Below are 72,089 nucleotides of genomic sequence, written 5' to 3' on the forward strand. Positions count from 1 at the left end.
AAGCCATGCAATCAATTGCATTAGCAAGGCTAGAGATTATTATTGAGGAAACATTCAAACAGTCAGCTGAAGCAAAATTTGATGGTATTGCCTAATGGTTTGGAGATCTGATGCTCACAGGTACAAATCCTGTCTCCATAAACTGATGGTCTGATAACATGGTCTGCTATCCTCTGCTCGGAGAAATCTACTACTCGGAGAAATCTACATTTAGCAGTACAGATAATAAAGAACGAATATTCAAACAATAGCTGTATTTGGATCAACATAGTATAAAAATAGCTGAAAGTAGTTCACTTTCAGCTATTTTTATACTATGTTGATCCAAATACAGCTATGTTGATCCGAATACAGCTATGAGTTACACACAAAACTATTAACTATGGTCAACTTTATTTTGAATTTTAATGCTATTTTTAAAGTTAGGCTTCAACTTTGCTCCAATTACATCTCATTGGTATCAATGGGACACATGCATTTTTGAGGACTCATTATTATGTCAGTGTTTGGGACCTGCAACCGAAGTGTGTAGTTAGTAGATAAGACTTTTGGAGATCCACCTCCTATACTATATAAGAGCCTCTGTCAGCTCACACTATGTTTTTATTTGATGTTCAATGTTGATCTGAACCAAATGCTACTCTTGTATGATGTTAGAAAGAAAAAAAAAGGACATGGTGAGCTTAGGTAAGAGTTCCGCATATCATATAGTGGGTCTTTCCAGCAGATTAAAAAGAGCAAAGAAGTAAATGATACTGCATTTGCCTTTGCTGTATGTGAAAGCACAGGGCAGAAGGCAGGATGACAAATTTTTAATATCTGGAAACAAGATAGGGGGTTTGTTGCAGGGGTGAACCTCCCAACACATATATACACTAAAGACAGCAGCATGATTGTGATGATCGCATGAGGCAATTAATACTTAAGCTGGATGTTAATGTTTACATCCAAGTGTATGAATTTTGTTAATTACATTTTTCCGGAGACTATGGGCTGGATGGATTCCATGAAAGATTTCCACCAGTGCAACCATCTTTGTTGAAGAGCAAAAATTACCCTTCACGGTCTGATTGCATTAAAGTAATGTGATGGCATCTCCACTATCTTTCCATGTGCACAAACATATAGCAAATTAAATAAAATAATGCAAACCCACTATTTTCCCACCCATTGCTCTTGATGCACATTGTGTTGCTGTGTTGTTGGTCATGGGCACAAGCAGAAACACATTTTCCTTTCCATTCAGGCATCCTAGATCCAACCCTGGAACAATCCCAGCCCCAGTACAATCCTACAAAGAGTTATTCTAATGTACGCCCGTTGAAATCAACTGGCGTTACTCTTCACAAACTTGCACCGCTTGTTATATAGCCGAAGGGGGAAAGGTTTGCGCTGACGGCTGTTTCTTGCTTTGGCTTTTTCGTCCCACTTTCTGGCTTCGCCGTTAGCAATGCGGGGCCCTCAAGATAGTCTCTAGTGCCGACACTTCGTGTCAGACCTTGGTCCATTTTTCTACCAGCGATAAGAAGCCACTGACATGCTGCCAGCGGAGAAAGCCCTTTCCCTCACCACTAACAACATTTGGCAATGGGGAGAAAGGGGGCAGAAGCCGTGACTAGCATTGCCCAGACGGCGCTCGGTTTAAATTTTATTATTATTTTAAAAACGGTCTCTTTGTGCCGCTTTTCCACTCAGTTCCAAGAGGCGGACTGTTACTGTGGCCGCCTCAAGAAGCAACGGTTTTCAGGATGCGGAAACGACGGGGAGGAGGAAAGCGAGGAGAGAGCAAAAGACCCGAATTTAGGGCCGGGCCGGGCGACTTGAGTGGAAGTTGGAGGGAGTTTCCCGCGCGGGGAGGCTCGGCCTGGGCCAGGGCAAGCGGCTCCTTGGGGGTAGGCGGGCTGCTGCAGCTGCAAACAGCAGGAGGGGAAGGCGAAGCGGCAGGACCGGGGCGGGGGTGATGCTGGGGAACTAGCGGGGCTGCTAGGCGCTTCTCGGGAAGTTTCCCCCCTCCGTGGAAGAGGCGAGGCTTTGCAGCCTGCAAGGACATGCCGAGGTAGAGACGCCGAAGTTTTGCTTCTCGGGAAAAAAGGCTTTTGCAACGCCTCGCCTGCTCCTTCTTGCCCCAGGCGGAGCAGGCTTTGGGGCAGGGGGCTCTCGCGTTACGCGCGCTCTTTGTTTTCCCCCACTGCGAGTTTGCTTGTTTGGGTTTTTTTTTTTTAAAATCAGGACGGGAAGAGAAAACGGCGCTGGCTGCAGAGTTGCAGAGAAGTTGGGTTGCTTTTCGGTGGCGCGTCTCCTTTCGCAAGCCTCCCTTTTCTATTGCGTAAAAACCCCTTTGAAAGACTTTCTCTCCGCCCCCCTGCCCCCCCCCCCCGGTTTGTTTGCTCCTTTCAGGGTCTTGCGTTAAAGCTTGTCCAAAGGGAGGGAGTCAGCGCCGCGTTGCTCGGAGGAGAGAGCTGGCAGATGTCCCGAGCGAGAGAAACTCTTCCTCCAGGGCCTGAAGGGCCAGCGCGCGCAGCTCCGGCTGAACGCAGCCTTTTGATCGCACTCCCTCGAGGTAAGTTGCCTGGAAGTTTCTCTGCAGTTTGGCTTGGGCTCTTGAACAAAAACGCACAAGACTTTGCACTGGCGCGCCCCCTCCCCGCTTTTCTCTTCAGTATTTCACAGGCTTTGGGAAAGAGAGAGCGGTGGCTTGTGCCTGCTTTCCTGGCCTTCTGTTTATTGTTCTTGTATGTGCTCGCAACACCTCCCAAATTCCTAAGCAAGGCTGAGGCATGCAAGAGCGAAAACGGCCTGCGTAGGTCAGCTGTGGTACTTTTCAGCTCTCAGAAGGGCTAGAGGCTCTTGGGCCTTCCTTCTGCCTCCAGTATGTATAAGTGTTCTCAGAGTATATAGTGTATATTTAACGCCTACTAACTTGTGCTGTTTCTTTAATTTCTGCCATGTTAACTAGCCAATAAGGTTTCCAACAAGTTCTGAAGGGTAGGTCACGTGATGAAGCCTGTGCTTATGTCAAAGGCTGTGTGTTCTCTAGACTCAAAGAAGTTAGATACGTTTCCGGTACCCTTTCCTGTGAACACATTGAGGGAAGTGAAGACCCCTCTCACGTATTTGAAGAGAGCTTGGAGGATTCTGGTTGCTTCTTGATTTTATGCTTGGAACATGGCAATTGGATATTACTGAGTAATATCTAAAGACTAGAGGAATCTTTATACAGATGCAATAACATAGTTCCACTCGTAGTCTTGTTTGGGGTTTCAGGTGGGTAACTGTTTTGGTTTGTAGTAGGAGAACAAAACTTGGGCTCAGCACCTTGAAGGCCAACTGGATTTCCAGGGTACGAGCTTTCAAGAGTCAGAGCCCCATTCATTCCAAAAGTTAGAGATTCAGACATGCTTCCACATCCTAGAAGATTGTTAAATGGATTGCTGTTGGTGTATTGTTCTGATTAAAATTTTTGAATTGCATGGGGAGAAAGTAACAGCCAAATTCTGTACTTGCTTGTTCAGCTGTAAATCCCATAGAGTTCAGTGGGACATCCTGTACCGTCCTGTGCATCTTGACTTGGAAGTAAGACCCACTGTGTGTGTGTAAATGTATATGGGACTGCAGCATGGTGTAGCAGTTACTGCAATTGGCATATGCATATGAGTACTTTCATGAGTGGTCTGCTTGCATGACTTGTGATGGGGGAGTAGGAAACTCACATAAAGCAAGCTGCAGAATCAGTGCCCTGTAGGGTGTCACTGAGAAATGGCAATAGGAATTGTCTGCACTTGTAGGGGAGGGATCGGTACCCCTCGTCTGAACCATTTTCTTTAAAATACCCTGGCAGGAAACTACAAAAAAGAGAAGCATTGTAAGTTGTGAAGCAAATTCATTAAAATACAGAATCCCTGGCAATTAGGAAGATGATTGAAGCCCTCTGGCTGGCAATTGGGATCTGGTTGCTCATATAAGGCAGGGGAGTAGGTTTGACATACTGGTCAAGCAGGAAAAAAACTCTTAATTTGTAGTTCTTAGTTGGTCAGAGAAGAGGAGAGTCACACGATAGCAGAGGTTGCCTCACTAGGATCTGGGAGACCCGAGTTCAATTCCCCACTGCTCCATAGAAGCTTGCTTGGGCTAGTCACACAGTATAGCCTAACCTCCTTCATAAGGTTGTTGTGAAGTTAAAATGGAGGAGGGGAGAAAAACATCAGCTTTGGATCCCATTGTGGAGAAAGGTGGAGTATAAACGCAGTAACTGACTATCTTGGGGTGGAGCCAGTTACATCCTCTTCCATAGGTTATTGGATGTCACAATCAAGTGACTGAAATTGTTTGCCTGTACATTAGAACAAGAAAGGATTGACACAGTCCTGTAGCCAGAAATGGTAAGGGCACACAGGTGCAGGGAGAGAGAGAAGGGTCTGAGAGACTGGAAGTCAACTTGAAACTGTAAAAATCTATGTACGTCTGGTTTGTGCTATATGCTGTAAAGTCACTTCTGGCTTATGATGACCCCTATGAATTAACAACCTCGAAAACGGCCTATCATTAATTGCCTTGCGCAGGTCTTGCAAACTGAAGGCCTTGTCTTCATGTCTGATTTATATAATGCTACTTTATTAGTTTAAATAGCGTTTAATTTTTAAAGGCCAGTTACCAAAGTGATCAGATAGGCCATAGAGGTTCTGACTGATGTTTCATTCAAAGAAGAAAGTTTACGTAACATTAATTGACCAAACAAATTTGGGGCCTTTCAGACAAAAAGAAACAGAACCTCAATAGTGGCGCTCTGTGGTAGGTAGACATAATCCTAAGCATATATTTAGTCAGAAGTGAGGCCTACTGATGACTGAGAGTTACTCCCTGGAAAACGTGCATAGGGTTGGCTGCCCAAGAAGCCTCAGAACAGTTGGAAGAATGACAGTAATGGAGAAGTGAGGATGTCATTCTAAATTCATTCTCAAAAGGAGCATCTGAGAAGAGCTCAAGTTAATGGAAAGGAAAAGAAGAGGATGGCAATACCAGCGATTAAAAGGATGCTAGTATTTGATACAAAGGCCAAGATATTGTCACCTGTACATTCCTAAACAGTATCCTCAAAGTACAGCCATTTACAGTTTTTTTTCTGTAAATAGAAAAAGTACCTGCAGCATTAAAACAAATTCCAGAAATTAATTGATTTCACCATTGGGGTGCTTTTTTACCCCAAACAGTATAACGTATTGGGATTTTTAAAAAGCCCCATGATATTTTTTATGAAGAGTAACTGATCCAAAGAATTGGTGAAGGGAAGTGTTATAGTTGTAGGTTGGCACAAACAATGGTCTTATATTGGAGAACATTTACCTCACTGAAGTAAGATATGTTCTGAGGGTAGAATAATAAGCCCCAGATAAGTCGTTAATGCTTAATAATTATAGATGTTTTACTTTACAGGTTGTTGGTTTTCTAACTTCTTATGTGCAAAGTTTGGCTATTATGAAGCAGTCACCTCAGCTGCTACAAATTTGAATTTGCTTGGTCACTGTTGCAATTTGAAATTTGATTAAATGAATATTTTTTTTTTTACATTTTGCACAGATTGTCCAAAGGACTTGGGCATATAATTTGACTATACTTCATTCAGTCTATAAACACTATATACGTTTCTTGGGAACATTATATCATGTTTTGCTAGTGATTTTCTTAAGTTTTAACATTTGTCTATAGGACTCCAGTTCTAGGAAACAACAAAGGGTACAAACTAAGACATCTAAAATGTGAAATTTTTAGAGGTTTTGAAGTTACTATATATTTTTTTTAACCTGAACCTCCCATGTTTACAACATTATTCTGAACCCTTTGTCAATTTAACTTGTCTGTCCATAGTCTCCTCATGAGGAGATGCTGGGTGTAATCCTGAGGAAGTATGTGGGTAGATCCAGAGGAGTTAGCCGTGTTAGTCTGTAGTAGCAAAATCGAAAAGAGTCCAGTAGCACCTTTAAGACTAACCAACTTTATTGTAGCATAAGCTTTCGAGAATCACAGTGCTCTTCGTCAGATGGCATCTGGCGAAGAGAACTGTGATTCTCAAAAGCTTATGCTACAGTAAAGTTGGTTAGTCTTAAAGGTGCTACTGGATTCTTTTTGATTATGTGGGTAGGAGTCATAGTTGTACTGGGGAAGGGGGAGAGTGGAGAGGATGGCTGGTAAGCAGTGCTTTAGTTAGTAACATGGGAGTTACCAGAGTTCGAATGGTCTGCAAATTACTCAATTCAACCTAGAAACACCCCCCTTAATACCAAGGAATTCTCTGTGTTGATTGTTACAGTGTCATTATGGAAAAGCACTCTCTCCAGGCTGCTAGCTGCAGACAGAGATGGACAACTTATAAATCGTGTAGACCTCACATTTTTTGCCCCTTGGTCTCACTTGTAGTTACTGACATCAAGGAGAGAAAAAGCAAATAGTAAAGAGTCAGTGGAGAGGAGGTTAAAGGATGAGTTCAATCTGTCTGGGGATAGGAACCAGTTCCAGGGCCATCTTTTGTTTTCCTTCGTTCATCCTTTAGAGGCTGTTGGGTGGAATTGGCCATTTCCCCTTGTATCGCCACAAGGAAGAAGGTTATACTTTAAAATAATCAAATCTAGCCATTCAGAGTGCAGGTTGGTGTACTTTTTAAAGAAGGTCTAAGCTAACAGGAATGGGAAATAGTTGCTGTTTGGGGGATGAGATCCATCACGCACTGTGGAGCTGACATTGTAGGAAGGGAAGTCTAGTCACCTTCCAAAGAGAGAGGCTGACAGATAATCTGACAGATAATAATTTAATATTTATTTTTAAATCTCCTTTCTTCATTCCTGTTGGATCTGAAGCTGGGTTTGGAAAACAAAGCCAAATAACCAGGGTGATGCAGTTGTTTTTTTAAAACTTGAATTGTATTAATGCAGTTGTCTTTAATTGCATGTCTGACTCCTCTCCCAGATTAGGGAAAGGCCATTAGTTCAGTATCTGTGCTTGTGAGCATAGCAGTCCTCTAAGGTAGTTTTATGGCATAGCAACTTTTAAGTGTGAATTATATTGTAACTACTCACATTTAATAGGCAGAAACTTTGATGAGATAAGAGATGAAATTCATATATAACCCTGGTTTACATAATTTTTGTGTTAGAACCTTTGGACAGAGGTTGTTGAGTTTGCTGATCTATTTGGCTGTCCTGTGGTAGCATTTTTATTTTATTTATTTACATGCCATCCTTCAGCAAGTTCTCCTTAAGTGCAAGGCCTCTGTTAAGTGGCCATCCCCATGCAAATATCTGTGACCAAGAAAGGGAAGTCATCTCTCAGTGGGAGAGGCATGGAGATTGCACCTGCCGACACTGGAACCAGACCAAAGACAACAATCCATGCTGCCACCCCTCCATCTCAGCACTGAGATAGATTATTGAAACCTGAAGTTTTGCAAGCTTTCTCATTTTCCCAGTGTATGCAGCTCACTTTACTGGCAACGATTTAATGTTATGAGTAATAGGGTCATTTTTTTCTGCTTTTCAGTAAGTTGCTAATGTTTCTCAGTCTTATTAATACTCCTGTTTTGAGTGATGAGTAATATCTTGTGATTTGGTTGTCTCTTTTTTAATTGTCTTAGTATTATGTGGTTCACTTTGACTTTAATGCGGCTGTGAATTTAATATAACAAAATGCAAGGTTTTTGGCAGAGCTTCAGAACTGATGTTGCAAGGGCACACTTCAGTGTTCAGTTTCATGTGCATAATTCTAGCTAAGATGATTAATACATATGTAGAAATAATATACACGTAGTCCTTCTGAAGAAAAACATGAACCATCTTGGAATGGCTATCTTGAGAGCCATTGAGTTGAAATTTCTGATCTTGGATTCTTTTCCAGCCAGATTATACTGACTGGAGTAAGTGGGGGCAGACTCAATGGTTCCTTTAGTGTTCCTCCTATAGTCACTCAGCGCTGAAAAGGTAAGCAGTTTTTTTCAGTATAAAAGTGCAACTTGCCACTTCAGCAGTGTGACTGTTTGCAGCAGACACTTCAAAGAAATTTCTGTCTGAACTCACCTTTCTTGTTTGCCCTCATAGGGCTTCAGTGAGTTGCAGCCAAACCACTTAAAAGATTAAACTGCTAAAATTTGTGAAGTATCTAGATAGACCACCAAAAATTGGTGTTCATGCAAATAATGCCTTTTCTCATTTAGACTTGCCAACTTTAGATTTTGACACTTGAGATTTGTAGCATTTTTATAGCAACTCATGTATATGATCTGGAGGCTCCTTTGAAAGTTGGAATGTAAAGCTACCTGAAATTTTAAATTAAATACCATTGTGTTTTTGACTTTGAGGGGGAATATAGATACAGGAATGTAATAAGGCATGTGTATCTATGTAATATTTCGTATAACTATTTCGTAAAACTCTTTAATTAATTTGAGTCAAAATGTTCTGAGTATCAGATGGATGAACTGATTATCTCTGGCACACTCCAATAATGTTGGGGCCAGCTGTGTTACATGTGCCTTAGAAACATGCTTGTGTGAATATGGCTCACTTTCCAGTTGTAGTCCAGATTTGTATTAAGACATTCCCAGGCCTAAGAAAGAAACTTTATTTCCTCTGCCATTCAGGCTGTTCCTGAGGATCTGCTGGCTTAGGTTCTACCTCTGGCCTCAGAAACCTTTAAATCTCTATAGTGAATCACATGCTAGTAATCTCAGTTAATAATGTGCTCTCCCAAGTTTTGAAGGAAACCTGAATCTGCTGTAGAATGAGATCAAGAAAGATAGGTGGGAGACTGGGAAATTAGCAATTCTCAAGCCACCTAAATTACATACATTACTCGTTGTTAATAACAAGTAATGAAAGGTACCAGAAAGCCTGTTACTCCAGGCATCAAAGTGGTATACAACTTACATAAGAAGCGAAGAAGGCAAGATAACTGACAAGGAAAATTACAGCTACTGAAGATCCATGCTGGGATCCAAGCACCAATGTGGTTTGAAAGCATCTAGATGCTAAATGCCCCCCAAAGCAGGTATTCTTAATGAGTATCAACAGGAGCTCTACAGCTACACAAATATGGAGTTGGAGGCAATCAGAAGCACACACTTGAGAGCAGATTCCAGCCCAATTATAGAGTCTTGGAGCAAGGGTTGGATTGTAAGTGCACTCTGGCCTGTAATTAGGGAAGAAGGGGTGATCCAGGATTTTGGGAATAATTCCACATAAAGTAAAAAGAGGGGGTAGTTCCAGGAGAGGAAGGGGTAAGTTAGGAAGAGGGTTCAGTTTGAATTGCCCATACCTTTTTTTTTTTACAGGAGGACCCACGGCATTTTTTTACAGAAATATATATAGTATCCTTATCTCTGTGCTCCTGAAGCTAATACTCTGTGGGGACTATTCTTGCTTACAGCAACTTGCATCACTGCTTGGATGGATCTTCTAAATTATGTGGAAAGTTCTACACAGTAACAATTGGAACATCTAGTGCCAATAAGGAAATTTTTCATGTCCTCCCATTCTCCTGGAAAGCTTTGCTAGATTTTGGGATGAGAGTAGAGGAAAGTTACCATATGGAAGCCATTTGATGTTGGGACAAAAAAGTACTGTTTTGTTGGTTTCAGTAGTAAAAAGGTAAAGGTTCCCTGTGCAAGCACCGAGTCATTACTGACCCATGGGGGGTGGTTTGCCACTGTCTTCCCCAGTCATTTTCTTATAAAGGGAAGCATTTAGGTTCAATGCCTGAGAAATCCCTCGACATGGCTATGCTCTTTTTGGAATAATTGATTAGTATAAAAAAGAGGGAGAGCATTTTTGCAAATTGTAGCATTACCTTTTTTAAAAAAACACACACAATTTGCTGCTGTGGTATTTTAGGTGTCCTTGCCTGTGGCCCATTTAGTACCTTAGGTTTGCACTGAACCACAAACAAATCTATACAAGTATGCTTTGGGAAATGCCCATTGATAAAGTAGTTTGTAAAGGAGGAGTAATTTGAACTGATGCCTACAGTTTTATCTTTTGTTCTTGTTTAGAAAAATCTGAAGACAGAATGGCTGTAGAGGAGCGAGAGATAACAGAACCTTCAAATAACCAAAACATACAAGCAAATACACAAGCCCAGTCAGTGTGGGAAAATAATGCTCATGATGACCTCGTCAGAAGTAAGTATTACCAGAACAAATTGTTGCTGTTTAGACTTTTTGTAGTGTAATTTGTGTACTGGGTTTGTCAGTTAAATCTTTATCGAATACAGTTTGTGTGAACTGCAATGTGTGTTTGTGGAATTTCTATCCAGGGATTATTTTCACATCTGTCAAACTAAAATGTAAACATGAAGTTTGGTTACTTGTATGCTATACCACGTGAGGAAGGCCTTCTATGTAATTTGTTTTAAATTTATATTTTAAATTAATGCACTGTTTCATAGTTTCAGTCAGGGCTTTTTTTCTGGGAAAACAGGTGGCGGAACTCAGTGGGTTGCCCTCAGAGAAAATGGTCATGTGGCTGGTGGCCCTGCCCCCTGATCTGCAGACAGAGGGGAGTTTAGATTGCCCTCCACGCCGCTGGAGCAGCGCGGAGGGCAATCTAAATTCCCCTCTGTCTGGAGATCAGGGGGTGGGGCCACCAGCCATGTGACCATTTTCAAGAGGTTCCGGAACTCCGTTCCCCCGCTTTCCCCCTGAAAAAAAGCCCTGGTTTCAGTGTTGAGCTACCTTAATAAATATCACCCTCATTTTGTGTATTTTTGTATCTTACGTCTCTCACAAGCCATCTCAGGTGTATTGTGGGGGGAAAAGTTTCAAGTACAGCTCCCCCTCCTCTCCATCCTAGCGAGATCATGTGGAGCAACTGTAGAATTTGTTTTAAAAAAACAATTGTAAATCGAAAGGATAAAAGCTAGTTGATTAAACTGTTGTCTACAGTCCTACACCTGTTTATCCAGAAGTCAGTTCCTAGTTATTTTTGTTCCAGGAAATCTTGACTAGATTGTCCCAGAAGAGTATTGCAGATGCAGAGCTGTAAAGGATTATTTCAGAATTGTTGGGTCATATGAAAGCTCTGCGCCCCCCCCCCCCAATTCTCCCCTTTTTAGCTGTTCGAATGTAAATTGGTACATTAAATAGGTTGGAGATACCTCAGTGTTATTCAGGATTCCTCAGGAACCTGTATGTGTATGAAGGTCTTAATCCAGCCATTCTTTTGCTGTGACGTGCATAAAACCACTGTTTCTCAGTTTGCCTAAATGTATGCTGCATCCCTTCCTCCTTTCTTTAATTCTGAAATAGGTATATTTGCATATGTTGTTAAATGGTTTTGCTAGAATTATTCATTTCTCCATCTTCCCAAAAATTGTACCATGCTTAAACCCCTGATACATAGATGTGATCAATATTCTTGCCAGAAGTCATGTCATAAAAGAGCATAAATGTTTTTATTAAAGTGTGTATTTACAAGTGGAATATAAAAATATATAAAAAGTATTGTATTCGCTGAACTCAATAACGTAACTTTCCATAAAATAGATTTGAAGTTTCACCAACATGAGGGTTGGCGTCAGACTGTTCCTGTGCGTACAAGAACTTTGCAGAGTTTGATTTTCCTCCTCTTGTTACTGGAACTGCTCTTTATTTGAATGGGGAATTAGCTTAGCAGTCCAGAACTAAATTTAGCGCGGATCTAACCAATGTATACCAAGGTCCTGTTTTTCGGAAATTCACGTGATAAAGAGGCAGACTACAATTATTCAATCAATAAGGTGTATTTTCTAATAGTGTGGCGTATGCCTGAACTTACACACACATACAAGATTACATACAAGAGCTAGGAAATACAGAGTAGGAAAATTAGAGATGGCTGCATGAGCTGGATACCATGATGACAAGGGCATACTTATAATCAGTAGGCAGGTCAGAGATATAGCAATGGTGTGGTCCAGCGCCAGCACCGGAACCATGGAAAGACAGCAAGAGGGCTGGGATAGGAATGGCACGCGCGCCCTCGGATTCGAGGGGCTAGCTTATATACTTTCAAATTACCCAGGGGCTGACGCTCCTTTCAGTGGTTCTCACGACTTAAATCAAAGGATTTGGAGCCATCGGAACAGCCTTGATTGGACAATGTTTGAAGTCTGATTGATATATCATGACACCTTTTGGGAGAGGGGACGGGGGAAGGAAAGGGATCCGGGCAGTTTGCATGTTCCCAGCGCTCATCCTGGTGCCTTCAAGTCCGGAGTGCAAAGGTTGCTTTGATGTGTGCTTGTTGATTGCCCTGGCTGACCGACGATCAATCTCCATTCTGGATAGGTGTTAAGATATGTAGAGGAGAGCGGAATTCTCTCGCTGTGTACGTGGTCAGCTCGCTTCTTCGAAATGGCTTCCCAAAGCAGGCTGTTCCCCTCGGTTTCCTGGCTGCCTGAGAACATGGCTTTCGTCTGGGCATGGCTAGGGCTTACCAGCAGACTGCCTGGCAGTGAGGGCACGCTTGGTAACCAGCCCGCGGGAGGCTCCCGGCAGGAGTTGGCCAGGGGTCGCCTGGTCAGCTCGCTGAAGGTCTTCCTGGCTGGCATCTGTCTGCTGGCAGCGTGGCTGGGGCCCAGGGTGAGGCAAGCTGTCATGGCAGGCGAGGGAGCAGCGTTTAAGACACAGTCCGTGGTTGGTAACAGGGCAACATCACACAGGAGAGTCCAGATATAAGCTTGAGCAAGGCAGTGCCACGCAAGGGTCCTGACAGCAATTGTCTAGGAAACTGACAGTCTGTTGCAGCATCAGATATGAAACTGACATGTGTATTAGAGGCACAGGTGCAAGGCAGTCTTTTAGTGTAGAACTCAGACAGAGTACATGGCTGGCTTCAGGCAGGAGGGGGGGGCTGCTCGGTAGCACTCTGCCCCCTTGTGAGAGTCCCGAATGTGACCCAAAACATAAGAAGGGAGAAGTGGGAAAATTTGAGAGAGAGCGTGTATTGTTTCAGGATCACTCTCAGTTAAAGCACTGCTTTATATATCACTGAAGTCTGTTGAAGTCATGCGAAGTCAGTGAGCATTTCCTCTAAGAACTCTATTACTTTCTCCCCTACTGAATTCTCTCCCTCCCTCTCCTCGTTAGCAGCATGAGTATTGTAGTTCTTTAGCATTCCTGGACCAGGCTGAACAAGGCTACTCCTGTTAGATGCTGGGGGAAAATAACGCAACATTTTGTTGCAGGTATGATGTTCCCTCATCCTTAAGCAACAGAAATGGCACCTGAGGCGTTTTTAAAATTCCAAAAATAACTAACTCGTTTATTTGATTTAGAAGGGAAATGCCAGATGAAATCAGGGGTTGGAAATTTCTAAGGTTCTTCAATATTCTCTCTCTGAGGTAATATCAGAACATTTACAGTTCTTATCTCCTTCACAGATACTTAAAGGCTTCTGTTTTGAGGCTTTGGTTCCTTTGTTTTTCCTCAAGCACTCTAGTATATTTCTTTTAGTATCCTTTTTCTCTTCTGCAGTTAGGAATGTTGGTACCCACTTTCTAGTACCCCGATCGCCTTCTCTCCAAACACCAGTGCTTTCCTTCAGTTGTTAACTGAATTTGAAGGTCTCCACAGGCAGTTTTCAACCACACCGACCAGGGATCTGCCTGTTTGACTAAGTAGGGAAAATATCCTCTCCTTAGAACATCTACCCCTTTCTTTGGCGTGTTTGAGAGTCTGCACCTGCTTCCCAAACCTCCTTGCCAACTTTCCTCAGCTTTCCTGCCCGTGTTAAAACAGTTCTTCCTAGGACTCTGTCTCCCAGCTCTTCACATTCCATTCCTCTCTGTTGGGACTGACAAAAAACCCTCCTCTTTCCAGCTCATGCTACTCAATCAGATCCTTTGGGGTAGCCTGTCACTCAAAGCTCTCTGATTTTGTGAGGGATTAACTCTTTACAGTCCTGCAGCTGTGTGCGTGTACAGCCCTTCCAGGCTTTTTAAAACATGCAATCTGTCACACAGGCCCTCAGATATATTGTTTCACACAGTGTGAAATACTTTAATAAATACAAATATTATGAAATGTTTGCATATTATATGAGACTGACTCATTAAAGAATCTGTTTTTCTGTGCTAAATGTAACAAATAAGATGAACTATGCATTTGTCAAGAACTGTGCTCCCTGTTTACCACTGTTTTAATGACTCAGAATTTCTCTTTCTCCAATTTGCCTACCTACACACTTACAGTATTGCTCCTTTTGTTATAAGGCTTTTAAGCTTCCATGCATAAATGTTTCCAGATGCTTGTTTTTAACCAATAAGTATTCCAGGAAGATATATTTGGTTAATTTTACTTCAGCTATTCAGTGTTAGAAATATTTTTGCTGTATATTCACTGTAGCTTTCAGGAGTTAAATATCACAATCACCTACTTATTTTGCCATCTAGAAAAGGATACTCTTGGCTGTGTTGTAGTGTGACTAAGGTTGGGATTCAAGATTTGGAGGAAATAAAGTTTCAGCAACAGTTAGTGTTATAGTGGTGCACAAAATGTGAGCATCTTGAAAAGTTGATTAAGATTAACATAACATTGCAGATCTTTAGAGTTGCCAGTAAGCCTAAACAAAAATGTTCTGTCTCTTTGACAGAGACTTAATGGGAGATTATTTACCTTCATGCCGTGAAAGGTATTATTTACCTTCATGCCGTGAAAAGCATTTGCTTGCCATTTTAACACCTTAAGTTTATGTTAAAGGGTGGACCATTCTTCAAAGCCCTGTTGGCAACCATAGAAATAGTTCTGTCAAAGTCATTAGTCTACAAACATAAACATTAGCCCGATTGACCATATGGCCTGTGTTGGTCATTTTTGGCTTGAGAATAAAAGAACCAATAATTCCCTTTCAATTTACTAAAGCTTTTCTGATTTGTTGCCTTGAGTAGACTTATATTTGCTACAGTCAACCAGAGGAGTAGCTGTTTATAAGTTTGATTTAATAAGAACAACACTCTCTCTTTGTAGTGCCTTCTATGGATTGTGCTTCGGAAGAAACAACTAGATCAATTCATGGATGATAGTAATATTAATGGCTGTTACTTAGAATAGACTAGGATTGACAAAAATGGCTTGAGCCATACACACAACCATAAAGGTAGTACTGCTTCTCATGCTTCTTTGCTCTAAGGGACAGTCTGTACTCTTTCCTCCCTAGTGAGCTACACGCTTGCTGCTTCTTTCTTGCCCAGGCCAGCATTATTTTGTGATAGCTCAGTTTCCCGATACCTTTCCAGTTGGGACATTGCTGTAGTAGTAGATTCTAATGCCTCCTCGATGTTCTTAACCTCTCTTGTTCCATTCTATGGTTGAGAAAGGTGGGGAGAGAGACTCAAGGACAGTGTGTTTACTTGAACTTGTTAACTGTATGGGATCAACATGCAGTGTTTAGATTGCACTTCAGTAGTAAAGTTAGAAATTGGAAGTGTCTGACAGGTATGCTTCCTACTGTTCTGTTACTGTTTTCAAATGAATAACACGTTTGCGCTTGGAAAGGGTTAATGCATTGATTTGGCTCAGTTGTTACAGTAGATTTTAGAAATGTTTTAAAATGTTATTGCACAGTTATCATTTCATGGTACAGTATTTGTTAATCTTTGTTCAAGAAACCTTTATTGTAACTAGTTGTTATTGAAAACCAATATTTAATTTGGATTAATTTGGATTATTTATTTTTAATCTGATTAGCTTTCTTAAATGTTTATTGCTGAATTTTGGTACCAGTAGGATCTTATGTTGAAGAAATGTTCTTGACATTAGTGGTTTTCTGCTTCTATTGTCATTGCTCATGTTTTAACATTTATTGTAGTCACAGAGGGTTTTTTGCCAAATTTCAGTAAGGTATATATTTTTGTAATTGATAGTTGTACTTGTATCAATGAAACAATACCTACAGAACTTGAATACACACATGTTGGATATAAAAGTTCAGGAACAGTAGGCATAGGAAATTCCAATGTCTTGTAAACTTGTTCAGATTTAATCTTCCTGTTGCTCAAACAGGACTTCAGCTTTGTGATATTTAAGAAAACAAGAAGCATCTCCCATATATTCAAACTGTCATGAATAATTGATTAATAATAATCCAGTTCTCAAGATTAAATAGCCTATTATATGCTGAAGTTTTACAGATAGAAAGGTCACTGCCATCCATCATTTCAGCTTCAAATTTATCCTCTTCTTCACTAAACATCCACATGGTAATTTCTGGAAAGGAATATTTTCATCCCGATGGAGAGAATAAACTTATGTTGGATATGCTGTACTTACCTTATAAACCTTTGGTAGGAATAGGACTTCCTTAACTGTGTAAGTTTTTAAATGATTATGCATTTTAAGGTTACATATGGTGTGCTATTAAAAATTCCTCCATAGTTTTTGAGCAACTGACAAGGCTGTGTTTGTAATACTGCCAGTTTGCACATTTTAGAAATAACATTCTGGTGATTTATTGTTCAGGGAGATCAAGATCCACTCATATGGCTATCTCAATTGCACAGGGATTGCAAATACAAGGATAGGTTGCTTGTGTGAAATCTCTGTTGGACAATAGCCCTTGATAATACTACGTACCAACATAGTTTTTGTTCCCTCAGCGTCACAGGAAGTCACTGTCACATCAAAGCTATTCATATGATCATATATTAATATGGTCATATATTAGATATCAAATGGGACATTCTCTAAGGGGCCAGTGCTATGATGCCTTTACTTGTATTCTGCTCTCAAATGGAGACCCCGCCCCTAAAAGCTGGCTTTAATGATAATTCTGGCAAGGGCAGTCAGCGTAGCTCACTGATGTGCTTTGTATCATCTGTTTTATCTAGATAAAGTATTGATAATACACATTGATCTTAAATCTGAGAAGGACTTTCATTCTCCAACCGTTCAAAAGTATTAGTACTATTAACATATGTGATTCTGAGGTAGATTGGACTTGCAGATGGTGTAAGTATGGGCCAGAGTGATCAGTGTATTGTTGAGAAGGGATAATTCTGCTTTCCTGGATAAGATTACTGTTTACTACTTTTATTATTTTTGTGTCCTAGTGCATTAATCAATTTTAAAAGTTTTGGATAATGACAATCCCCACCCCAACTTTTAAGTTTTCACTCTTGTGATAGGCCTCATTGTTTAATAGCCCTCTTTCTGCTTTTGTTCATAACTCAGAGCTTTTTCATCTAAATAGATATAGGAGATTCTTTAGGCATGACCAAGTATCTGATTTTGATGCTTTCTAAAATAAAATACAGAATGCAATAATTGTGTGAAGCAAATGCTTCCTAAATCTGTCTTATTTTCCTGCTATAATGCCTCCTTATGCATCCTGGTAGAAATAATACTTCAATTTATGCTAAGATGTATGTTGCAGTAGTTTTGCTGCTAATTTAAAATAGTTTTGCTTGCATTAGTTGTGCACAGAGTACAAGAAATAAAAACCTGCTTATGATATTCTTCATATAATATTATGGTTCAAGATAACGAGATGTGGTAATCTGCAATATTTTACAGTAATAATATATTCAGTTGTCAAAATAGCTATTTTGCCAAAATTGTAAGGCATGGAATGCATCCTTACTATTTTCTGGTTGAAAATGTTAACCATCTTTTCTAAAAGAAAATACTTAAAATAAAAATTGTGTGGCAATTTAGTTGCATGTGCACAACTCTGTTCTCTCTCTCTAGGTGTACATGTGATAAGTTTATCTCTCTGAAATAAATGCAGTGGAAATTTGTATTTGAGTAGTCTGTAAAATGTGTTCAGTATTTTATGGCAGGCGGAGAAAATTACCTGTCTATGTATATTTGTGTTTCAAAGTCCAGTTAAAGCGGACATTCTGACAAACTGCTTGCCTCAGGTCAGCAGCTGTATGGCTGACTTCTGTCCGTCTTTGGTTCTAAAACTGAATGTTTGATCAATCTGGCAGAGTTCAGGCATGGATCTGGAGGTGTCAAACCCAAAGTAGGCCAGTGGACTTCAAATGTTCTTGACCTGGGAAGCAGCTTAGGACTCACTCAGTAGCAGGCGTGTGGTAGGAACCATGGGACATCACAACTATCAATTAATAGCCTTCTGAGGCCAACTGGGTGGCAACCTGAGAAAGGGCCTTTTCTGTTGTGGCTCTAAAACTTTGGTATTCCCTCACCAGGGAATACACCTGTCTCTATTGTTATCCTCTGCTAGCAGGTGACTATTTTTTTTTGTTTGGTTTGTGTTCCTTCACTAACTCTTATTAGGCCTCCTCCCTATTTGTGTTATTTGGTTTAAATACTTTATATAAATCTTTGTATTTTTAATTCTGTTTTCAATATTTGAAGCTTTGGGAATCACTTTTGGGATCTTGAGTTAGGTGGAAAGGTACATAGAAATGTTTAAAGAAAATACAAAATAAGAAGATGAAGAACCAGAATGCTGACTTTACCATTGTCAAGGCCAGGGTTGTGGGCTGCTGGAGAAGTGATCTGGGGGCAGAAAACATAAGCTGAACCCCAGGAGACGCATAGCAGCGTGGAACTAGTTAGCAAGCACGGGTTCAAGCAGCCCTCTTCCTGAAGGCTGTGCCTTCTCTTCTGCTGCTTCCACTCAGCTGCTTTCCTCCCTACCAGTTGTAATGTGGTTGTTGCCTGTTGCTTGCAGTGTGGAGGAGCCTTCCTTGCCCCTGTAAGATTAAATTTCTTTTTCTGGCACTTTCTCAACCCCTCAAAGCTGGACCAGATTTTCAGGCGTTTTAGCAGAATCATGAAGAAATGATTTAGGTTTTAAATGAAAATGTTAGGCAGGCATCTTATATGATTATTACTGTTGGCTTTTAGGGGCATGAGGAGGAGGACAGCCAATCTGGTTACTTTCTGTTTTGTTGTGAGCTCAAGTTTTGTTTAATGCATAAGAGTTGGAACAGTTTCTGCTTGTAATTTGGTTCAGGAAATTCAGGCATGAATTACATATTCTGCGTGACTTGAAATCTTTCCCCTTTGAAGAAGACAGAATTTTGTATTAGTGGCTTCTACACTGTTCTGAATATATATAACACAAAGAACAGTCTACTGTCACACCTTGACCTGTGTCCTTATGTTGTAAATATGCTACAGTTAGGGTCAAAATCCCTGAAAATAAAGGATTAAGTATTTCCCTGGGTATGTATGCCCTGCCATTCCCCCTACCCCCATCTCTCTCCTCACTGCTTTTATATGAATGCATGTGCATGTACAGCTTTTATGTGGACTAGAGGCTTGTTATTGAGTAAAGGTGAACACGGGGATATGGGAGGCATTCCCATACCTCCCGTTCCCATAATGGTCTGTTATGGTGCCTAGTGATATGCTTTGTTTAAGTGTGGGAAATCAGGATTTTATGGAGGACCTCTAGTCCCTCCCCAAGTTTGAACATTGCATCCCTGCAGGGGACAAATTGAGTCCATTGATTTTGTTTTTAATAATTGAAATGCCTGTCATTGGTTATTTCATTGTTTTTTATTCTGAAATATGAAAGGGGAAAGCAAAGTTATTTAAGAAAAATGGGAAGACATCCCACAGTTTAAAGAACTGTTTTCTAAATGATTTTCATTTACAGTATTTTAGGAAAAAATAAATCTCAAAGAGTCTTGAAGTCTGTTCAGAAGAGTTCTTGAATACTTGTAAATGCCAAGTACATTAAATAAGGTGCAACAAAGAAATTTTAAGTTTTACACATTTTAAAAAAGGGAGCTTCAACTTTTAATTGAAATAAACTGCCATCTCATTTTTATTGCTGCATGCATTTTATTATGACATAACAAGAATGCTGCAGTTCTTCAATATTTTGAAGGTAATGTTCTGCTGATATTCAGTGCCCACTCAGTTAATTCCACAAGATAAGGACTTCTGAGTACCCCTGGCCTCTGCTATATTGAAACTATGCGAGCATAATGATTTCATAGAGATTTATATCTTCCTCTGTGAACTGAGAGGAGGATCAGAATTTTAACTTGCTTGAGAAAAAAATACAGCATGGATAATTTCATCCTGTTATGGAAGTCTTACCATCTCCTCCAATGAATGTTCTGTTACAAATTTACAAGAGCAAGATGTTTTTTTTTTTTTTGCATTCTCAATTTGGTACCTTGCAAGTGACTTGACACGCCATATTCTAGTAGCAAGAATGTTATAGCCATTGCTGCCAGCATTGTGTCTGAATTGTTTGGCACTGGTGTCAAACAGCTTCCATTTTGGAAAATGAGATACTTTTCTAGGAAGATCTGACCCTGCAATCCATGTCAATAATTCATGCTACTTCGTTGTAGTACTATATTCATATGATAGGTGGGAACTGCTGTAGCAATGTAGATAAAATACTTTGCCATGCCATAAATATTGTGTGCTGGGCTTTTTGATATTGAATAAGACTTTCTTAAATCTTAGCTATAATTATGTTAAATTTGAAGCACATCTTTTATAAGAGGTATGTAATGTTTTGCATTTTAAAAGTTTACATTTGATTTCTGCTTGCTGATGTGGGATTTTAAAAGTTGTTGCTGTTAGTTAAAATGCAGGCCTCTGAGGAAAGGAGGAGGAGGGGCTGGATGGGTGAGTGGACAGTAATCGGTTTGGGTGATTGCTGTGTCCTAGGGGGCAGACTGAACTGCAGTATTAGTCAGAGAGCTGAGAGAAAAGTGTTCATTTTGGTCAAAAAAAACAAGCTGTGTGCAGCCGGAGAGATTCAGTGTTTCTGAGAGAAAATATTCATTATTGGCAAAGCAGGTATCCTGGGTGGAAGCCTGAAAGGGTTCTCATTTTGCCAAGTTCAGTGAATCTGTGTCGTGTTCTGAGAAATTCTGTCTTAATCAGGCTTCATCTGAATGAGAGATTATCTAAATCTGGCAAGCTGTGTGGAAAGGCCTGACTGGATTTGTGTCTGTGTGGATGTGAAAGCAGTTTCTGTTAGTAAAGAATTGTTTGGAAAATAGTATTGTGTGACTTGGTCTGTGAAAAGTTTTTAAGAAGATATAATTAATATTTGAAACTGATACAATTATATTTGAAACTGCCAGGTTTAAGAACTACTCTGAAACTAATACACATCAAAACTCAGCAGCCACCATGCTTATGTACCTATAAATAAATTCTATTTTTTTTAAAGATACTTTTTTCCCTCACAACCACTGTCATGCTGACTGTTCTGTCAAACTACCATCTCTAACAAAGCCTTCCTATATTATAAGTCACAACAAGGAGGTCTAAGGAGAAGGAGTCATAGAGGCAACATTATGTAGGTCACACAAACACAAAAGGGATGATATTCTCGAGGTGTAAGCCTGGATAAAGTAGAGAACACCTAAGCTCTGTGTGAGTGGAATTAGAAAGTGGGTTGGCTGTGACCAGAACCCTCTGGAGGTATAAATGTAAGGAGGAACTGAATTTAAGGTCCAAAGCCAAAGATTTTACAAACAGGGCAAATCATTACAGGATGGGTTAAAAAATAAGCGAACTGTTACAAGGTAGATTAAAATTAGTCTTTCAGTTAAGCCTGTAGATAAATAAATAGTGCATATTTATTGCCATATACTACCAAATAATTTTTACTTATTGTTAAATCGTTTTAGTATAATCAGGGCTCATTTCGCGGGGGAACGCCCAGGAATGCAGTTCTGGCAGTTCCCCAAAGAGGTCACATGTCAGGTGGCCCCGCCCACTTGACTCAGCCATTTTGGGCTCATTTCAGCCTGGATTGGGGCCAAAACAGCCTGGATCGGGCTTCTGACAGGTGGTGGATCACTCTCCCACTCAGCAGCGGCCTGATCCTGACCATTTTGGGCCCCTTTTTGGCCATTTTCAGCCCCCTTTTGCCATTTTGGGCCCAATTTCCGCCCTGAATGGCCAGGATTGGGTCCAAAACAGCCAGGATAAGTGATGTCAGGGGGTGTGGCATATCCCAATCAGTTATGCTAATGTACCACTTCCGGTGATGGCAAGGCTGTGGCACATGCTAATGAGTTATGCTAATGAATTATGCTAATGAGTTCCTCCAGCTCTTTTTCTACGAAATGACCCCTGAGTATAATAATATACCATACTTCTTATACCTGCTGGTTTTTTTTTCCCTAGGTAAATTTAGAACATCTTCCGAAATGGTTTGAGCATTTCTGAGTCAGTCCTGGAATGATTCAGGCAGTCTGCAGTGCAATCCTTAACATAGTTAGATCCTTCAAGTTCAGTGAAGTCAATGGGCATAGAATGGTGTTGGTGTAACTTCTGTTTAGGGTTGCACTTCTAGTTAGCTTCTGGAAGGAAAGTTGCAGGGTCCTGGGTATTTCTGTGTCTGGGAAAATGAGAAAATGGTGTGTTAATGTGGACATCTACCCTATCAGTTATTATTTAGACAATACGTAGCTTCGGCTCTTCAGTTTATGGTTTAAAAAGGAAGCAACTGATGTGCTTTAAGCCTTTATATAGAATTGTTTGACTAGTATTACTGGCAAGGAAACATGAAAGATTTTTGGGTTTGCTCGTGTCACTCTAATGTTTTTATAAATCTTTGTGTATGTATTGTTCAGCCTTCGTCAATTTTCAGAGAACTGAATCTGAAAACTTTGGAATTTTTTTCTGGAAAAAGGGCTTTGGCTTTCACTTGTCGATTCAAACTTACTTAAAGCCATTTGCCAATAACAATGACAAATCAAGCAACACAACTATCAACGGCAAACTTGTGATCAAAGTTCTGAGTAGAACTCAAACTGGCATGTATGTCTCTTGTCTCACAATAACAGTTTGTAATTGTTTTCTGGTATATTCACTGCACCCCTATCTCAAATTCTAATAGGCCATTTATCTTTTCTAACCACACTTTCCTGTAATGCTCCCCTCCTGAAATGTCTTTCCTCATCTAACACGCCCCCCCCAGCTCTCTTTCCTTCTTTTGTTAATTGGAAGAGGTAGCAGGAAGAAGGTGCTAGGAAAGATATTTTGTTAAGACTCTGTTTGATGCGGTCACCATATTGATACCCCCTCTGATCATCTCTCAACGATAAATCTAGAATACTGTTGTAAAACAAATTAATCAAGAAAACAAAAACAAAATAATTTGTCCTGTTATGTAAAAAGGAATTGCACCCCCTTAGAGGAATAGCCACATGCTTTGCCCTGAGACCTCATAAATTTTTATGTGACAGAAAACAAAACACTCTTGATAATGTGATTAATGAAGGTGTAAGATGCTGATCAAGAATATTAATGTGTAAAATGTTAGGGAGACTATAAATTAGTGATGTAAAATGTTGATCACTGTTGTAATTGGTCATAAAATTAGTGCCTCCAGTTAAGTACAGTGAACATACATGAGACTGTAAGTGCAAATGCAGTGATTTGGCCTGCTTCTCTTTCCTGATAAACTACTAGGATTGCATAGCTAGCTGTGAACAGGAGCCTTGACTGGTGAGTGGCCAGAATCATTTGAAACTACAAGAGACTGAGTGATCATCCCTACCACTAATGTGATAACTGTACCCTTAGCTCTCATTCTGAGACATAAAGTTAATATATTTCTTGCAAAGTGGTTGCATGTTGAGGATTTTTTTTTTATTCAACTGTGGTCAGATAGTCTAGAGACTGCCTGGATCTCTGTCAACATATCTCTGTTTAATGAGATTGTTTTGAATCTCTTTTCCCCCTGGAGAGTACTGTAGGGATTTATGGGCCAGATCCAGTGGAAAAGGCAGAAGAAGGGACATATTTGTTGATTTCTCCCTTTCTTCTGTAGACCTTTGATAGCCCCTCATGCTGTTCCTGGAGGAATGATGTTTCCATGGGGCGGCATTTTAGGCTGCAGTGGGAATTGAAGCCTCACTTCAGTGACAGAAATCCTTTCTTGTCCATGGAGATTTTCTGCAATATCCAACCCTTTATGCCAGATTTTTCTCACTTATGAAAATTGACTGAATGTTGTCAAAATGCCTGTTCTCCCTCTGAGGTGGAGGACATCTTGATGAGTGACTCCCACCCTCTGTTGAGGGAGGCAGAAACAAATCTTCATACTTCTTGTCTTCCTGGTGGGTGTCACCCTGTTTCTCAGTTCCTTTCCTGCCTCGATAGGGAGAGCAGCTGCATTGCTTTCAAACTTTTACCTTCACTTTTGCCTTTCAATCCTTCTTCTAATCTGCATCTGAATACTTCCTATTTATCTCTTTTTCTCCAGTTCCCCGCTGTGCCTCTTCTCAGCAACTACAGGGAACACTTTCCTTTTTATTTCTTGCCTTTTTTCTTCTTGGCTACTGCGGCAGATTCAAAGCTTTTGGAGCCTCGCAGTGCGCTCATTTTTGCGCCAAATGGAAGATCGTGAGGGAAGTGACGGCTTCCTCTTTGCAGGAAAGTTAGAAGCCTCCATCACCGCCACCCCCGATCAAGACATTGGAGGCATCGGCATTCGCTCAGAGGGAACAACAAATGTTGTGCCGAGAAAGTGGCTCTCAACAAAGTGCGCCAAAAAGAGGCTCCATCCCTCCCTGGCTTCACAAACTGTGGCGGCCATTTCTGGCCCTGCTGATAACGTGGTTGCCAACAGAAAGGAGGTGGCTGTGGAGTGTTTTTCACCACATCCATAAGCCAGTCAACAGCCCTAAGACCTAGTGAAGACCACTTGAATCTTGCTGAAGGGCATCCAGGACCCAGCACGCCAGAATCCAGAGGGGAAGGAACAGGTCTACTTGTGAGTAATGTGACTTACTCGGGGAAACCCAGTTGTACCTCAGGACTTGTTATCAGACAGACCGTGAGGGAAGAGATTGCCCATTTCTATCAATATGGGTGGAAGAGACAAAGATCCTTCTGACTCATCCTCCTGTACTTCCCCTCCTAGGCAGAAAAATGCTAAGGGTATGCCTCCACTCACAGAGAGACCTAGCTGGCCCACTAAGGCTGCTAGAAAAGAATCCTCAGAGAAAAAGAAAGAGGGCTTCCTCAATGGGATTCCATTGGATATGAGGGCAGTGAGAATTCAGAGGGGGGAGAGGGGGAATTCCTCTCAGATGAGGATGTAGAAATACCTGAACAGTCTGCATGATTTTTCAAATCAGAGGATTATCAATACCTTCTTTCCAAGACCGTGGCAGCCTTGGAGTTACAGGAAACCCCATCAGGCGAAGATATAGGTTCTACCCTATCTCAGTCTAAAAGCAGACCCAAGGGAAATAAAGAATTCTTCCCCAGGTCTGACACAACTGAGAGGGTCTTTCCATTCCCTGAGTTTTTTGTAAAACAACTAAAGGCTCAATGGGCTAAACCTATGACCAATAGAAATTTTCCAGCATCTGTTAAGAAATTGTATGCCTTACCATCTTTCACTGACCAGTTTTTTCAGGTGCCTTTAGTGGATGCTCCTGTGGCAGCAGTGCAGTCCTCTGGCCTACTATCTGCAGACAGTCTTGACAAGGAAGCTGACTTTGCCTCAACAGTGTCCAGAGCTACCATCGTATGGATCAGGAAAATCTTACAGCTCATTCCTTCAAGTAACCGCTGCTTAGTGGAGGGGGCTAACAGAGTCCTTAAGGCTAGCTCCTTCATAGCAGATGCAACTTTGAACTCCCTGATCTTTTCCTCCAGGGCCATGTTGTCTGCAGCAGCTGCCAGAAGATCTGTGTGGCTGAGAACCTGGCAAGCCGACTCTCACTCTAAATCAATAGTCATGGCCTTCCCCTTCCAAGGAGGCAGACTGTTTGGAGATGCCCCTGACAAGATACTCATAGAGACCAGGGACAAGAAAAAGGTGATGCTAAAAACATTGAATTGCAGTGACAGGGGACCCTCCAGCAATTGCTCCTTTCACTCCCACAGAGTGCTACCAAAATTTAATAAGGACAGCAGAGGATCATCCTGGGCCCCTTCCAACAAGGCTTCAGAAAAGAACATCCATACCAGCGATTCAGCAAGCAATTCCCAAACAGAAGCGACAAACCAATGCGTGACAACAAGCAGAACAAAGCATGACTACGAACAGCTACTGGTATGGGGACGCCTCTGGCACTTCCAGGAGAAGTGGATCAACTCTCAAGTGGACACTCGGTCACCAGAGGATACTCCCTAGAGTTTATGCGACCTCCACCAGACTGTTTCATCTCTTCTCCTCTTCACAAGAACCCAGACAAACTTCACAGGACATACATCGCCATCCAATACCTTCTCAGCATCCGGGCCTTAGAACCTGTTCCCATCCCAGAGAAGGGGCAGGGCGTGTACTCCATTTTTTTCACAGTACCAAAAAGGAATGGAGACTGGAGACCGATTCTGGGTCTGAAGTTCGTCTACAATTTTATCAGGCTGAGATACTTCAGAATGAAGTCACTGAGATCAATCACAGAATCCCTAGCACTGGGAGAGTTTCTCACCTCCCTGGACCTGCAGGAAGCTTATCTACACATCCCAATCTTCCTCGGACACAGAAGGTTTCTCCGCTTCTGTTTCGGAGACCTACACCTGCAGTTCAGAGCCCTTCCATTCAGCTTCTCCACAGCACCCAGGGTCTTCACCAAGATTCTGATTCACCCGATTGTACAATTAAGAAAACAAGTAATTCACATCCATATCTGGACGACCTGCTAATCAGATCAAACTCCATGCCCAAAGCACGGATAGATACAGGAAAAGCTATACAATGCCTACAGAAGTTTGGCTTTCTACTCAACCTTCAGAAAAGTTCTCTTCACCCCAGTCAAAAATTGGAACACCTGGGGGTCCTGATAAACACAACAAGCAATTGCACCCTCCTATTGGAAACAAGAGCAAAAAAGATAAAAGAAATGTCTCTTTCTGTCCTCAAAGCCAGGTTCTCTTCCTTGATGATCCTTGCCAAACTGATGGGACTCTTAATCTCAAGTATCGACACCATTCAGTGGGGTCAGCTCCATACCAGACCTCTTCAGCAACGAGACCCTTCCAGTTGAAAATTATGAACAAGGTAGACCTCATTCAGGTAGGTTCCTCCAAAGGTAAAGTCCAGCCTCATATGGTGGACCAAAATCTCCAATCTCCTCCAAGGGAAGCAATACCTCAGTTTGAGCCTAAAGCAGATTTTCATGAACGCCAGCCTGTCTGGATGGGGAGCAATATTGGAAGACTCCCCAGTGCAGGGTCGATGGTCCAACAGAGAGAGGTTGCTACCTATCAGTCTTCTGGAACTAAGGGCAATACATCTGGCCCTACTATACTTTAGCCCACAGATATCACATCACGTCTTAATCAGAACAGACAATGTGCCAGCAAAATCATACCTCAACAAACAAGGGGGATCCAGATCTACAGCCCTGCACAAGGAGGCATCCAAGATCCTAGTGTGGGCAGTTGAACCTGGCATCCATCACAGCGGAGCACATCAAGGGATCATTAAACACACAGGCAGATTGGCTGAGCAGACAAGCCATCCAGGAAGGCGAATGGTCTCTGAAGAAAGATCTGTTCCGATTCATCACGTCTCACCTAGAACTTCCCCAGGTTGATCTGTTCGCATCCTTGACCTACCACCAAGCGAACAGATTCTTCACCAGATTCCATTATCCAGAGGCCGAAGTGACTGACACGCTGACAACACAAGGGCCAGACAATCTCCTATTCGCCTACGCCCCCTTACTGGTTCTTTCCAAATTAATCAGGAAGATCAAAGAACAAAAAGCAGATATAATAGTAGTTGCTCCTTACTGGCCCCGGCAACTGTGGTTCTCTGTCCTGCAACAACTAGCAACACATCCACCACTATCACTACCAATATCTCCAGACATCCTTCAGCAAGGCTCAGTCTGGCACCCACACCCAGAGTGGCTACATTTAACCGCCTGGAGATTGAGCAGGAATGCTTCTTAAGATTGGGATACTCGGAGGAAGTGACCAACACACTGTTAGCCTCCAGGAGACAGTCCACCACAAGATTATACAATATGACATGGAAAGCTTTCTCTAGATGATGTAGAAAAAAGGGAGTTAATGTTCTGAACCCCAAGATTGGGTCCATCTTATCATTTCTGCAAGATGGTCATGCAAGACGTCTCAAATCTGCAACTCTGAGACTATAGGTTGCAGCTCTGGCAACAGTGCTACTATGTTTCCAGGGAGTAAATATATCCAGACACCCACACATTCATTGGTTTCTTAAGGGCGCAACCCTAAAGGGCCCACCACATTCGCACAGGTTCCCAACCTGGAAACGACACATGGTTCTATCTGCCCTAACCAGGGCTCCCTTTGAACCTGTCAGAGAGGTTCCGCTCAAATGGCTGAGGATGAAGGCCTTATTCTTGACTGCAGTCACATCAGCAAGAAGGATTTCTGAAATTGGGGTCCTCTCGGTCAGCCCTGAGTTGTGTGAGTTTCATAAGGATAAAGTGATCCTGAGGACGGATCCAACATTCATTCCAAAAGTGAACTGCCTGTTCCACAGTTCTCAGGAAATCTATTTGCCATCCTTCTGTCCAAATCCCTCCTACCCTAAGGAAAGGATGCGGCACACTTTGGATGTAAGATGTGCACTAAAGATGTTTATATGCAGAACTGAACATATCAGGAAAACCAACTCCTTGTTTATTTCCATCTCTGCACCGAGCAAGGGATTGAAGATGTCGAAACCAGCCATCAGTAATACACTCAAGGCATGTATTTATAGAGGCAGGCAAAGCTCAGAAGCTAAACATACCAACTGGGATTACAGCCCATTCAATTCGGAGCTCCGCAACTAATGCAGCCTTCACCAGACACGCCACAGTCGAAGAAGTCTGCAGGGCAGCCACCTGGTCATCCATTTCAACCTTTATTCTCTACTCCTCTCCCTATGAGGGTGGGTCCTTCTCCTCTGAGGAACGGAAGACATCTTGTCCCTCCCAAAGACATCACCTCCTTTCCACCTTCTGCCATATTCTTAGATTCACTTCCTGTCCTGTTGTTATTCTTGTCTTGATATCACTTATCATGCTCTTGTTATCACGTATTAGAGCATTATGTGTTATAGTTTATGGAATGTTGTCTGCTTGGGGAGTTGCCAGAACTGAGAAACAGGGTGATATCCAACAGGAAGACAGGAAATATGAAGATTTGTTCCTGCCTCCCTGAACAGAGGGTGGGAATCGCCTATCAAGATGTCCTCCATTCCTTAGAGGAGAAGGACCCTTCACGGTGAGTATCCAGTGGTCCGTTTTCAGGCAGGCATAATCTTTCATTTTAGCCTTTGAACCACAATTTGTTTATCTTTTGGCTAGTGAACATGGAGAAAACAAGTAAATATCCTTATTTTATATGTTAATCTGTTTACCTTTCTCATTGAGACTCAAGGCGGATTACGCAGTGTGAGTCAGTATAGTCAGTTTCAAAGACATTTCAATAAACAATGTAATAGGGTATATGAATGCATATTTACAAAGATTTAAAACCAGCAGAATATAGAGTTGAAGAAATGCTGAAACAGCGCGTAAGCAATTCTAAGCCTGGCATATTAAACAACATAGAAACTATCCAGTAAGATCATACTTCGAGAAATAGACGGTACATATTAGTAAAGTCTATAATCCCACTTCTTTGTGGTAGAGCCTTCCTGTTTTGCTTAGTTTGCGGAAAGCCAGGAGAGTCGGAGCTTTCTTGACTTCTTAAGGTAGACCATTCCATAAGGTAGGGGCCGCTACAGAGAACGCACGTATATGGGCAATTGTTGATTTTGCCCCTGTGCAAAGTGGCACATGCAAAAAGCCTGTTCAGATGAGCAAAACTGTTGTGGTGGAACATAGGGAAAGAGACGGTCCCATACATATGATGGACCAAGGCTGTGAAGAATTTTGATGTGATAGCCATTGCCCTGTTCCTGTAGTGTATCTGCCTTTTCCTGTAGTGCATCTGCTCACTTGCAGTATGGTTTTTCTTTTTTAAAAAAAATTAAAACACACCAGAAATCTGTTGTTTAATCTGGCAATAATTTCTTGCTTTGCCGCTCTCTATGGAACTCAAGGAATGTTGGAGCATTATTGTACCAAGCACCCTTTATATGTGCTTTAATAAAGATTTCTTTAATTTCCTATAACTAGAACTGAAAGAATTTTCAAATTTCAGTCTTGAACGAATACTTGAATTCTGATTTGTACAAAGAAAACATTTAAGTTTGTCTGTTTTTAATATAATATTTATTTGGTCCTACCTGTAGTTCTGCCATGGATGACTCGAATTTTTTCAATTTAAAGACTGCAGTATAAATCCATGTAAGTTGATGCTTTGGGGAAATATTTAATGATGTAGCTACAGTACAGATACAGATTCACCCCACACTTATTTCTTTGATAATTTCTCCCTCCTTCGTATTTAGTGATGATATAAAATACATGCCTTCTATGTTCTACAGAATGTTCTGTTGTCTTCTAAAACTGTGTTCAGACTTGTCTGAGCAAACCATTCTCAGTATGAGCCATCTTAAAAAAACTTCTACCTGCAGTTTTGCTGGAATATTTCTTTGCAAAGGCAACCCTGTTTCTTAATAATGGATTTCTTGTAAAACGTCACTTCCAAAGAAATAATGGATGCTCTTGGTTAGTAATTTGCTTTCCTTGTAAAGTCAGCATGGTATAAAAAAATTCAGTAAGAAAAATTGATTTTAAAAGGATAGATTGTACCTTTCTTATTTAGTTAATGTATGTTTTCTGCGATGCAAAAGGTGCAGTATATGCTATTTATTTCCTAAGAAATATTCAAAAATAATTGCTGACAAAAGCCCCTTTACATGTTGACTCAGAGGTATATCTTTGTAATGTGAATGTTAATATTCCATATGGCTGTTCAGCAGTACTTACTGATGTAGTCTGAAGATTTGAATGACGGCTAGTCAGAGGGTTTTAAAAAAATTTACATTGTTACTGACATTATATATTCATGAAATATACAGATATTTTGAAAGAAGTAGGGAATGTTGTCATCCACCAAAATGGATCACACTTTTCAAGATGAATTCATACCATTTAACTTTTAGAAAACTGGCAACAGTAGTAGTAAATTTAAATAGTGCAGCTCCACCCCCAAGCTAGTAGTTGGATAATGTAGGTTTGACAGGCTATTTTCATACAAAGAATATATTTCATACAATAGAGACCTTACATTACAAGAGCTCAAGGAGTCAAACAGTACTGTACAGGTAAGAAGGAGATGGCTTCCCATTAAAGCATACGTTTTTTTAAAAAAAATTCTACCACATAAGAATAGATGTGTGAAATCCAGCATGGCATAGTATTTCATATGAATTCCTCTACAGTTGTTCCTTAGTGGAAAATGTTGGTTTCTGATTTAAGTTTTAAATGATAAAATGGAAATAAAGTAAAAGAGAGACCATCTAGTACTATCTCATTGCGCTAATGGGTAGTATGATCTTGAGGGCTACTGAGGCAGAAGTGACTGCTGACTCAAGAGCAGTAGTGCTGGTCCATTCCTTATTCAGCGGGCGGGAAACAACAGCGCGTGCCTGTCTGCTCCGGCACACTGCTCGGGGTGCAGGCTGAGGCTGGGCAAGGTTGCTCACCTAGGTGAGGGCTACTTATTACAATGTCCATTCAGGCAAATTCCAAAGTCAACAGTCCAGGTCAAATCCAGTCAAGGCAGTCTAAGCAAGGGTCAGGCAGGTGCAGGGTCTAAAGCAAGCTGAGGTTGAGGTCCGGGAATCAGTCCAAGGGGGGAACGAAGTTTTTCAGGCATGAGGCTGAAGTTGTTTCCGCACTGCTCTGAGTTCAGCGTCTGTTCTTATACTCAGCCTTGTTTAAGAGGCGGACGGGCCAGGTGTTTCCTTGTCCATTGATTTCCCTACCTCGTCATCCTGAATCAGCTCCAGTCGCCTCTGTGCATGTAGTCGGGCGCTGCAGCGCCGTTGCCAAACCGCCTCCTTTGCCCAGCCCTTTCTCTGGGCTGCTGGCTCTGATGGCTCCCCTTGACTAGCGGCCGGGGTTGTTTGTGCTTTGCTCACTCCCTCGGCCCCGGCATCTTGCCTGGGAGGCATGGGTTATACCACTGGCTGCTGCATGGCCGGCTCCGCTGGTGCCTTTTCATCTCCCGCTGCTGATTCCACCAATTCTGGGGCTGGATTTGCCTGCCTAACACAGTCTTCCTCCGACGAGGACTCGCTGGCAGGTGGCAAGATCCGGGGCTGGGTCACGACACTGCCAGTCTGAAAGGCACAGATGGCATAGCAAATACTAGGGATGTACAATTTGGGTTTTGTAATCAGTTTAAAATACTGAATTCCACCTGATTTTGTGAAATTCAGGATCACCAAGCAAAAAGAATATTGAATCAGATTTGGTATTCCCGAGTCCCGACCTGAAGTTTGCCAGATTAATTTAGTTTAATTCAGTGAACTTTGGCTGGGCTATCCCTTTGCTAAGAAACAACAAAGAAACACTGTTTGCCACCATTTTTTTCTAGATGGGAGGGGGAGAAGGTAAGGGGAGTGAGGCAGAAGCAGAAGGGAGGAGGAAGAGGGAATGAGTGCCCAATCCTTGCAGGAGCTTTCTTTCTCTGGCCAATGGGATTCTTTAGAAGGAGAGTGCCTTTTTTAGAAAGAGAGTTGTGTGTTTATTGATCTGGCTTTGGAAATTTGAGACACTGTCTGCCTGCTGCTGGCTGTTGGCTTTCTCTCATCTGACTTTGCCCTGCTAATACAGTGGATTCCTGCTGCCCAGTGGTTTCTTGCTTGCTACAACCTAGACTGCTGCTGCACCTGGAGGACTTCTGCAGCTGCACCTAAAGGACTTTGTATCTGCCCAGTTTGAGAGTCATAGACTCACTGGTTTTTTTGTCTTTGGTGGGAGAGGGATGGCCTAGTGTTTGGGAGGGATAGGGTTGGGGGAGAAGGGCATTTTTAGTTTGGTTTTTAAACGCTGGGGGGTTGCTGTGTGTGTGGGTGCTTTGGTTTAGCATTTGTGTGTGTGGGGGGGGCACTTCGGTTTGGCTTTTTCTTATTATAGTTAGTGTCTATTTTGCTGTATGTTCTTTGGCGGGAGTCTTCTGTTTTATCATGTTGGGTGCTTTGTTTAGTGTTACATTCCTGTTAATTAAATTCACTTATTCTTCTGGGGGGGTGTCTATGTCTGCCCCCCACAATTACTGATCTTCTCTGCCTTACTTTGAGACCTTGTTACCTCGAGAACACCCAGACTGAGGTTAGTATCCCACTTTTTATGACCCTGAGTCCCGGTGCCACCCACTTTAAACTTACATTTTCAGGTTTGGGGCTTCACAGGCAGTTCAGGACAGTCATAATATGCCACCTGTTTAGTTCTTAATTATCAGGCAGAATGTCCTGATTCAAATCCAAAAGGTCCCCTTCTCTCTTTTTCCCATGGACTTCACCAAACAGGCAGCCAGTTCCCTCAATGCACTACCCCTCACCTAGCTGAATGCCCAGGGCTGTTGGAGTTAGGAAACATGGTATTTCTTTGCCTTATGCACTGCCACCATTTTGTCACCAGAAAGGTTGGTGTGTGTTTGTGTTTTATTTTCTCTGAGACACTGGACATCTAGTCACCAGGGTGTACTCAGAAACAAGGAGTTAAACTTTATTTACAACTTCCTAGTTCATTCCAGCAGTAAATAATCACAAAGTATCAGTTCTCAGAAGTCAACTCCATTCAGGCTGCTCCCTTCATAAGCTCAACTGATTCTCTCTTCAGACTGTCTCCTCTCTCCCCTTTAACTGCTTAAAGAATCTGAGATGTTTTCGACTGCTCCCAACCCCAGTATTCCACAAGCTCTCATTGTTTACTTGTGGCAGAGCCTCTCTTTCACAGCAGTCCAGATACCTGATTGATGGTATCAAGCAGTCCAGGAGAATTAATAAAATAGAGTTTTGTTGTCTCCCATTTTACAGATGTTTTGGTTTCAATTTTTTAAAATGTTATACCATGAAGTGTTGTGTAAATATCTCCTAAAACACAAATATTTTTTATTTTTATTTATTTAAAGCATTTATACACCATCTTTCCTCCCAAATAGGTTCCCCAAGGCAGCAAGCAGATACTAAAACATTTTAAACATTAAATGAATATATAAATTCATGGAATTCAATTAATTCATATAAATTCAATGAAAACATATAGATATAAAAATACACACACCATCAGAGAGGAGGGCCAATAAGAGTTTACTGGGGGTACTCCAAACAAGAAAAAAAAATTCACCTGCTGATGGAAAACAATAATAGGGAGACAGGCGAATCTCCCTGGAGTGGGAGTTCCAATGCTTCAGCGTCACAACTGAGATGACCCTTTCCCAGGTTGAAAGAAAAGAAGATGATTTTGAACATTGCTAAAGGTGAAACTTGAAATACTCCACAGAAGATCCCCTGATGAAGCCTAAAGTGAAATGCGTAGGGATCTAAAAAATATCTTCAATAAATCCTTTCACCTTGCACCTGGTTCTTCCTTTTTTCTGCCTACTACCATTGTTTCTCCAGCATTGTTTGCCTCTCCCAGGTTGCCACCCATGTCGCTTCAAAAGGTGGGGCACCTGAAGCAAGGTCTCCGAAGATGACCAGAGTGGACAGGCAGTTTCATATGGGAGTAGGTGGTCTTTAAGGTAATGCTGGTCCCAAGCCATATAGGGCTTTAAAGGCTAATACCAGTGCCTTGAATTGGGCCTGGAAACAAATTGGGAGCCACCATATGAGACCCTTCTATACACAGCAGGCACAAGTGAACTGTCCCTGCCTCCACACAATTGCTGGCTTGTGATTATGGATGGTGCTTTCCAAATGTTGCTGATCATGGGGATGGAGTGTGTATGTGGACTGTTCTCTTCTGCATATGTGCTGTACTCACAAACCAGTGATTACATAGAGGCAGGTCTAGCACGCCCGTGCCTTCTTTCTCTTTCTGCTCACATAGAGGTTGTATGTACAGAGCTACAGTTTTCCCTTATTGAGAACTCAAACAGGTAGTCAACAGATAGAATGTTGTAGGGTGCTGATAGCTCGTTATCAGAGTGTCTAGGGTTCTAAGCCTGGAAGTATATAGTTCTAATTTTCTCTCACTTATAATATAATAGGTAGTGTTAGGTAAACTACTTATCTCTCAGGCTGAGCTGCCCCACCTCCCTCCTTCTGCAGTGTAACACTAATAATATTAATGTATCATGTAGCACTTGGATTGATTACTGAGAAAGTGTAATTGAAGTGCTTTCAATACTCAAACACTATATATATGCTGAATAATCTTGCCTTGACTATACAGGAGTTGATAAACTCTTGTTTGTATATATAGTAAATTGTGTAGTTAACCGTGAGTGAAAGTAACATGGTTTAGCCCAATCTCATCAGATCTCGGAAACTAAGGAGGGTAAGTACTTGAATGGGAGACCATCAAGGAAGACTCTATAGAGAAAGGCAGTGGCAAACCTGCTTCTCACTTGCTTTGGTGTAGTGGTTAAGAGCATGGGACTCTAATCTGGAGAGCAGGGTTTGATTCCCCACTCCTCCACTTGAAGCTAGCTGGGTGACCTTGGATCAGTCACAACTTTCTGGAGCTCTCTCAGCCCCACCCCCCTCACAGGGTGTCTTGTTGTGGGGATAATAATGACATACTTTGTAAACCACTCTGAGTGGGCATTAAGTTGTCCTGAAGGGCGGTATTTAAATTGAATGTTGTAGTTCATTTTGCAGTTCATTTTTTAAAAATTACATGTATAAGAAATGAAAGTTAGTCTGCATACATGCATATCTGCTTCTACAACATATATAAAAGAAAGCCTTTTTTGCTATCTGGAAATGTCAGTGAGTTTGAAATCTGAATGGGAGATACACATAATCACTTAGTTTCAAGTCTTCAAAATCCTAGTAATAAATACATGTTAAAATACTGAAGTATTTTATGCTATCTCCTAACCTCACAATTAAATTACTGTGTAAAGTTGGTTAAGTAACACAAAAGTTATTACATTGAGGTGTGCTTTATGAAGAGACCAATGACAGTGCTGCAATGAAACATGCTAATAGATTATATGCTGTAGCAATATATTGCCTTTTTATTGCTTTTCCACAGGCAGCAGATTCATGTATAGTTATTACTGGCTACATTATCTGCTAGTTTTCTATCAAAAGTGATTCATTCTGGTAAAAATTCACTAGTATTAACACTGTATAAAACATTTACTTAAATCCACTGTATTTTCCTACTTCTGTACACTGAGGACATTTTAACAATGAGAACAGAGAATTTTTAAAGAAATTATCCATTGTCAATTTTTTAACATGGTAGCATTTCTGTGTTTAGGTTTATTTTAAAATACATATAATTTCTACTAAAACCATCCTAGATTTAAGATGTGGAATATTCATAAATATAGCATTTGAAATATTGATGTGTATTACATTAATTACTGAATAACAAGAATAAAATTTTGCTCATACATATTGTAAAATGGGATCTTTTGTAGTAGCACATGGCCTGTTTGGAATGATATAAGACACTGAATGTTCACATATCAAACAAAATGCCATCTTTCTGTAGAAAAGAGGTGTCAAAAAGTTTCTTTGTACCTTTAACGCTTGTGATTATGTAGTACAAAATGCAGAGTTTGTAAAAAATTTTGAATATACAGGCAAGAAATGAATAATTCAAAACAACTCATAAAGTTCTACATTCTATTGTATCTTTTATAACACAGGCAGAAGATAGCATTGTGTTCCCAGTAGAGCTGAATTTGCACAAGTTACACCTCTGAAAATGCCAGATGGTCTATGGTCTACTTTTGAGAGCTGTCACATATGTAAAGATTTGAAAAAAAAAGAAAAGAAAGACAGCTGAATGAGAGCAGTGGATCATTAAAGGGAGAGTGAGAGTCCCTGGGTATCACTGTGTTTTAAGAAAGCATTGTGTCGTTTCCCATATTACTTCCTCCTTTTTTCTTTTTAAAAATAAAGACACATACAACCTTTAAAAATAAGGTAAAAACATTTCTGTTTTAAACTAAATGGTTGTGGCTTAATCCTAAAACTGTCATTTTTTACAAATTTCTTTGTACTAGGATGCAGTCGTATGGTTCCTAATTGGTTTCAAGTGTGTTTTAACCATAAGATTCAAGTCTCCCTAGTGAAAAATTATCAATAAAGTTAAAATAAATTTAAATTGGTATAACTAATACATTTGGGGGTTGTATTCACTTTTGATTTGACCTACATATCATGTGTGAATACTCTAAAGCCAGTCTGCTAAAAAGTTGTATGTTAATGTTAAAAGAGTGAAATAAGTGTACTTGGGGAACAGAATTTATCTTCGATCTTAGTAAATAAATGAAACTAAAACAAATAACTATGGTTTGCTCAGTTTCTTCAAGACATTGGCCGTTAATTGATAGATTAGACATGATATTTAAGGCATAAAATTTGTTCATGTGCCATGATTATAATATTGAAATGTAAACAGCTGCAAACAACCATTTCCCATTTTAATAATAATAATATTTGATTTATATGCCGCCCTTCAGGACAACTTAACACCCACTCAGAGCGGTTTACAAACTGTCATTATTATCCCCACAACAAACACCCTGTGAGGTGGGTGGGGCTGAGAGAGATCCTAGAAGCTGTGACTGACCCAAGGTCACCCAGCTGGCTTCGAGTGGAGGAGTGGGGAATCAAACCTGGTTCTCCAGATTAGAGTCCCGCACTCTTAACCACTACGCCAAACCAGCTCTCTTTTGCTATCTCCAAAGTGCCAATTCCAGGAACATTGTCATTTAGATTTACAGAATTCTTCCTATGTTCTCTCTGCTTATTTATTGACAAATGATAACAGTTCTTTCCAACGAGATGCTGATGAAATCTCATATTTTATAACTGTGAATTGAACAATATCCTTTGACATTCCTGAAATGCTTGCCTCTTTATCCGTACCAGTGCAAGATGAAAACAGAGCAATGAAGCCAAAATCCTTTATATAGGAATGGAGAATGTTGTGTTGTGTTCTCTGTCAACTGTTGAATTGTCTCTACTCATATGTAAATAGAGCACTGTCATATTTGGAGTTTCAAGTGAAACTTTTTTGGATTTCCCTTTCTGGGAGGAGGATGGTAGTATATTTGTGATCACTGGAGATTATTGAAAGTAATTTATACTTATGTGACTGTGTAGATTGTGGTGTTTCTTTAACAAGCTGGGGCCCTTTGAGTAGTCATGGGAAAGTGATGTTGCCTTCAACATTCCACTTGAGTATATATTTCTTATTCATCCATTTTGTTGCCATTTGTCTTTGCTATTGCCTCGATTGGGTCATTCTCTTAAACCAAGTATGAAACCTAAGCTGACTGGCTTATCCGTGAGAAGTAGCAGAAAGGTGATATTTTCTCTTACTGACAGGCTTACTGTGTTTTATGTAGAATTGGGACACATTCATGCTGACCTGTATCAACGGTATATATGTTACCTAACTATAGAGCAAATGGGAAATCTCCTCTGCCTCCCCAAATCTACCCTGTAATGTTTTTGCATGTAGTTAAGTTTGAGGGGTTTTTTATTTCTCTTAGTTAATGTTTTTGATATTTGTTACTGTGGGGTTAAATGCATTGGAGACAGATGGGGGATTCTGTCTGACTGAATATATTGAGGTGTTCTTAAGCAGAGTAGTGGAGATTCTCAGACTATTGGTCTTAAGGAACTAGAACCTCAAACTCAGTTGTGGCACAGAACTTCATGGTGATAATATCTGCCGGACTATCCCAGTGTATATTAAATCTAGTACAGTTTGCATGTGTTACCATCAATTTTATATTCTGAATAGGATGCAAAGAGAGAAATCTATGTATGTTATTTGTATGTTGTAGCCACTACTTGATGAATTTTGGAATTGCAGGAGTTTGCAGCATTGGTAGAAGTGGGAAATCCATGAAAATATCCTGCCTACCATAGGTGCAGGATCAATTTTGTACTATCCTTGGGGGAGGCTTCAGCTGACGTGGAAAGTCTTGTTGATGCTCTGGTTTATCTCTGAAATATTAGTAAGGTCTACTAATTCTGTGTTTACCCATAAGTTCTTTTTCATTGTTTTGAGTAAAGTCATCACTGGATTTTCTAAAGAACTGCTAAAAGTTGTAGTTGGGACTTTGGCTTGAGTGCAAGTAGTGGGATACTTGTGATGAAGTCTGTGTAGCATAATGAATGGCTAGAGAGTTGGATTAAGACTAGGAAACCTAAATTCCTATTCATTCTTTTAAGCTTTGTATGGAGCATTGGGCTACTCAGTTATCTCTCAGCCTAATGCACCAAGCAGGATTGTTTTGAGGATGGAATGGGGGAGGGGGAACCATGCGTGCTGTCCTGAGATCTTTGGAGGAAAAATGTGATAAAAACATAGTGAACTTAACTGGTAAAGGCTATTCACAGGAGCCATTTGGGCTATAAAGTAATTATGTACTACCTTTCAATCATATTGACGTCCAAAATATCTATGGAAAAAGTTTGTACAAAAATAAAATCTGTCTAAAACAATCTCATATGCAATAGTATAAAAACCAGTATGGTATAGAATACACAATTAAGCAACTAGAGTACACTAAAGATCCTAATACAGTTTTTACCTGGCCCTAAGGGATATTAAAAGTTATCACCAACTAAATATGTTTGGGCAGGGGCATTCCAGAGGCTACTCCACGCACAGCCTTTGGTCGGCTCCCATGGATAATTCGTCTGTAGGTCAGGGGTAACACTGAAGCTGGAGACTGTTGGCTGATAAAGTTGGAACCAAGGGGTCAGATTTAATGGGAATTAGATGGACGTTGAGTTTATTGCGGTATGAAAATTTTTATTTTTTTGTTAAGTATTAGTTTGTCATCGTATCTAACTGTGCGGTCACACATTGGGACTGTGCAGGTGCAGGCTGGCCATGGAGAGGTATTTCAAGCTTTGAATCATGAGGCAAGGCATCCCCTTTTCCTTCAGGTCTTCTTTGCCATCAGGAGAGGTTCTTCCCTTCCTTCCCTGTGTGAGTTAATTGCCACCTTTTCTTTCGATCCCTTTCAAGAACCGTGTTTATCATGTCTCAAGTCACTCTGTAAAAAGTGCATCAAGTGTGAGACAGAAATACTGCATGCGTGAGCATGAGCTGTGTCTGTTCTGCCTGAGAGAGGCCCATACGATAGCCTGGTGTCAACACTGCCTGTGATTCATACCCATGGCTAGGAGTGGCTGGGTTGCCCATTTTAAGGGAGAAAGTTCTGTCTGGCTTGGAAACCCTGGCAGTAAAGATGCCTGCCGTGTGAGAGGCCACTCCCAGATCCAAAGCTCCATCAATTCCGATGCCAGACCCATCACTAACTAAAGAACTTAGCTGTGCCTAAACTTTACCATTTTTAACTCTTTCCTTTTTCTCTTTAAAGCCCAGCCTGAACGTTTGCCTCAACCGAGTACTTCACCACTTGAAAAGCACAAGGAAGAAACTGGCAGAATACAAAATGGCCATGCGGTTCTGAGTAATGGAAGTGGAATTTACAATGGAGTCAAACTCGTAGCAAAAGATAATAGAAAATTCTCAGCACCAGTTTCCCAAAAAATGCACAGAAAAATTCAGTCCAGCTTGTCTGTCAGCAGTGAAAGCAGCAAGAAAAGCTCTGCATATTCTCATAAGCCGTCTTCACCCGAAGGTAAGCTTGAATTCTTAGAAGGAAACTGAACTCAGAATAACCAAAACCCATTCGCACCAGTAATTACACAATCAGCTAAAAATAATTGAAGAGCATGAGTCATACTCCAGAAGCAAATAGAAATCATTACAATAAAACACCTGTTACTTCCTCAAAGAAAAATGTTAAGTATTTGAAGGAAATTGAAATGAGAGATTTCCTGTTTTCAAACATTTCTGCACCTCGTTCTTGACGGTATGTTTAGGTGGAGTCGTTGTAAATTGCTAATTGTTTGGCAGTAACATTGCAGGTACAGGCTTATGTGTAAAGCCTCAGCTTAGAGGAGGGCTGGTAAATACTCCAGCATTCGGAATGGCAAGCTTTTTTGGGATGAAACTTCATCACCGACAACGGCATAAATTTTCCTGCCCGCTTGTACATTTTGACCAGAGGGTATTCAGAACCTAGTCCTCTTCTTTAATTACTGTCATGAATTATTTTGTACTTAAGTCAATAAATGTACAAATGTGGTTACTTTCTTTCACCCAGTACAGAAAATGAACAGGGTAAATGTTTTTCATTCCTGGGTCGTTTTTGTTTTTGCTATTCTCTTCAAGTATTCTGATGGCTCTGGAGTTCCTGAGCCTATTTTTAATTGGCTGCTTTTAATTTGACCCTTTGCAAAGTCACTTCTATGTGATGTTTTTCCTTTGGCGGCATCCTGTTTAAATCAAGTCTGTCTAGCAAACAGACTCTCTCTGTACAGTCCGTAGTCATCTTCAACTGGTTACCTAGCAACCAGTTTGCCACACCTCAGTCTAAGGATTCATATTGCTGGGGCTTCAGACCTGCCCTTCACCAAACAGGAAGTATGCTGTGCTCTGCAGTGCTGCTGTTCAGAGTTGGAGAGTACATCATGTATGAATGCAATAAATTCATTATGCAAAGTGCAGTTCCTAAGGAGTTAACAGTAAGGATCTTTGAAGATACTGCAGTATATGAGGAGATTGCAAATTAAGGGAGAGCATTTCCATATATGTGGCCACTATTTGGGGCAGGTTTTTTTAAAAGAAATTCCTCTCTTCAAATCTTGACTTCCTATTCTTTGCTTTCCAGAACCTTATCTCCTGATCCCTCTGACTTTTGTATCCAGCTTCCTACATCTTGCCAGCTAGCTACCAGTATTTTGACCTTCTTTCGTCTCTGTTGCTCTTGGCCTCTGCCAATTTTTATCTTCCTCATATATTTGCCCTTTTAAATGTTTTACTGCTTCCAAACAGTCACTTGAGCGATTTAAATGTCTTTTTCATGCTTTTCTGGCTGTGTTCCTGCACTGTCATCTAGGTATGGAGTGTTGCGTCTTTGGCATTGGAGCATTCCAACCACTACTGTGTTTTAATTTGGAAAATGTTGCTTTAGGGCACATGGATCAGGATGCATCTTTTAAAATAGATCTTAGGATCCCTGCCAGCAGGTGCTTCTGTCTTGCTGCCTTATATTTTTAGATCTCAGTGAGTTGATTACTAAGGTGTGATTTAAAGCTGGACTTTCAGCCTTGCTCTACACCATGTAGATCTAGTTATTCCAAGCAAAGAATCAGAGTTGGTTTAATTTAGTGTGCAGATAAGGTAGAAGTTTAGTACATTGAAATGGATAGGGCTAGAATGCTGTATAATTACGACTGCCTTTGGTGGTCCATTACTTATAAACCATCTGTGTTAGATGGTAGCAGATCCAGGTCTTTAAATGGTGGTCTGCACCAATGAATGACAAAGTGTTAGATCCAAGTTAAAGAACAAATTAGGCATATGAATCTAGTGCCTCTACTTCACATGGATATTCCACTATTGTCATATTTGAGCCTTGCCTTTACTATTCAAGATCTCCCTGATTGGGTTGATTCCATTTACTCAAAACTGACAAACTTGTTATAGCAGAACTTAGGGCCAAACTCCACATTATATCTACCATGTGATTGCCACTGGGGCTTGCAGCAGGACTTGTTCCAGTTGGTCTGGACCAGAGCATGGAGGAAGCAGGGACTTCTACCTTCCCTCCGTGTCATTTCCCTGATGCAGAATGGCCTGTGGGGGTACTGTTTGTCCACGGGGGGGGGGGGGGGCGCTGCACGTACAAGATTGTGCCCCCTTCCCCCCATGTTGTGGTCTCAATCTGAGTTGAATCCCTGAAGCAATTTTAATTTGAGGTCCTATGGGAAACTCTCAGTGGTTCTTTTGCTGCAAGTTGCCATAGTGATAGATGTTACGTATAGTTTGGACCTTATTAGCTGCAGTCTGAGGTTGCATTTTGGTGAATTGTTTTTTACTTCTTTTTTTCCCTTTTAACAATGTTTGGTGCCTGAAGTATGAATATCACTTTAGTAATGACCATGTTTTTTGTGACTTGATCATGTTTCTACAGTTTTACCGGGGATATGCAAAACACAATTGTTTTTAAAGATTATATATTTAAAGATGAGTAAAAAAACAGGCACTCCAGTCAGTTCTGATTTTTATTTAATCAGTCACCTTATACTCTTTTCTAGAAGCTTTTTGTGAGTATGATTTTTAAAGTATTTTTTGCTGAGGTTTGACTTTTATCTGGAATGCATCATTTACTTGTTTGACTATATTTTTGTCTCCTATAAAAATCTTGCAACCCCTGCTGAGACTTCTGCTCCTGTCTCTGAGTGGGCCTTGCTGGGGTCTTCAACTGCTGCTTTGATAAAGGTTTTGACTGTTTGACAGACTAGTGGGGAGGAGGGGCTTCTGCCTTCCCTCCATTCTATTCTTCTGACCCAAAACAGCATCGGGTTGTATGTAACTTCCCCAACCTCTGCCCTTGGTGCTGTTTGGGTTGGAAAAATGGCACAGGGGAATCAGAAACCCTTTCTCCCCCTAAGCCACAGTGGTCCTAACTATAATTTGCCCCCTCTCAGTGCTCTTAAAAGACATACCCTGACAACAAAATGGAGGTGTCTCTCTGGGGATGGTGTATCATCTATTTTGGCCGTAAGTCTATAGTTTTAAAAGATGTTTACTGTTAAATTGTGGAGCTTCTGTATTATGATGCTGACCTTTGTTTTAAAATTATTAGTTTAAATTGATCCCAATTTGGGGACCACGAAATAGAACAGAAATTATTTTAATATGCTTATCTACCCTGCTGCCCCTTGGCCTCCTTGCTAGAATTGATGCTGAAAGCTTCCAAGTGGATTCCAGGAACCCCTAAAGGGCTATCTATGCATTTTTAAACTTGAGTCTCTCCCAGGCTTGTAGAGTACATATAACAATCAATGCAGAGGTTCTAGTAAAATTCCAGCAGCCGTAGGTGCTCCCACATGTGCATAGGGAAGAAGCCCATTGTGTGGTCTTCTTGGAGCCAATCTTAGCAATCTGTTCCCACTTAATATTCCAGAAATGTCTCATTATGCCTAATAATGGCCCTAATCCCCACAGAAGGATCCATCAGGCAGTCATGCTTATCATACACCCATCCCCTCATACCATCATGTAAACTCTTTTTTGATAAATGCTTCTCACACCGATCCAGGTGCAATTCAGCAGCTTGTATTTAATGATCATTTATGTTGTTTTTAATGATTGTATGGCATTGTTTTTACTTGTGATCCACTTCAAACAGGTTTCCAGACTATGTCTGTAAACAAACTTGGCATTTACTGCAAATTCTATATTTAAAACTGGCATGCCATAAGGTGTGAAGGGGGAAGCTGTTTTGGAAAGGGTGTGAGCCTTGTGTTTCCAGCATCCCTTTGGGTTCTGTATGGCTTCAGTGAAGTTCTTATGTGTTACTTGTTACAATCTGAAACTGATGGAGGTAAAACATGGGTCGGGAGTTTTAGCATAGCTTGAAATGGAGTAGAGCAAGAATATAATCCTTGGAACTGTCCAACCGGAGTGATTGAAATGTGCATAAAAGAGATTTCTTTAAAAGGCAGCACACCAACATAGTGCCCTTAGCCAGAATCATTAGTGTACCATTTCTCTGTGTAATCAGTCATTGCTAATTAGCCAGGAATAACATATCTTTAGACCGATACATTCTATTTTTACATAAAATGGCACTTTTCAGAAGTAAAATAAAACATTTTTAATCAATTTAGGCTTTTTAAAAAGTTAGCTTTAAGGATGACCCCTATCAACAGACTTCTTTTATTTGAGGCAAAGAGTAGCATCTTTGCTTTTTTCTAACTGGACATTGTTGTGGAAGGCAGAAGACTGAACCAACAACATGTCTCTGTTTTAGTACTACCTTTACATCACAGCTGTTATGCCTGTGTTTATCTCAGAATCATTGGCTCACATAACATGCTTTGAAAGAATGTAGAAAAATTATTAAAATAAGCTTTTTCCCTGAATAGGGAAACCCTTACAACTGTTTGTTCCTCTCTGTTCTTTTACATAAAAAAAATCAGAGAGAAAATTGTATTAGATTTATTCAAGTACAATCTCCATGACAACAAGCTAATTAATCCCCATCAATCTGGCTTTGGTCCTCTTCACTGAACTTGTACTCCACAGCTTCACTTCACATGTCAAATCTGGTGAGTTCTGGATGAAGGTCACTTATAGGTACATTTATATAAAAGAACCTCCTTTAATAATCACAGTCACTCTTCTCTTCATCTAGTTGATTGGTATTTCTCTTCTCCATTTTCTATTTTCATGACCTTTTTTCATTCTGTACTGAATCGTAAATGTTTAGTTTGTGTATTTTTCTCTCTTAGAATGAACTAAGAAAGATCTGAGCGAAACTACTTAAGTCATGATATGTTCATATATGCAGATGACCAGCAATTTGTGATGGTTGTTTCTTCCTGAAATCTTCTTGCCAACAATTTTTACACCAGTTGGTTTAATTAAAATCATGTATTTCATCTTTTTCGAGAAAATGTGCACTTTTCAGTCCTTGCTTCCTGAATCAATATAAAGCATTAAGGTAATTAGATGTAACATATAGCTTGTAAGTATTAAAAAATTAAAAAGCAAAAAAATACTCTCCGGACACCTAGTTGCAGCAGAGCCTCTGGAATTAAAACCTTGTTTTCTAAAAAAATATTTATATTATTTCTCAAGTTCCCTCATTTCATGGGATAGAAACAGCAATAGAGAAATTAGCCAATAGCATTTTTGGGTCCATCTGCCATTAATCTTTCCCTCACTTAGTTGACCATCTACTTGACAGGCATGTGCCACCCTTAGCAAGTGTATCCTATATTTTCTATGTGCTACTAGTTGTTTATATTGTTTAAATGTGACTTGTTTTCTTAAGGAACTCTTGGTATGATCTGCCCAGTTTGCTTTTGTTAGCTATGTCCCTTAAGGAGTCTAATGTGTCATCCTGTTGGTTTTCTGCTATACGCTCAGTGGAGTTTTTTCCCCATCAGAATCATTCCTGTAACCGATCCTGTTCTTTAACGCCTTCCTCAGAAGTTTCATTATTTTTTAGCTTTTCTAGGTGTTCAGCCCTTGTTCGTAGAGAGATATACCTTAACTAGCAACAGATCCTGTTGTAAAAATAAATACAGTGGGCTCTAGCAGCGGGGCATTGGGAAGGCCACACCAGCGTGGCCCTCCCAAGGCCCTACAGCCGGCAGAGGTGATGGGAAGGGAGCCCGCCGTGTGGCGCCTCCACTCTGGCTCCCCAGACTCGCAGTCACCATGGAAGTGGTGGGAAGGCCACCCAGGGAGCTTCCCCCACACTGTCCCTCCCTGCTGGCTCCACAGGCAGGCCTCTAAGGGCCTGCGGAGCTGGTGGGAAGGGAGCCCTCTGCGCTGTGCCTACCCACTGGCTTCCTGGACCTGCAGCTGCCATTGAGGTGGTAGGAAGGCCACACGGGGGGAAGTCACTGTTAATTTATGTACCATGAGGCAGCATTTATTGTTGGTATTGGGTTCAGAGTACCTAAGTCCACTACCAGCAATTTGAGAAACTGCAACCAATGTCTTATCTTTTTTGTAACCAATTTGGGGATAAAAACCTAGCCCAAATCTGGTGGTAGCTTGGAGCTGTAAGTGCTTGGAATGGTTTCAGAGATAATAATGGTATACTAGATGTGATGGAACAGCTTATGAAGTTCGGTAAATATTCAGGATTTAAAATTAACAAGAAAAAAACAAAAATTATCCCTAAATTTTTAACAAAGCAGGAGGAAGAAAAAATTCAAGAAGTATCAGGATGTGAGATAGAGATAATTATGAAACACTGTGGAGGAGAATTCAACAAGACTTGGAAAGATGGTCTAAATTAAATCTGTCTTGGACCGGAAGGATTTTGGCAAAATGAACATGTTACCGGAAATCAATTTTTTGATTCAAACGTTACCAGTTAGCATAAAAGATAAGACATTGAAGGATTGGCAAAGGCAAATTAATCAATTCATCTGGAACAGTAAAAAACCAAGAGTAAGATTCAAGGTATTACAAGATGAAACTTCCAGAGAGGGTTGGCAGTCCCAAATATCAAATTATATTATCAAGCAGCTGGTCTAGTTTGGATTATAGACTTGATAAGAAATCCCAAAGATAGACTAATACAACTAGAAGCAGCGGACCTGACAGATGCACTGCACAACCTCCTTTGCATGGCAAAAAGATCAAGAAAAAAACCCAAGAAAGTCATGTTACAAGAGACAGTCTCATTCAAATTTGGGATTCGGTTAGAAGAAGAATAAGCCCGTTGGTATCACCACTATTTTCACCAATTGATGCCTTTTGTGATAAGAATCAGAGGAAAAATAATGATCTTATAACGTACCAAGATATGACAAACCCTCGAGGAAAAATAAAATCATGGCAAGAAATTTAAGATGAAGGGGGGAAAAATACAATGGCTGATATATTTTCAGGCAGTTTCTAGAATGCAAGAAGCCTTGAAGGAACTCAGAGGACAGTTAAGGAATCTTACTGATTTTGAGAAAATAATCATGCAGAAAAAAGAACACATCCTGGGCCTAATATATAAACTTTTACTCCAATATGATACTGAAACAGAACAAGTTAAAGTGTGCATGATAAAGTGGATGCCAAATTTCGGAGAAGAAATAACATTTCAACAGTGGGAGAATCTTTGGACAAAGGGCATAAAATTTACGGCAAGTCAAACATTAAGGGAGAACTGGTACAAGATGTTCTTCAGATGGTACATTACGCCAAAAGACATAGAGAAAATGGACAAGAAATATGTGGGGTCATGTTGGAAATGTAAAGAAGCTGACGGTTCTTTTTATCATATGTGGTGGACTTGCCACAAAAGCAAAAACTTCTGGAAAGAAATACATGCTGAGATGCAAAAGGTTTTAAAATTTGAGTTCACCATGAACCCACAAACTATGCTGTTGGGAATGCTACCAGAAAATGTAGATAGAAAACTATATGAACTATTTAGATATTTACTGATGGCAGCAAGGGTGGTATTTGCAACTAGATGGAAGGAAGAAGATTGCCCAACTAGGGAAATCTGGAAAGACAAGATGGCAGAATACGCAGTGATGGCAAAACTGACAAGCTATTTAAACAGAAGACCAATGAGTGAATTCGAAGAGAAATGGGGGAATTACTTTCCTTACAAAGGAGAAAATGCATAAAATGTTTTAGTTTAAGCAATCTGAATAAGGTAGTATATGGATATATTGTTCTAGACTGAATATAAGGTTAGGATACGATAAGTTATGGAAACTTTTGTATAATAGTTAAAAGAAATAGAAATGATTTGTATAGAAGCATCAGACTATATTAAGATATAATCTTTAGTTGATTTAATAGTGAACACTCGGTAGAAAAAGAATGTACTTATTTACTAAGGTACACAGAAGCTGTAATATTAGATGCAATCTTCATCTTAACATTGATGAACTCTGATGAAGGCGTGTTGTGTGTACGCTGTGTTTTAACAACCCTTGTAGTGCAACATTTTACCGTTCCTTGGACCCTGTTATCCCCCTTCCTTCTTTTTTCTGTACCCCTCCTTGTTTTGAAGAAAAAAAATTAACACCCCCCCCCCCCGAGATAATAATGGTATACTTAAAACTCATGAGAGTAAATTGATGGGGAATGGTAGATAGAAAGATGGTTGGAAAGAATCTCCTGCTTTTAATGTGAATAATTCCCTCCCCCTGCTTGGATAGTAAAAGGAATGAATTATGTCTAAAAGTTATGCCTGTAGGAGTCATCCTAGTCCCTCCTTGCTAGAGTAGATTTAATCAAACAGTTTGTATTTTGGCACTTTATGGCTAGACAGGACTCATGTAATGGAAGCATTATGCCAATGCGCCTGCTGCCGTGTTTAGGCTTTGCTTACTCAAAATAAATAGTTAAAATTAGCTGTAATTGTGGACTATGTAACAATTGTAACTATTCATACAGAATCCCTGGCATCTTTTTGCAGCACACTTAACAGAAGACAAGAAATACGAATGTGAACTATGTTGTGGGAGGAAAGAAATGGCTATTTGGGGTTGTTCTGTGTGTCTTTTAACAAACAAGGGTTTTTTTGGATGATAAAGTAATTTTAATTTTAACTTCATCTCACTTTCTCTTTCTGTCCTGCTCAATCTGCCTCAACGCTGACATTTCCCAAGATTGCTGCGTTCACTGTATCTTGGCCTGTTTGTTCTGCGAATTCGTCACCCTCTGCAGCCTTGTCTTGGGACAAGCATCATGTGGTGTCTGCCCATCAGAGGCCTGTTGCTGCTGCTGTGGGGAGGAAATGGGAGATGACTGTAACTGCCCATGTGACATGGACTGTGGCATAATGGACGCATGTTGTGAATCATCAGACTGCTTGGAAATCTGCATGGAATGTTGTGGGATTTGTTTCCCATCCTGAGACACTTCACAAATTCATGCTTATAATTGTTTAAAAATTTTGTTTAAAAACTGGAGAGGGTCTTTTTTTAAAAAAAGAAACCCATAGGAAAGACACTGTTAGAATCTCTCACAGCAACCTAGTTCTGTGCACTGTTAACTTTTTAAAAAGAATTGTGGAAAAGCAAACCAATAAGAACTAATTGGGTGGCGATCTCGTGTGTGAACTTTTCTGTGCCTTGATGTTGCCTATGTAAAGGGTTCTGCCATTTGCTTGCACAGGCAAAAGTACCATTTTGTAGCTGTACATGAATTAAGTCAGGAAAGTCTGAGCCATTTAGAATTTCCTAAAAACATAAAGAGCTGATCACTTCTGTTAAAGAAAGCGTCTCAGAACAGGTGGGAAACAGCAAAGTTGGAATAAAGTGACTGTTTTCAGACTTCCACTTTACTGCTGATCTCAATGTTAAATTACTAGTATTGCTGTTTTAAAACAAATACTTTAAGTAGAATTGTTATCTGTCTTTATAGTTCAGGGTTGGCCAAACTTGCTTAATGTAAGAGCCACGTATAATAAACATCAGATGTTTGAGAGTCACAAAACATGATGCGTTGCAGTGGCTTCAGATGAAGAGGCAGGTTTGGGGGAGTGTCCTGCAAATCACATCACAGGAAGGGGTGGGGGTTTGGTGCAGTATGCTGGAAGTGACATCCTCAGAAGGGGTGGAGCTTGGGAAAACCCATCACCCTTGTCACATCCTTGCTAGGCTTCACCCCCAAAGTTCCTAGGTTTTTTCTGTCTCAGACTTGGCAACCCCAACATTTTTATTGAAAATACGAAAGACATGGAAGGAAGGAAGGAAGGAAGTAAGGAAGGAAGGAAGGAAAAAAGGAAAAAAGGAAAAGGGAGGGAAAGACATGGAAAGAATGAAGGAAAGGGAGAGAGGGAAAGACATGGAAAGAAAGAAGGGAAGGGAGGGAACTAAATTAAACTAAAATGTATGGCCACAGCAATACTCGGAGACCTCCGGGAGTCGCACGATATGTCTAGAAGAGCCACATGTGGCTCCTGAGCCACAGTTTGGCCACCCTTGTTATAGTTTAATAGCAATGTGAAAGCTCAGTGTACTCATTTTGGAGTCTTGTGAAACACCTTTTCACATCTAAACATTCAGTAATTTAAGTCTCACTGAATTGCCTCACAATCTAATTCATATCTTAAAAATACCATTAAGCCCCTTATCAGTATTTTTGTACTATATATATCACGTTTTAAAGCCACTCTTTCTGAGCCTGAAGATAACTGTGCCCCCCCCCCCCCCCCCCGCTCCAAATGTGTTGTTCATTAGCAGCTGCCTGCTGGTGATCCCATTCAAGCCAAATAAACGTAAGATCTTGAACAGGACTGCAGCATGAAAAATTTCGTGTGGAAGTTACTTGGCTATATAGGAGGTGTGCTTCCCAAAGCAAAGAAAGAATTAGATTCAAGTAGATTTTTAAAAGTGTTATGTTGTAGTTTTTGTGAATGGTTAATGCAGTATTAGAAGAAATATTGTACTGTGTGTGGCTTTAATAGAATGTTGTGGATGAAGCAACAACATATTTATTGTACCTTTGAAATAAAAATCTTGCCCACTATATCAGTTGATTTCAGAGTTTTCATATGTTGGAATGTGATGGTGCTGAATTTATCTTAACATTTGTGAGTAATTCTTGTAATATTTGTTCAGCTTAAATAAACTACCTGGTTGTCGAGATCTTTCTCGTTCCTCAAATTCTCAGTTGCCTTTTAGCTTTTATTGTTTGATCTTAGTCAAATTTTGTTAATTTAAAATCAATTGGAAGGAATTTTGTTTAATTGGACTGAATGTTTGGTGTGGGGAGAATGAAAAAGAGAATGAAAAGTTAAGCCTGAACTTTCAAACACTGACTTACCAATGTTTACTACTGTGAATTCTTACTGAACTTTTCCTAGGCTCATCATATCTTAATGTGGAGGGAAGTAACTTTCCCTCCTGTTGACTATTCCTATTCCCAACAGTAGGTCTTACCTCATATGTTGCACTCCAGAGCAGAATCTGCAATAAAAATTGGAATCTTATACTACTATGATTTAATTATGGATTTTTTTTGGTATGTGTTAATAACTGAAAGTTTTATAACAAACAAAAAAGTTAAATTGATTAAAACACTGAGCTTAGTGACAAGGATGGGGGAGGGGTCAGTTATGATACTTGGAAATTATAGAAGCATGCAGAATAAGTGGCAGCTTCTAGGGAAACTGGGATTCCTTGGTTAGCTTACCTGGGTTTACATGGATTTTCAGTGTTGCCAAACAAAATTAAAAGTGTAACTGGTAAAATGGAGAACAACATTTTTTGTCTTTGTCTAGTGCAGTGATAATACTGGTATTTGTAATGACTTCTTGTATAGCACTTCCTAAACAAAGTTTGTTGTACATCAGAATAAGTATCCTTTTTGGAAAATGATTCCAGTATTAAAACAAATGCAAACAGAGTGCTTATGTGTTTTGTGAATGTTCATATTAAAACTTCAAATATGCACCCTGGAAGTGCAAGACAGTCTAAGTTCTTTCTGGTCAGATTATATAAATCTTTCAAATGACAGCGATCAGTTTATTAACAGTTTTTATTTCAAAAATAAAATTCTGACTTGTTTTGACAGGCTAAATATATCCTGCTATATTCGTTGTTTGTGATATTTATCTCAACAGGAAAGCATGTTCATAAATAGTTTTTCTTAAAATTCTCTATTTTGTCTTTTCTAGAGCCATTTTTATGGCAACCATATGTAATTAAAACTAAACAAATAGTTAAGCAATGCAAAAATGCTGTTGATATAATAATCTGCAAATGGTTTAATCTATCCCATTATTAATGTAGACGGAGATCTTCAGTTATACAGATTTGAAGCTTTTTACTATTTTTTTATGTGTTACTTGCAATCTGAATTTTCTATTAACTGGATCAGTTGTTACAAAACACTATTTTGAAATAAAGATTTTTATTTTGAATCATTGCTGGCTATGTTGAGTATATTGAATTTTGTGGTTTTTTTAATAATGCAGGTATGCTGATGATAGCTGAGAGAAATAGGTGCTACTCTCATCTTAGCTTCTTTCTGTTACACCTTTTACTGACTATTGTGTCAGTAGAAGTCTTGAATTCTGTGATTGGGAGAGTTTACCCCTACTGACTGAACTTGAATTCCTGAACAAATAATTTTGCTCACAGCTATTTTATTCTAATTATATATAATAGCACAAAATAACTAATCATTTTTGTTTTAGGTTACACTACCTATAGGACTTCATTTGCAATATTTTTTTCATGTGTTATTTTCCAGATTTCTGTATGTCAGATTGAACACACAATTGAGGAATGCCGTATATCTGTCAAACCTGTTATTCTCCTCTACTCAAAAAGGAAGTTATGGGTCTGATGTTGGCATCCACTGGAACGCAACTTTATTGTTCCTATAATCATAGTCAAAGTGGAGAAGATGGAGATAACTTCCTTTTCTTTTTTAGGTGACTCCACCCTGGTTTGCCATTAGGGGCAGAGCTAGTTTTTATTTTATTTTCTCACCATTATGACTACTCTCAAAGTATATCTGAATCTCAAATGAATTTTGATTCCAGAGGCCTTTCTTTGAATGTATCCTCGCAGTTCATGTGTGCTTGCGTTTTTGAAGTGACATGAACGTGTTTATTGCATAGTTGCAATACTGTATATAGGGAGTACTCGCCTGAAATGAGCATCAGTAAGGTTTCCCCAGGAAGCATGAAAGTAGCTGGGGAGAATGGATTGCAGTTTTCACTGGGGAAATGGTGCAGAACTGGAAAGTCCCTTTATCCCCATACTACTCTCTCTCCTGGTGGGATATATATTTTGACAGAAAAATACACAAACGTTTTTAACATCACAGAATGATTTATCATTCTGCCCTTAATTTGCTAATGTGGGGAGATTTGAACACATCACTTTCTTTCCTCACTCGTATTGTATATAACCTTGAGTGGCTTGCACAAATCTAGAGGTGGGTGGCTAGTGGGAACACACAGACTCCTCATGCAGTGGCACTGGACATGAAGGATAGGTGATAGTTGTTGGGAGTACTGCACTACTCCAACTGAAGAGACGTAGATAGATTGGATGCACAGAAGTCAACATGTATAGGCAGTATGGTGGAAAAATATAATGGGCTGCAATGGGATGGAGAAGGTGGGAAAGATTTAATCTATCTGTGGAGCTATTCTTATTCTTTGGAATCAATCCCTATATGTTTTAAGAAGTGTCTGCTTGTCTTTGAAGCAGTTGAGCTACTTTCAAAATGAATTTACTTTTAAGCTGCATCCCAACCCAAGCACTCTCCTGCCCACAACGGACGAAAGGGCATACTAGATAGATAAAGATGGGTAGCCGTGTTAGACTGTCTGTAGCAGTAGAAAAGAGCAAGAGTCCAGTAGCACCTATAAGTAACCACATTTGTTGTAGGGCATGAGCTTTTGTGAGTCCCAGCTCACTTCAGATCCATTTAGAATGTGAGTCCATCTGTCCTTATATCTTGGAGAACGGAGAGATTTCAGATGCCGAATGACAACAGCCAGTGAATGACAATAACAGGAATGATTGGATAGGGTGGGGTATGCAAAGGGGTAGTGGGTGTGGGAAAATCAACATTGGTAATGAGACAGGAAAGCCTAGGTCTCAATTCAATCCAGGTGGATGCATTGTCTTGAGCTTTGTTATCAGTTGCAATTCAGCAGTCTCTCTAATCTCCTTTTGAATTTCCTCTGCAGGATAACTGCTACTTTTGGGTCAGCAACTGAATGTTCTTGAAGGTTAAAATGTTCCCCCGCTGGTTTTTGAATGTTGTGGTTTCTGATAAGTCATTGAAACAGTTTCTTAAGGGATTGCTATGCACCTTTCCCCCAAGGCATATACTGGTGCCTCAGTGGAGCCTATCCTTGGTACTAGCAAGACTCATGCTTCCTCCTTTGGAACCCATAGCATTACTAGCAGGGAAAGTCAGTTTCTTGGTGGCAATTACTTCTGCCCAGAGGGTCAGAGAGCTAACAGCCTTGCGGGTAGACCAATTTTTACATTTACTCATTTTTTCCCAGACAAAATAGTGCTTTATACTGTTACAGAGTTTCTTCCTAAAATGGTATCTAGGTTCCATTTGTCCCAGGCAACTGCTTGGACTGTGTTTTTCCAACTCCGTCTACAGATTCTGAAAAAACCCTACACATGCTGGATGCCTGCAGTTTTTTACTTTTCTGATTAGTTCGGATTAAGAGTTTTTGCAAGTCCAAAGGACTTTTTGTTTGTTACTCAGGCCCCCGCAAAGGGCATCTAGTTTGAGCCAAACACTCTCCAGGTGGATAGTTTCAACCATTAAGCAGGCTGGTATTTCCTGTCCTGTCATCATCAAAGCACACTCGACCAAAGTTCAAGCTTCATCAGTGGCCTTCTTAAGAGGCATCCCACTACGTGAGATCTGCCAAACACCAACCTGGTCTTCAGCTGATACCTTGTAAGATATTACTCAGTGGATATGAACTCTAGATGGGAATCAGCTTTGGAATTGGCATTCCTACATTCACTGTTCAGTTGACATAACACCTACCTCCTGTGGTGAGTAGCTTGGTAATCTCCCATGGGGGACTGTACAGGAAGAGACGACGATAAAAACTGTTGCACTTACCTGTGACTGTTGTTCATCAAGTCTCTTCTGTGTAGGCACATATTCCCTTCTGCTTCGCTGAGAGTTCTGCCAATTTTTGGCAGACACTGGTAGCGTAGAGGAACTGAGAGAATGGGTGGGCGCCTCCCCTTTAGGCACACAATGTTTTGGCAGGAATGGACCACAGAGGCACCCTTTCTACAGGGTCTTAAAGATAGAAATCTCTTCATTGTGGCTGACCTGTGCATGCACAGTCCCATGTGTGCATGCACAGAATAGACTCGAACAACAGTTACAGGTAAGCTCAACACTGTTTTACTTCATCAGTGTCGCAAAGCAGCTTCTAGAGCAAGCTTTTGGGTAGGAACCCCTCCACCACAGATGAACTGGATGGTGTATGCCTGAAGGGGGAAGTTGTGCCTTTTTTCTCAGTTCTTTCCAAAACAAAAAAATACCCTATAGCAAGTTAAAAGCCCTGGTTGCAGGAAGGGTGGCCAGGTTGTGTGGCTGCGTAGATGACCAGGCAAAAACCAGCAGTTACAGGTAAGCAACCTATTTTTCCTGTATGCATTCTACACTTTATTCTGCTAGTTAGCAAACCTGACCAGATACTTATCCAATGAAACTGCTTGACACTGAATCAGACCCTTGGTCCATCAAGGTCAGTATTGTCTATTCAGACTGGTAGTGGATCTCCAGGGTCTGAAGTAAAGATTTTTTTATGTCACCTACTCCTTGATCTGTTAAACTGGGGATGCTGGGGATACAACGTTGGACCTTCTGCATGCCAAGCAAATGCTCTGCCAATGAGTCCCAGTCCCACCCCCAGTCACCTCCACATTCTGAAGACTGGCATAAGCTTTAGGAATGGTGTCAGAACTGTTTCCAGCTGATGCACTCAGATGATCAGGCTGTGGACCTATGTTTGCTTGCTGGCATATGACATGGTCCACTTGCTAAACTGACAGAGGTCCAAGATAACTCTTACTAATAAAATGCATGTAAAATGCTGTGTCGCAGGTATAATTTCTTTTAGAGGTGTTCTGAATCCATGTGTGCAGGAATGAAAATACAGCACTAAGCAACCCATATGAGAGCCAGTTTGGTGTAGTGGTTAAGAGTGTGGGACTCTAATCTGAAGAACCAGGTTTGCTTCCCCACTCCTCCACTTGAAGCCAGCTGGGTGACCTTGGGTCAGTCACAGCTTCTAGGAGCTCTCTCAGCCCCACCCACCTCACAGGGTGATTATTGTGGGGATAATAATAACATACTTTGTAAACTGCTCTGAGTGGGTGTTAAGTCATCCTGAAGGGCGGTATATAAATCGAATGTTATTATAATGTACTAGTTCTAATCTAGATCTATTCTTTTGTATACCAGTGAATTATTCTAAAACTTTGCTATCCACTTTCAAATCACAGGAAGGTGCTCAGCAGCCAATCCAATCACAGTACAGTCTTTCTAAACAAAATATATGGAAACCCTCATTATTTCATGGCCCAATATACTGCAGCGGATATCCTATTTACTGTTCATCACAGGAGATAGCAAATTCAGGAAAACTGGCAACACGTAGAGCTCTGCCTCTTCGTCATGCCACAGTATCAAATTTAATGGAGCCTGTATTTAGAAAGCAATAATGCTTCTCCTGCTGATATGACACTATCGCACATGCATGCTACTTGTATGTAAGCCTGTTTCAGTTCTGTTTCCTTCTTCCCTTCACCCACCAATATGCATGCTTCCAAAATTTCTGGGCATGGCAGGGTGTATGTGAGGTTTTGTTTCTTTATAAATGTATATTTACTTGAATAGACTGCTAAAGTTCACATTTTGATCATAGATTTACAGAGGAAATACCGAAGTGCTTGTTTAGATGTGACTAAATGTATATTTTGATATGGAGGAGAAGTAATGCAGTCTGCTGAGTCTCCTGAAATTCTTCCCTGTGGTCATGAGACTCAAACAAAATTGCAAGCAAAGAAGGAGGTCTGCAGTGGCGGGTGAGTAAAAAAAATTTCCCTCCCTCCTTCCACTGGTGGAACTACTTTGATACAACAGGGAAGTGGGGGGGGGGGGGTAAACCTTCAGGCTTTTATGTGCTTTTATGCTTCTGGGGCCTTATTAGGTCATTTTTAATGACTGATTTTATGTTTTTATGACCTGACTTTGTTTTATTACATGAGTTGCCTCAAGCAGATTCCTGAAGGCAGAGAAATGTTTAAAACAAATATATAGTTTTGGGTAGTTTAGTTGAACACTGGTGTACACTGAAATTTTAAAATATTGTGACTTTGCTCTCATTATTTAGAATTTTTTTCTCTGTGTGATATCATTGAGGTCTACATATTGGCCAAATCTGAGAAGCTCCTTTAGGAGTACCCAATGGCTTGGCCATATGCAATGAAATTTGGTGGTGGTTGTGGGGGGTTACAACCAATTGCATTAAATGGTAGACCCCAATGTCATCTTGCAAACTGTTTTAAAAGAGACAAGGGTGGGTGGGAGATCATCCAGAAACTAGCTGTGCAATTTTTGAACCTAGAATATTTTTTAAAGCCCAAATACTAAAACAGTTTTAACTACAAAACTACTGACAATTTCTGTTGTCAGCATTAGTTCTACTGTTATTTTTCCATCTGGCAAACCCAAAGGGATACATAGGTACAGCAGCCCATAATTATTATTTTAATAAAGTTAATTCATCTGAACTTTTACATGTTATAGATATGTCAAACAAACTGAACACACAATACTTTTCATGTTCTTAAAATGGTAAATTTAGAATTGATAAATTTGTGACATGAAAATTTCCTTCCAAATATTTTTTCATGATGCATTAATTGTCTCACCAAAAAAACACCATGATTACTTTTCCTTAGCTTCAAAATGTTCAGAATTTCTGTATCTCAGGTCCTGTTGAGGGTTATTCAAGATGAAGTATAATTGATAGATGGCTCCGATAGATTCATGATGAGTTTTAATGAGTTTTTCCCAGCTTTTCCTTAGTGGGCTTTCCATTACCTAGGAACAAGCTATGCAATCACCATTTGTAAAGCAGTCAAGGTGTAAGTCAGTTGTATACTAAGTTGTGTAACTCAGCATCTGTTTGCATCAAAATTATTATTTTTATGAGATCACAGGTCCAATTTGTGCTTTCCATCAGTTTTTAAAACTTTCCTGCCAGTACTTATTCTGTTCAGAACATCTTTGGTGTTAGAAAATAATCTAGCATAGACTTCTGTATTTACTAGAAATCCAGTAATTACTTATTTAAAACTATGTTTGAAAATAATCTTGCGGTCAATCCATTCCATTTGTTGTCCAAATTTACATTTATATACACCCCCCACTGTTGCTTTTACTTAAGTGTTTTATTTCTGTTTCAGGTGTTACTGGCTTGTATTTCAGAATTGCTGCGGTGGCTTTGTATACCTACCTAGCAGCAACTAGAAAAGGGTAGCCAACTAAATTTTATCTTTTCCTTATCAAATGTTACGTGCTACCCCATAGCAGGCATGAGAAGTTAATGAATGAAATTCTCATTTTGCCAGGTAATGGGCATGGCTGTTTCATTGTCATGCAGTACTGTTCATTTTTATTTATACTTTTAAAATTCTATACTTTGTTAAAAATAGGCACTCTGGGTTTCTATTAATGTTAGGTTGTCATAAGAAAAGCAATGTATGCCAGGCTTAGATATGTACTATGAAATTCTAGTTGGGACTTATATGACATGATACTTTTCCTTATGGCATGTTAGCAAAGATACAAATTAGGAATTAAAATTCAAAGATGATGATAAAAGGTTGAATACCAAAAAGAGAGCAAGGAAATCTTATTTCTTCAAAGAACAAGATGGCACTTTTCAATTAAACTAATCCAAGAGAATAGTTTGTATAAAGATGTTTATCTGGGCTACTAAAAAAATGGAATACTGGGTCCACGTTGCAGGAGACCAGATAATGAGGTGTACATTACTTTGCTAAAGCCTGCGTATTGGATCACTATGGGGGAAAATGGGGGCAATGGTCCGTCGGCTCCTTCATTTTCCAGGAAATTAGTGTGGTGGTGTTGGAGTGATTGTAAGTAATGAGAATACACATGGTTTGAATAAGGGAGGTTTTAATAGTGCAAAATTTAATGTAACATCATATGATTTAATTACAGTGTATGTTGATTTGAGCCTTTGAAAAAGACATTGTCAAAACGGGAAAGTAGGCTAGCTACACCCATCAGGCTCTTACAGCCCAATTTTTGGATGGTTTCAGCTGTAACCACTAGGAAATGTTGTCGTTTGAAGATATTCCATACAGATATGAACAGTTCTGAAACTTCAAACAGATATCAACAGCTTTGAAACAGCACAAAGAACAAACTAATACAGGCTTTCATAGCCCAATTTTGGAGAGTTTCGGCTGTAACCACTAGGCAATGTTGTCATCTGAGGATACTCCACACAGATGTTCATAGCTTTCAAGCTCCACACAGATATTAACAGCTTTGAAACAGAACAAGAACAAAGAAAATACAGTTTACAACTCTGGAAATTGGAACTGATTATTCAAAGTGGACTGGAAGGATTGAACGCTTGATGAATATTTATGAATTTTTTTGATTATTTATGAATATTTATTAGTTGTAGATGTTAGATATTTATTGTAGAATATTTATCACATTTGAGCATTTGCACTTTTGTATGAATTAAAAATATAAAAAATTACTAAATATATTAAATATATAAATATAACCTTTGAGGTTTGTAATTTGTTTGAGAGTGTTCTGCACTCGGAGGACCCCTCTTATTTGGCTAGAGCAGTTGTATGGCATGGCTCTTTCTGAGAGTCTTCCACAAACTTCAAGAAACTGATGCTTTGGAGTGAGGATCCTGAAGCATAAGGATATTTCGTGCAATGAAACAAATTGTAGAGCCTCCTTTCCAGGGAGTTTTTAAAGTGAAGTTTGGGTGAGTGTCTACTGTGGGGGTGCCTGATCATGACTTAAGCTAATGTATTGGAAGGGCTATAGCCAGTATTGTATTTTCAAGCTTACGATTTGAATCAAACAGGGATGGCATTTGTCAGATCACTGTAGTGCAATTTCAGATTTCTCTGTGTCTGTGAATTAAGATGCATTACAATAAAAACAATGTTATTTAAAAATTGATGGCCAGATACTTCATTTGTTCCAGTTGAAATTCACTGAGGTAATGCCATTTTAAAGTCCCCATCTTCTGTAATGAAGTTCCTCTAAGAGTCCACAAGTATTTTCTTTCAGTAATTAACAATATTTAAACATGTAATGTTCATGATATACAGGTATATCATTTCACTTTCACAGGAAATGATTGATACAGGATTGTATAATTTGTGTGTCCTTTCCGCATATAAATTTCCACCGATCTCCGATTAATGGTAGACCTAGAAAATTTCAGTTTGAGGCAAGCCATATACAACCCCGTGAGCTGACAATCTTGTTCCTAGAAGATGATCAGTACATTTTTCTTAATGCTGGGAAATCATGTAGTCTGTTACGTCCATCGAAGTGTATTAGGAGGAAACTCGCAAAGTGATGCTCCAATCCTTAAAGCTCTTTCTTAGCCGGCTCATGGCCCATTAATTTCCTTTGGGATGATATTGGTACTGCATTTTGAGGACTGGTCTTTTAATGTAAAGAGAATTATGATTAAACAATATGGTTTTGCCGCTGTACCTATAAAATATAGCTCTCAATATGTCTGTTCTGCGATGTGAAGGCAAGACTCCTTGATTACATAATAGGCTTCAAGTGATGGCTCATAATGTACAATAACCTTCAAGGTCATGAGTGCTGTCTGTAGCAGAAGAAATCAAATAGTTGGTAACTAAGATATCTGGGTTTTTTTAGGGTGATGGACTTGGCTGGGCTTTTGAGTTTGAGGCAACAATGCATACCTATGATTGAGCATTTATATCACATTCTGTTAAATGAGAGAAGATTAATTAACCATATTTACACAATTACATTTTGGTAAACTATTATGCCAGTTTAACTGTAATACAGATTCTTGTTAAATATATATATTAAGGAGCAATCCAGAAGCAATTTAGCTGCTGAAAGGCATTATTTTGTATGTAATTATTCACAAATTAATGAAGAAAATTAAATTCCAATCACTGGGAAAAGAATGAAGCAGAGGTGAGAATCAGAAGTACAGATTACTTAAAGCAAAGCTGTGAAATGCATAATAGAATTAAAACATTCTTTTATTCAAATTCAATGCTTAAAAAAGAACAAGTCCATCATCTTGAAATTTGACTTGTAGCTTGACATTAAAAATAATATGAGTAGAATTTTCAGTGGGGTAAGCACAAAACTAGTTCAAGTAGTGTCACTCTCAATTAATGTACTCAGGTGGTGTGCCCATTAAAATTCCCACTTGTGGGTTCTGTTCTCTATGCAAATGGGGTCATTACCCGGAGAATTTAATTGGGTGTGACACTGGGAGTAGGAATTTTCCTTTTAAAATAAACCTGCTTGCACACATTTTCACTAGGAAATTTGATTGTTACACATCTTTCTATTGTTTTGGTTCTATAAATATTTACCAAACCATCTGGATTGTCTTCATTTATTTATTTATTTTTAACAGGTGATTCATAATGCATCAAAATGTCTTTATGTGATTCTGTGTCTTGCATATGCAACACTTGATAGAGGCCTTTGATTTTGCATGTGTATGTGCTTTGTTTAAGAGAATATTGTTATTTTAAAGTCTCCTTTCACACCATCTCAAAGTATTCTAGTATGAAAATTCCCAGAATGATATCTTGAAGACTTCAGAACACAAGACATACACGAATGTATAGCTTTTATTTAAATTTCCAATTTTCTATACATTTGTGTGAGTATGACCAATTATTTGTGCGGCTGATATTTGTGAAGCACACTTTTAAAATAACCTGTAATGAATTCTTGTTCATATGACGCCCTTGGAGCAGTGTGTGTATTGCATAAAAATTCTAGATAATCAGATTTTATCATCAAGCAAACTACTGTTTCTTCATTATGCATGTGGTAAATGTGTGAAGATGCATCGAAAGTTGGATCCAGACTAACAGTACCATCTCCCCCAGTGGCAGGATTTCATGGGGGGGGCTGCTATTGGTGGGGGCAAGAAAACTGCATTCTGTGGGCCTTGCTCCAGTAGAAACATTAGGTTTGGATCAAACATAAGTTTCAAGGTCATCAAGTTTTATACTGTAAACTAATTCTCAGTTGGCAGGAGATTCATATGTTTCTCACACACATTGGCTGATTCCACACACATTGGATAATGCACTTTCAATGCACTTTATCAGTCGTCTGAGGTGGATTTTTTGTTCCGCATACAAAAAAAAATCCGTTCCAAATGATCTATAAAGAGGATTGGAAGTGCATTATCCAATGTGTGTGGAATCACTCATTGGCTGATTCCGCACACGTTGGATAATGCACTTCCAGTGCACTTTAGCAATTGTTTGGTTCCAAATGATCTCTAAAGAGGATTGGAAGTGCATTATCCAACATGTGCGGAATCAGCCATTGTTTAGGCTAATTGTTGAATTACTGATGGCGCTTGATTTTTTTCATTTTTTAAAAAAAATTTACCCAGCTTTTCAGCCATCTAGGAACTCTTCTGGATAGTTCATTAGACAGAAGACACTTTGTTGGCTCTCAGTACTTGAAATCAATGTTACAGTATATTATTTACTATGAAATTCATTTCATGGCATCCTGTTTGAAGGGCCCCTAAAGCATGTCGCAGCCCTACCTCTACTTGATTATAGTCAGTTTGTGACCCATCTCAGCTTCCTGACATTTCAGCAGTATTGCATATGCCAAAGAATATTAAAGGCTGCTGACAAAATCTAGCAAAACTGACAGCTTTTATTTATTTATTTACTTTATTTATACCCCACCTTTCTCCCCAATGGGGATCCAAAACAGCTCATTCTTCTTCTCTCCTCTGTTGTCTCCTCACAACAACCCTGTGAGGTAGGTTAGGCTGAGAGGATGTAACTGGCCCAAGGTCACCTAGTATGCTCCCATAGTGGAGTGGGGATTCAAACCTTGGTCTTCCAGATCCTAGTCCACTACACTACACTGGCTTTCCTGTCCCATTGTTCATCTAAAGACAGTGCCATGAAAGTGGCACAAGTGCCATGAAAGCTGGCTCTGACCAAAACCTTGGTCTGATGCCAAATGGAAAAGGGTTTCATGAACGAGATTGCTCTAAAGCCCTTTCAAACTCCATTTTGATAGGCTGTGGGTACACAGTAGGTGTCACCTCGGTGAAGCACGAAGGTCAGGAGGAAGCTACATAAAGCAATAGTCTATAAGAAGAAGTGCAGAAGAGAGAGCATCTCCACAGTGGCAGGCTGAAGAATCTGTTCTCTCCTAATTGTTTGAATAACAGTTAATTTCTATGGCAAAATGGTAAAATACTTTCTATGTTAATTTAAAAGCCGAAGCTAAATTGAACTCGCTGAGAAAATACTTTAAATAGATGAACTACCTAGAAAAATAAACATCATAGATAAAAAGCGAATTTGCTTAATATAAAAAGTTATTAAAAGAGGGGGGTGTTGAACAGCAGTGTACTGCTTGTTAAGGTAAATAGTCCACTCATAACGCAATAAAACATTAAAGTTCAATCATACCACAGGGGCTTATTGAAAGTTTACAAGACAAGCTCCAGTTTGACATAATAAAGAAATGTTAGGATCTCAGTCTCTGGAACTATTGTGGCATTGTTCGCCATATTGAAAAGAAAATAGTTTTCTCTGAAACTCTCAGACCTACTTTCCATGTTGCATTCTCATTCTTACATTTTCACCTGCTCTAAACATGACAGAGCTGAGGTGATAGGACAGTGAGATAGTACAATGGAATATAGCACTTCATTAGGTGCGGGTGGGGAAAACTGCATGTTTTAATGCCTGCTAGGTTGGGAATAACCACCCTTATAAGTACTAGCGCAGACAGATACAGGTTCTAGCCCAGTCATTTCCCTTGAATTATTAGTTTCTTTACTTGCAGGAAGATTCTTAAATGAGGGAAGATTCACAAATGGACACTCTGCTCTTCTACTTCAAGATTCAATGACCTGTATCATGTTAAATCTGTGTGGCACATGGACACAGATCTTTGTAATATTTGAGCAGTCTATACACACTAACGCCTCTAAGACTGTATTGTTCTCAGCCTGGGGCTGATTTCTGACCATTTGCAGAAATCATGAGGCAAAACGTAACATGCATGTGCCTTAAGAATAGATTGGGCTCCATCATGCCCAGGGTTATACATTAGTACCTATTAATTTAAATAGAGAATTAAGCATGTTAATAGATTGAAGGAACTTTGGCTAGCAGCAATCAAGGTACAAAAAACCCCACCCTCCTTTCTGTGCATATACCACATCCTTACAATGAAAGAATACATCACCTTGTGATGTCCAGGTAGCCATTGATTGATGAAGTTTCCTATATTAAGGTAGTGCCTTTTGTTTTAAGTTATTCCTTGTGAGTTATCACAGCCTATTTATTATTATAGCTCATAGACCAATTAGTCGTAAACAAACAACGAATACAAGATATATGACTATAATTACAATAATTTACATTATAAAATGATTTTTAATGATCTAGACAAAAATTTTACTATTGCAGAAGTCACTTTGAGGTCAATGTTGGCTAATAGCTACAATCTCCAGCTCTGAAGCTGGATTCCATTTTTGGATATAAGCAGAAAACCACTTATCTCAAGCAGTACTATATTGAGTACATCAAAGAAAAGATGCCAAATAGGATCTGGTTTTCCAGATTTACAATCACATAGCTGCTCGAAAACGGAATCCCCACGAATCTACCCAATAATTCCCTCAGCGTCTTGTCTGGGTTCAGTTTCAATTTGTTTGCTTTCAGCCATTTGGTCACAGTAATCAGTCAATGGCTCAGGAAGACCTCTACTGCATCACAAGAAAATTTGGATAGAGAGATTTAGAGCTGAGAGTTATCTGCATATTTGACATCCAATTGCAAAGCTATGAACGATTCCTCCTAAAGGCATTATATAGAGGCTGAATAAGATTGCACCCTGTGGAACCTCACAAGACTATACTTGTGATTCTTCGTCCCAAAATCATGAGAGATAGGATAAGAAAGTTGTTACATAAGGATTAGAGATGGGCATGAACAGCAATACAAACAAACAAAAAGCCACGAACAGCCCAATCTGCTGTTTGCAAACAAGCTGTTCATGAGGCCCCATTCTAAACGAACAGGTGGTCATTGCAACAGCTCGTTTGTTGCTGTTCATCAAGCCAGACAGTCTGGCAACTGCAATCAATTCCCTTGGCAATTTAGGCAGGGATTGTCTGAACTCTGAACTGCTGCTGTTGCCCTGGAAACCCCAATCTAAGCCCAATTTAGCTTGATAGGCAGGTCTTCCCTTCAAGTGTGGAGCTCCAAATTTGTTACAAGGGAGCAAAGAGGGGAGGGGGGCTCCCAACTCTGGCTTTGGAGAGGGAGAGACAGCTGCTGTTAGCATTTTGAAAGAGAGAGTGCATTGGAGCTTGAATTTTCTTGTGTGTGGTGGGACAGGGATCTACCCCTTCAAGTTCCAGGGCTGCTGCCAGGCTCTGGGCCAAGCTATTATTTATTACTGGAACCTTTCGTGTTCTGCTCAGGCCAGGTTTCTGGGAGTGGTGCAGTAGGGATCTTGACTTGGATGATGGCTGGAGGAGAGCCTGCTGGCCCCCACGAACATCCAACTACGAGCATGTTTGTGGACAGGGCCATGTTCGTGGTTGTTTGTGAGTCTCTGTTTGTGAATGGCAACGAACAACAAACATCATGTTCGGGGTTTTTTCTGTCCGTGCCCATCTCTAATAAGGATATACTGACTTCCTCATATCCAATTGGATTAGGCTCATTGCCAGGGAAAACTAGGCTTGTGCTGCACCAGAAGTTTCCAATATGTCATGGTAACCTATCCCGGGGAAGCTGTGGGATAGAGATACTTTAATTCTGTTTCACCCCCTGTACATTTTATTTACATTGAAACAATAGTTCTACATGCTCACACTTTGAGTTAGCAGTAATAGTGTTGTAACTTTCCCAAATGACATAGCACTAGGGTTGTAAAATATTACTGTACGTACAATTTGATTGTGGTGGAGTAGACATCTGCTGGAAACATTTCACTTTAGCAGAATGAAGTTTCCTTAACCCTGTCAAGAACATTGTAATGTCAAAGTATTGTTTAAATACAGCTGGGGGTGGGGGAAAATAAATTTGTTGAGGTGGGATTTCAGATTGCCTCCAAATTCTGTCATTACTTGTATGGAGAACAGGCAAATATGAACTCATGCGGGATTCACTCTTGGTGAATCTCACTTATGTAATCTATATAGTTAAAGGAAACACAGCTTTAGTTGAGAATCTCAGAAGCAGACTATCAGTATAGATTCACCTTGCATTGTGTTTTTTTTTCAATTTGTCACTGATTTTTTTTTAAAAAATCTACCTTTGAAGTACATATTCCATGACCAGTGCTTTCTTCATAGCAATTGTAATAAAACTGTTCTTCAATCAATTCTAATTGTTTATGACTCTGACTGGCAGAGAGCTTGATTGATCTCTGTGGGCTTAGGCACATTTTAACTTTCTGTAGGATCAGGCTGAGGATCTTTTAAATTATTCCAGATTAAAAACAGAGTTCCTATAATCAGATGCATGAGTACTTGTTAAGAACACATGAGCCTGCATTTTACTGAATCAGACCTTTGGTTTATTAAGGATAACATTAGTTATGATTAACAGGTGGTGGCTCTTCATGGTCTCAGACAAAGGTCTTTCACATCACCTATTGCCTGATCCTTTTAACTGGAGATGCTGGGGATTGAACCGGGGACCTTCTTGCTCTACCGCTGTGTCGTAGCTAGAGATGGGCACGAACAGCATTACGAATGTAAAAAAGCCCACGAACAGCATGTTCATTTTTTTCCGCGTTCGTGCCCATATCTAGTCATAGCCCTTCCTCAGATCTCTACATATAGAGAACCACATTAAAAAGTTACACTGAAATGAGAAACCATGTTTATTTTGCTGTAAAAGTAATGCTTAGGAGAAAGCAAAATTCTGACTGGATATTTAGGGGTCTTTCTTGTAAATGTTAATGGATTTTGTGTTATGTAGGTTTCTCTTGAGGACAACAAATGTCAAAATTTTGTGTGATTAGAAGACACAATGGTGTTTATTGAAACCTATCCATAAACCTTCAATATTTCCAAAACCTTTTAAGCAAAGTATCCCCAAAATATGTTTCTGTTTGACATTTTAGGGTTGAAGGCTGTATTATGTTTTTATTCCATGTGTACTTCAATACTCCTCCCCTTTTGTGAGGCTGCTTTGAGCTCTTTTCAACCCTTTCATCTCCTGCAGTTTCCCAATAATGTTTCTGCCCCTAAGCAACTCATGAGTGGCTTTTTATTTCAGTGAAAAAATGGCATGGAATGAAAGGGTTAAAGGACCCCACACGTGCATCTTGAAAAAGTAGCCCCTGCAGTTGCACTTTCCGGGGGGGGGGGGGATGAAGATGGAAGAAAATATAATGTGTAGTTTGTTTAAAAATGTAGTTCAAAAGGGAATGTTGAGGTTTGTGGTATTTTAGTTAACTGTAGTTATATGGATTCACACACACACACACTAATTTATAAGTTGGCTTTAGAGTTTGATGTGCACATATTATGTCCTTGTGACCAGATTTCAAACAAACCCTTGGATAAAGGCTTCAATCCAAAAGGATTACATGAATCCATCCTTAACTGAAACATAAATGATATCATCGTTTGTGATGGAATTGTGATAAGCGGCCTTTCCTCCTCACTTCCTGTGTGCTCAGTGTGCTGCATATGTGGGAAAGGGTGTGCTGTTTTCCTGAGCCAAAACAGTCCTGGAGGAGGAACTGTTTGGCCCTTGGATGAAGCTCATGTGTACTATCGTTGTTTACCCCAGCGGGCCAGATAATACTCCACAGGACTGTTTCAGGTCAGCAAAATGGTGGCAGTGAGGCTGAAGGCTCTTGTCCATGTGTGCCATAGCTGTGTGATCGGGTACCACGTGTGGAGGAATGAGGACAACCCACAACTCGCCTCAAGGTACAAAGGGTAAAACCCTTGACCCAACCTGTGTTATCCATAAGATGTAAATTGTACCTGAAGTATAGCCATCTTCATTTTCTTACAGTACTTTTACCTGCATCTCTGTTTCTCAGGAATGGCACTGATTTAAAACCAATTAAATTAGGTAGGTGGGTGAAACTAATATAGGCTCCTGCTATCTTGTGTAAGGCACCATCCACATATACGATACCTCATGAAGATATGAAGTATTCAACCAGAGGCAAGTTACAGCAGTCCTTGTAGACAGAAGTGCATCAGTCTGTCACCTGGAATTGTCTTTAAAAAGAGTGTTGATGACTAAAGCCTCTTACAAGTACAAGTATCAGAAACCCAGTCACTTAAAATAAATGTGTAAGTGCATAGGGTAGTCAAAGTTGGCTTTCATGTGTCATTTGGCAATGCTCCATTGAAAAGCCCTGTAGACAAAGTCACAATAAGTCACCCTACTTTGCAACATCTGAATTTGAACTGATACACATGTTCCACACCATTCAGCCTGACAGGTTAAATCAGCTACTCCAAATGCATTTAACTCAGTTCAAGAGCATTGGAAGAACTAGGGCATCAAGGTGAATTAACACAGAAACAACAGTCTTGAATGCACAGGCATTCAATTCCACATATTAGAAATTGTGTATGTATCTAGGAGTTCAGCGCCAAACATGTTACAGCTTGAGTTCTAGTTTCCTTAGGAAAACTCGGAAAAATGCTGAATGGGGGGCAACATGCAAATTAAAGGAAGCAATAAAACTTTGGGTTCCCCATGAGGAGAAAGACAGGGTATAAAAAGTAAACAGACAAACAAACAACTTTCTTCTCAATCAAGTCATTCATTTAGGTTTTTGTCTGTTTACTCTCCACTTGATATTGTGGGAATTGCTGCAACCCCATTATAAATCTTTATGTATGTAGTTTGGTTCTATTCTATTCTATGTGGTTCTATTCTATTCTATGGCCTGTTCTATGTGGTTATGAGCATACGTATGCCTGAGGGCCATTTCTGACCCACTGTTCCTTAATGACTTCATCAAATCCAAGGCTTTCAATATCCCATAAATATTAATTACATCAAAGTCCACCTTACTATCCTTGAATGTGCCCCATCTTCTGATCCACATCTCTAATTGCTTGTTCTACATTTCTCCTTGGATGTCTCATTGCTGTGTCCAATATATAACTCATTTTTTCCTATGCCTCCCTGTATTTGTATATTCTCCATAACCATTGGCAACGTTACCATTCATGTTGAGTAGATGGTATCTAGTATCTAGATGGTATCTAGCTTTATCTGTTCTCTCTTGTTTGCTCCACACTTTGCTGTCACATCATTCTTCCTTTTCGTCAGGCCCCGTTTAGGAAAACCTTGTTTCACTTACTTGTAATTCCTTGGTTTTACTGCAGAAACGACCTCATTTGTGATCTTCCCTTGTTGTACCATGTCCCCATATCTAGTGCACTGCTCTTCTCTATGACCATGTGATACCCCTCCTTAAACCTTACCGTGACTTCCTGTACATGCTCAGATCAAGGACAAAGTCCTTCAAACTCTTGCATGGCCCTGATCCCCTCAACTTTATCTTTCTGCTTTCATAGGCTGATATTTTTTCCTCTGGCAATTGTTTCTCCCCTGTACTACTTGCAGTAATCTGAAAGTCTCATGCTCCCTCAAACATCTTCATTCATTTCCTGTATCCTAGGACACAGTGACACCACCTCTCTGACTTCCATGAAATAATTTTTCAAAACATACCTTTTCCATGAAGCTTTTGACACAATCTTGTAGTCCTCATTCTGTACTCAATCTAAACCTGTACATGCAACTGAAATTAACACATATAGTCAGGGCTTTTTTTCAGCAGGAACGTAGTGGAACAGAGTTCCGGAACCTCTTAAAAATGGTCACATGGCTGGTGGCCCCGCCCCCTGATCTCCAGACAGAAGGGAGTTTAGATTGCCCTCTGTGCCATGCGGCACGGAGAACAATCTAAACTCCCCTCTGTCTGGAGATCAGGGGCGGGGCCACCAGCCATGTGACCATTTTTTCTGAGGGCAGCCCACTGAGTTCTACCACCTCTTTTCCCAGAAAAAAAGCCTGCATATAGTGAATATAGTATTTCATGGATCCTCAACCTTTTTGAGCCTGCAGGTTCAAACTTGAATTTTTGAGAGGGCATGGTGAGCACCACCACAAAATGGCTGCCAAGGCAGCCAGAGCCAAACCCAGTGCCTCCCTTCTCACTTTGCAAAAGAGTAGCAGAAGGCGAATAAATGAAATGAACAAAAGTCTTGGGGGTGGGACAAAGAGGAAAGAAGGGAGACAGTGAAGGGAGAATAAAAATAAGGCAAGTTTGCAGGGAATGGGACTGCAAGCCTGATTGCTTACCAGTCCTCCTGATCCTCCAGTAGCCTGATCTCCCATTGGCAAGCCTGATTGCTTACCAGTCTGATTTACTGCAACTGTGGAAAACCCTTTCATTTGAATGAGGGCAGACAGTAACAAACCCTGCATTACATTGGTCCTGACCACTTTATAAAAATCTTGATGGGTGCCAGGGTAAACCGTAGAAGAATCCTGGTCTAAATGATCCTCTGTCTGAGAGCCAGAACTACTTTGATAAACAGTTCAGATTTCTGTCTGTGCATACAGCCAAAATTCAGAGGGCCCATGCAGGAAGGGAATTTTAACCCTTCAGCCTTCTGTTTTTTGCTAATAAAAACTGAACTCCCTGCACTTAGCATTTTAAAGGGGGAAATGTGTTATTTAACAACGCTTGAAAATACCACTGACAGTGCAGGAAATTAAATTTTTGGTTAGCCAAAGCAAGCCGCGTTTACAGAGTCCTTTTCCTGTGGGTCCCTGATCTAAACTGGGGCTGCACACATGTAAAATATATCTCTTACAGAGAAGCTGTAGCTCAGTGATAGAGCATCTACAGAAGGTCCCAGGTTCAGGTCTCAGCACCTCCAATTACAAGGATGACATGGAAGGTGACACGAAAGACCTCTGCCTGAGGCCCTGCTGCCAGTTAGAAAAGACAATACTGACCTTGATAGTTCAAGAGCCTGACTCAGAAGGCAGCTGCCAGAGACATGTTTTTGTCCTGAGGGTTTTCTAGATTCTTTTAATTTCTAGACTTGCTGTCGAATCCCTAGCATAAATCCTTGTTTGGAGTAAGGCAGAGTAAAACTGTTAAAAATAATTTTTGTTATTTTCGCATATAATAATGCCCATTTATTTTAAAATGCTTTAAATGAATATGTGTGCAGACACACACACACACACACACACACACACACACAGTATGTGTGTGTCTTTCCTTGCACTTTGTGTCCTAGTAATTTTGCCCTTTAGTTGTACAAGTGCCTAGAAGAACCTCATTTTCATGTTTATCTTAGGGGCTGTTCAATGACATACATCTTGAATCATTGGAATAAATCTCTTTATTTAAATCAAAAGCTTTCTTATAATCAATGACCTTCTTACTCAGTGGTAGATTGCTTCTGCATATTTAGTAGCTTTGTTCATCATATATGGAGATGGTCTATTATACAAAATCATGATTCAAGGACAGAATTATTCCCTTGATTGGACTTGAAATCTGTTATTTTTGTTGTCTGGTGTCAAAATGTCCTGATAAATATTTCTGCAATTTATATCAATGGCTCACAGCTTCATGCCTTCCCAAGTTTACCTTTGTCACTCTTTTCAGGTGTCTTTTTTTTTTTTTAAAAAAAAATGACAATAGTGGTTGGTGTTTAA

At 40.0% G+C, this 72,089-nt stretch overlaps 1 protein-coding gene across 3 annotated transcripts; it reads left to right on the forward strand.

Moving 5' to 3' along the window:
* Positions 1-1,820: 1,820 nt before the first annotated feature.
* On the forward strand, positions 1,821-50,355 carry MDFIC (MyoD family inhibitor domain containing). 3 transcript variants are annotated; one of them, XM_054989077.1, is made up of 5 exons: positions 1,821-1,892; positions 2,398-2,560; positions 10,031-10,159; positions 40,349-40,612; positions 49,191-50,355. In XM_054989077.1, the coding sequence occupies exons 2-5, from the start codon at positions 2,467-2,469 to the stop codon at positions 49,436-49,438; spliced, it is 735 nt and encodes a 244-aa protein (XP_054845052.1). In that variant the 5' UTR covers positions 1,821-1,892; positions 2,398-2,466; the 3' UTR covers positions 49,439-50,355. The 3 variants fall into 3 exon arrangements, with proteins under 3 accessions (XP_054845052.1, XP_054845049.1, XP_054845053.1); XM_054989074.1 differs by lacking the exon at positions 1,821-1,892 and adding an exon at positions 1,962-2,056; XM_054989078.1 differs by lacking the exons at positions 1,821-1,892; positions 49,191-50,355 and adding exons at positions 1,962-2,056; positions 45,339-45,524.
* The last annotated feature ends 21,734 nt before the right edge of the window (positions 50,356-72,089 follow it).

The sequence above is a fragment of the Eublepharis macularius genome, chromosome 9, assembly GCF_028583425.1.
Source record: "Eublepharis macularius isolate TG4126 chromosome 9, MPM_Emac_v1.0, whole genome shotgun sequence".
In the NCBI taxonomy this organism is placed as follows: Eukaryota; Metazoa; Chordata; class Lepidosauria; order Squamata; family Eublepharidae; genus Eublepharis; species Eublepharis macularius.

What these genes read in the sequence shown, in the direction of transcription:
- MDFIC (XM_054989077.1), top strand. Translation starts at nt 2,467, where the DNA reads ATGTCCCGAGCGAGAGAAACTCTTCCTCCAGGGCCTGAAGGGCCAGCG. An exon ending in TTTGATCGCACTCCCTCGAG is followed by an intron (nt 2,561 to 10,030) that starts GTAAGTTGCCTG and finishes GTTCTTGTTTAG; the next exon opens with AAAAATCTGAAGACAGAATG. An exon ending in TCATGATGACCTCGTCAGAA is followed by an intron (nt 10,160 to 40,348) that starts GTAAGTATTACC and finishes TTCTCTTTAAAG; the next exon opens with CCCAGCCTGAACGTTTGCCT.